General features: G+C 42.0%; 1 protein-coding gene across 1 annotated transcript; it reads right to left on the reverse strand.

Moving 5' to 3' along the window:
• Positions 1-16588: 16588 nt before the first annotated feature.
• Positions 16589-58475, reverse strand: LOC127602200 (protein crumbs homolog 1-like). The gene is made up of 13 exons (XM_052068151.1): positions 56630-58475; positions 43504-44199; positions 39687-39882; positions 38714-38853; positions 37249-37434; positions 37059-37172; positions 28635-29588; positions 27864-28405; positions 27401-27566; positions 25815-26676; positions 23958-24074; positions 23413-23539; positions 16589-20447 (listed from the first exon to the last, which is right to left on the reverse strand). The coding sequence occupies exons 1-13, from the start codon at positions 56697-56699 to the stop codon at positions 20226-20228; spliced, it is 4392 nt and encodes a 1463-aa protein (XP_051924111.1). The 5' UTR covers positions 56700-58475; the 3' UTR covers positions 16589-20225.
• Positions 58476-60948: the final 2473 nt, after the last annotated feature.

Consider the following 60948-nt stretch of genomic DNA (forward strand, 5'->3'; position numbering starts at 1 on the left):
GACGAACTGTTTACACACGCATGCACACACACACACACACACACGCACACACACACGCACACACACACACACACACATACACAAACATAACTGCATAATGAGACGTTAAGTCTTCTTGTCTGTCCAGACCAATATGGCATAACATGAAAACATGAAATATCTATATGAGGGAACTGCATATTGAACCATTAGCTTGACATATTGACTCTTCACCACAATATTTTTCAACAAAGTTGCCAGCCAGCATTTTAACAGCAGTCACAGAACATCCATGTGGAATAAGTAGTGCAAGTAATCACTTAACAATTTTGCCTAATCATATTCAGTCTGTGCTGTAATCATGACTTTTGATCATGTGATGCTTGACAGCCAGCGCACATAAGGAAAAAAAAGGCAAAACCTCTCCACACAAGGCGTTCTTTCTTTGCTTTTATGAAGTGCTCTTGTACTTATAGAAAAGTAAGGCTTGCTCAGTTAAGGACATCATCTTTTACTGGAGATGCTTTGCAAGTGAATATACATTGCTGCACAAAAAATAAGTGATCATAGAGAGTGATGATGATTATGAATATGAAGATGATACAGAAGATGAGACTCCAAATAAACAAGTGAAAATAGGAAGTAGCTCCAAATTCCAATATTACAAATAAATAATGTTCAGAATATTTCAGGTGATATACAGTACTGTCTAAATGCTGGCGTTCCAAATGTATCTGAATGTAACCAAAGAATCACAAAGAAATTACAAGTTCAATGGCACTGATAGGGTTGATTATTTTTAGTTATCATACATTCGCTTATCATTAATGTAATTATTAACGATATATTGATATTGAGTGATTGATTGGTTGATTATGCTTGCAAGGAAGAACGCTTATGCCTGCAATCATTAATCGAAGAATCCTTATGCTTTTAATAAAGATATAATGCTTCTTAATCATTATGTATATTAATCACAATGTACTCACATGTATGATCCTTTTTATCCATTATATACTCACATTTATACTCAAGAATGCTTAGTGCACTGTGTGGAAGTTTAGGGACGCAAGCACCTTTCAGAAGACGTGTCTGGGAAGAGATCAGTGTTAAGACTAAACAGTGAGCAAGGTTGGACAGTGAATGGAGCCATCAACACCAGCTGCAACGTGATGTTTTTGTAACAATTGCACACATGTACGTAATTTACACTCACATAGTCAAACAAGTTCAGTGTGTGCTCAACAGCCCCCACCCTTTAGGTTGGACACACCTTTGTAGTAGATTTCCGAATAAATGAGGGGGTAAAGGGGGAGATCGGGAGGGTGGCGTGCCGAGAAATGAAACCGAATGCTTCTCCTCGTTCCCTCCTGGTACCAGAATCGAGTCTCCTGTCTCCTCCTTGTGTTTTATTCCTAAGTGTCAAATTGGATAAACCTGACTGGCACCATGTTGGGGCCACAAAAATTAACCACACTTAGGTGACATCTTGTGACCAATTTGCTGGGGAATAGATTTTAAAATTCTGCTACTGGTCTAAAAAAATCACTGAATGGTTTTGGTCTTGGACGGCACGTTGAGCGACTGGTTAGCACGTCCGTCTCACTGTGCAGATTGTTTGATTCTGGCCTTGTGGTCTTCCCATGTAGAATTTACATCATTCCCTCCCGTTTCTCCCACATTCCAAAAACATGCATGGTAGATTAACTGAACACTCTAAATCTGTGGCCAAACTTTTTTGTCTGAAGATCTACTTTTCAATCAACCAACCTCCCGCGATTGACCCATTACCACGCAAAAGCACACAGGCACGCACGCCACAATGAGCAATAGCCTGACGCTGAGGCATGCGCCGGACTTAGGCAGCCTTACGATCGTAGCTCACGCTTCTCTTGGCCCTCCAGATCCCCATTCTTTGCTTGTCCCTTTGAACTGGTGAACTGTACAAAACAGACTGAATGAGAATACAGGTAATGATAACGATAAAAGATATAGTGCAACAACTCTGATCACAAGCTGCAACTGCAGACTGCTGAGCGCTAACAGGTTCCGGTGATCCAGTAACATGTCACATGTAGGTTAAGCATGACCTGGTTTATTTATTTATTTTTAAAATACTTTTTGTGAAAGTGAGACTCATAGGAGGATTAGGGAGCAGTGTGCATTAACACAAAAATATATTACTAACATGCAGAGACACAAATGTTTTGGTTTTGATCGACTAGGGACCAGTCTTTGATAGACTGGTCGATCGCGATCGACGTAATGGGCACCCTTGCTCTAAATTGTCCCTAGGTGTGACTGTCAGTGTGAATGGTTATTTGTCTTTGTGTGCCCTGCGATTGGCTGGCAACCAGTTCAGTGTGTACCTCGGCTCCTGGCTGAAGACAGCTGGGATAGGCTCCAGCATGCTTACTACCCTCATGAGGATAAATGGATAGATGGATGGGTTTGGGTCCTGAATACATTAAAGAAATGCTGATTGAGTGTAAACCCAGTAGAGTTCTGAGATCTGCCGACTTGGGTCATTTTTCAAAGTTCGAAGTAAACATTGTGAAGCTGCACTGCGCAGTTATGTTGCACTTAAATTGAGCACCGGTAATAAGTCAGCCCTGAGTGCAAATTATTTTAAATTTGGGTTAAAAATTATGCCCCCCCCTCCAACTTTGATTAAAGTCCTCGAGCAAATTTATGTCCTTGTCCTAATTTCTCTCTTATTTTATAAACCTACTTGTATTTCTTTACTTTCAAGTGTATGTGTGCATGTGCGTGTTTAAGTTTTCTGTTAATGTGTTTAAATTGTGTCATTGTATTAATTATTGCCCGAAACGCCATGGGAAATAATACATTTTATTTGAAAGCGCTTTTCATCACACTCAAAGACACTTTACAAGAGCTTAAAACACAGGATAAAAATGTGCATTTAAAACAAGCATACATAATTTACAAAAGCACATTTAGATGAACAAAAGAAAAATGGGTAAATGATTAAAAGGTATTAAAAGCATTGCGGAACAGGTGAGTTTTAAGGGATGATTTGAAGGATTGGAGTTCAGTACCGTTGCGGATGTGTTGTGGTAGAGCGTTCCCAGAGGGTGGGGGCGGCGACAGAGAAGGCTCGGTCCCCCCAGGTTTTGAGCTTGGTCACGGGGATGGCGAGGAGGTTTGTGTTTGAGAAGCGGAGATTGCGGGAATGTTATGTCTCGGATAAACCGAGTTTGGGGGGGATCCAAAAAGCGTAGACAAAAACAAGGTCTGCGTAGGAAAAAAAGAATTTAATGTTTCAATCGCACCGAAATAAGGCGAGAACATAAAGCGCTGGTCCACAATAAGAACCAGGAGGCAAATCCAAACGAGTAACAAAAAGTGCTTGCACAAAAGAGCAAAAAAGAAAAATAAAGACCGCAAAATACCAACGAAAAACAATGTCACACCGGTACACACACAAAAAGACAGATCATCAAAACAAAACAGTACTTACTCAAATATGGGTACCGAGAACTATAACGCGAAATCACAACAAGGTCAAAAGCCAATAAGTCAAAAAACAGCAGCGATAGCAATGACATAGACAATACTCCCACAATAGGTGTAAGACGGCGGAGTCCTTAAATAGTGCTTCTATTGATTACAGATTGGCAGCAGGTGTGCTAGAAAGTCCGCTCATGCCACCTGCTGGTCAGACCGCAAAATCGAAACGTGACAGGGAAGGAGTGTATTGGCAAAGAAGGTCGGAAAGATAGGAGGGGGCCTGATTGTGAAGGGCTTATAGGTGAGTAGGAGCAGTTTAAATTGAATACGCTGGGGAACAGGGAGCCAGTGGAGGTTTTTAAGGACGGGGGTGATGTGATCACGAGTGCGGGTGTGGGTGAGTAGGCGAGCGGTGGCATTCTGGATGTACTGTAGTTTATTGAGGAGTTTGGAGGTTGTACCATAAAGAATGCTATTGCAGTAGTGAAGGCATGGATGAGAGTTTGAGCAGTGTTGAAAGAAAGTGATGGGCGGAGACAAGAAATGTTTTTGAGGTGGAAGAAAGCAGTTTTGGTGACTTGGGTGATGTGTTGATCGAAAGAGAGGTTATTATCAAAAAGGACACAGAGGTTGCGACAGTGAGAGGAAGGGGACAGGGTGAAGTTATCTATAGTGAGGGTAAAGTTGGTGGTTGTTTGGGTGAGGGACCGATTATAAGCAGTTGAGATTTACTACAGTTAAGAGAAAGTTTGTTTGCGACCAGGATTTGACATCTGAAAGACAGTTAGGCAGGGTGGAGTGGGTTGTTGGGGTAAATGATTTGGTGGATGTGTACAATTGGACATCATCAGCGTAGCAGTGGAAATGGAGACCATGATGACCTATGGTTTGGCCGAGGGGTAAAAGTTAGAGAATGAAGAGAAGAGGACCAAGCACAGAACCCTGGGGCACACCTTGGGACAGTGGGGCAGTGTAGGAAGAGCAGTTGTTTATGTGTATGAATTGTTTCCGGTCTGTGAGATATGAGTGTAGCCAGGTAAGGACTTTGTCGGTGATGTTTAGGGATTGTAGGTGAGATAGTAGGATGGAATGGTTGATGTGTCAAAGGCAGCTGTAAGGTCAAGAAGGATGAGGATGGAGAGTAAGGCGGAGTCAGAGGCGAGGAGGAGGTCATAGGTGATTTTAAGGAGGGCTTATTTCATTGCTGTGTTGTGAGCGGAATCCAGATTGAAATTGTTGAAAAAGTTGGTTGTTGTTTAGGTAGGTTTTAATTTGAGATGTGACGGCACGTTCTATGACTTTGGACAGAAAGGGGAGGTTGGAGATGGGTCGAAAGTTGCTCATGATGTCAGGGTTGAGTCCGGGTTTTTTGATGATGGGGGTTACGGCAGCCAGTTTGAGTGAGAAGGGATACATTAGCAAAGTTGAGGGAGGAGTTGACAATGTTCATGACGAGGTGGGAGATGGTGAGAAAGCAGTGCTCGACGAAGGAAGATGGGATGGGATCCAGTGTGCAGGTGGAGGAATTCATTGTTGAAATGATATTGGTGAGTTCGGCTATGGAGACAGGTGTGAATTCAGAGAGAGATGAAGTGATGGATGCTGGTAGGAAGGGAGGGGGGGGGCAGGTGTGGTGGTGAGTGAACTGTAGAGGATGTCGATTTTGGATTGAAAGTGGGCCAGGAATGAATTGCATTTGTCAACGGTGAAAGAGGTTGAAATATTGTCGCTGGGTTTGAGGAGTTTGTTGACGGTGGAGAAGAGAGCCTTTTGGTTGTTGGAGTCGGTGTGGATAAGATTGCAGTAGTAGGTGGAACGGCTGGAGTTGAGTGCGGTCTTGTATAACTGAATGTGATCAGTGTAGGCGAGGAGATGAACAGTTAAACCAGATTTTTTATAGAGTCCTTCTAGCTGGCGTTTTCGGGTTTTAAGTTTGCGGAGTTCTGGGGTGTACCAGGGGCTGAGCGAGTAAAGGAGACAGATTTTTTGATGGGGGTGAGTTGATTAAGACAGGAGGAAAGAGTGCTGTTGTAGTAGTTGGTGAGAACAGTGGGGTCATGGGACAGTGGAGGAGGTAGTATGGACAAATGGTTACGGACGGAGGTAGAGAAGTCAGTTGGGGAAACGGATTTGAGGTTTCTGAATGATATGGTGCGTTTTACCTTGGGAATGGAGGTAGGGAGGTGGAGGTCCAGAGTGATAGCCAGGTGATCGGAAATGTTGAGGTTGGTGCTAGAGATGGTTCAGACGGGAGATTAGTTACCCAGAATGAGCAAGCTACTGTACGGGTGTTGCAAGAGTCGCGCAAAGTGCTACTTAATGCTAGACTTCTAGACTGCACGCCTGTTCTGACCGACTCGCTAATCGTCTGTAACTGCTTTAATGTGGCTGTTATGAAAAGCTCAAACAGTACTTTATATTTCTGGAAAGTGTGATGGTGCCAGCTATGGGTTAAGTGAGATTAATCTGCTAAATTCCTCATCATTGCTTGTTTCAGGCAAAGGGCTGGAGACAATTATTCAATGGGGGTTTTGTGCAGCAACGGCGACTAAAACAAAATTACGAAGTAGACTCGACATAAAGCACACACTTCAGGGGTCATTGTCTCCTATTACCTTGAGATGGGACCGCCCAGTTGCAGAAAATCAAGCTCAGGGCTCGCACTGATTCAGCATTGTGGTGAGTTGACATTTTCAGGCAATTTGAATTTGCGTTGTATTGTATTTTGAAGGCACTATACATGACCATAGCGATCAGAGTGTTGCGGCCAGATTAGACGCTCCTCGTGTTTTATTATCTCTCGAAAACACCACACTGTTCATGAAGGTCTTACCGTATTATTTTGTAGTATTTATCCGCCACACCTTAAATGCCAGTCCGTGAAAATATTGTCTGACATAAACCGATCTGTGGGGCAAAAAAGGTTGGGGACCCCTGCTCTCGACGCTCAGCGTCCCCGCTGTAGACGCTCAGCGTCCACAGTTTAAAGTGAAGCTGCGAGAATGAATGAGAAGAGAGTCGCGTCGTAACTAGTAATAAGAACCTGATTCGGAATGCAAGTTTTGCACGTTGTCGCGCATATTTAGACAATGACATGTACGTACAATTGAATGTACACACGTATAATTTGATCACTTATTTTTTGACATTCTAGGGCAAGCTGAGCTTCCTTTGCCTTAGAGCAATCGCCTCAGCAGTGATGTAGTCACTTACAACTTAAGTGTGGGATCCAGTCGACTGAGGTGGAATGTGACTAGCTAAGGGGCTGAATCTGTTACGCGAACATTCACACCGCTAATAGGCCGAATAGGGCTAGTAGTAACCGGGCTAGTGGGTTGGCAACACACCCATGCTAGCTGTTATGTCTGCCATATCTACAGTCACCAAATTATTCTACTCTTGCTGACAGATATGTCCATCTAGCAAGGAAAGCCTTATCAAAGAGAAGGGTGTAAGTTGTGCACGAAAACATACTTATGTTTGCTGGAGATATAAAAAATTAGGGCATGTCAAGAAGCTGAGCCACCCAGAACCCCCCACCTATGTCCAAGCAGTGATATTGCCGCAAATGCATCGTAAATATTGACAATTCACTGGTTCCAAAATTTAAAAATAATCTCCAAAAGGTAAAATGCAGGATGCGGGTGGGGAGGGGATTAGAATTGACTCTCCAGCCAACACTGTGCAGCAACCCGGAAGCAAACCCAGAAGTGTGTGTGTGTGTGTGTGTGTGTGTGTGCGCGCTGGCCCAGTCGCATCCATGCCTGTGTGTTCTTCTATTCTGGGCAGAGGGAATCTCTCCTGCTGGTCTAATTACCTAAATGAGAGTTGTGTTCCTCTATCCCTCCTACCCAAGGGTACACATTAACATTCACTTCACATAGTCATACATACCAGTTCTCACAATAATCAGTCAAATAAATATTCAGCTCTCCTCAGTCAGAAACTAGTGACTACATCATGCAGAAATGCCCCAAACATGAAGATTACTTAAATCCATCTCCAAATGACACCTCAGGACTGTATTTAAAATATGTCACCTTTCCCAGTCGAAACATAAAGTTGAGAGCATACTGCTTTTCTTTGAAAGGGTGTCAAAGAAAGACTTAGATTTTTACATTTTCGGAATCATTGTGGTCCACTTCTGACTATAACAATTTTGTTGACAGTTGGATAGCAAGATTGTGTTTCTCTTGTCACCTGCAACCAGTAGCTTTTCACATATGCTGTATCAGCTTCAGGGAGTCTTGGATTGCCAGAAGAGAGAGCAGTAGCAGAGACCTCTAAATGCGAGTTTTATTCATGAGAGAGAAAAGCTGAGAAGGTTCGTAATTTAACTGCACTGACAAGCATAGCTCAACATTAACTGGGCTCTGGTGGGATATCAGGAAGCTTGTGGCTGTCCTCCGGTGGTCATTATTGAGAACTGTAACTTGAAAAGACAAAAGATAGTGGATATGATTTTAAACCCGAAAGAGGTGCGACAAAGTGATTAACTATCAACGGTTGTCAAAATGGGAAAGTAGTGTTTTATATATATACAGTATATATATATATACAGTAGATTTGAAGTTCTTACGAGTATTTAAAACGCAACTCTTCTCAGTTCATAATTAATTTTAGTTTAGACAATAAGCAATACGTATTACCAAATGATCATATGTTCCTCACACATTTTCTCGCAGATAGCATCCTTTGTTATTACGGATGGACAATGTCTACATTGTTGGACAAGTACAAACAAAACTGACCCAATATATTGTGAATTCTGATTAACCATTGCACCCAAAAACACACAACAATCCCCATCACGAAATTGATTCATTTGACTAAATGTACACACTTTCTTGGAATTCTTCTTGTTTGACTTAAATACGTTACCTTTGCAAATAAATAATATTGTCAGCTGCAATGAGGTTTGGACAATTGCGAGTGCAATTGTATTTTGTGAGTGTAATGTGAAATGATGTCATGCAAGAGCTTCTACGTTTTGTATGAAAAATAAAGGAGAAGTATGGAATGAACCACAGGGTGGAATTTCTGACACAAGACTCTAGCGTTAACCCAGTTTAAATAAATTAACCCATTTAATCCCAAATTTTTCCCAGACATTTAAAAGTCAAAATCAGGTGTCATAAGTAGCCCTTTTAAGTAATCAATAATAAAAATATTAAGAGCGCTATAAATTAACTCATTTTTGTCCTTCACAAATGTGACCGGTGGGATTAAATGGGTTAAATTGAAATACAGCAGGGCGGCCCGGCGGTGCAGTGGTTAGTGCGTCACAGTGCAGAGGTCGTGGGTTCGATCCCAGCTCCGGCCTCCCTGTGTGGAGTTGTGTGGGTTTTCTCTGGGTACTCCGGTTTCCTCCCACTTTCCAAAAAACATGCATGGCAGGCTGATTGAACACTCCTAATTGTCCCTAGGTGTGAGTGTGAGCGCGGATGGTTGTTCGTCTCCGTGTGCCCTGCGATTGGCTGGCAACCGGTTCAGGGTGTCACCCGCCTACTGCCTGAAGACAGCTGGGATAGGCTCCAGCATCCCCCGCGACCCTTGTGAGGATAAGCGGATCGGAAAACAAATGAATGAATGAATGAATAAAATACAGCTTTTTTCTCAGCCTTGCCACATTTGAGGCACAGTAAACACCTCTCCAATGTAGGTTCCGGATTCGCTGTTCCTCCACAAATACTGAATCTACATGCCTTGGGAGTCTTTCAATGGCTTATTTCAATGTGTGGCGGATTTCACTTCTTTGCAGATTTCACCGCAGGGGTGGTCTGGAATGTAACCCCCGCGATGGTCTGGGGTTTACTATATATGTTGTGGCAACCATTGCCACCGCTCACTCGATGCAGATAATGCACAGTGTGTATTGCACCATTGTCTGTGGGGGGCGGGGGGTTTTAGGCACACATGGTGATGTCATCGAATGCATACGTTATGTGTGAACACTCCGATATGCATTAGACATGTTGTTCCAGGGCTCTAGGCTTGTTTGAATGTTGCAGGAAAAATAGCCACTGCACTGGGCATCAAGCGACTTTCACACATTGTAGTTCAAATAAATGTCAGTAGCCCCCCCCCCCCCCCCCCCACGTCGCCATGGCCCAAAATTGGGCCATGAAAAATTAATGTGGGAGTAGGGGTCACATCAGGCACCCAATTGCGGAACAAGTGGTAGGGATGAGTCCATATTACATTTTTTAAAGTAAGGTTTTCATAATTTCTCACACAATACTCATCATTTTCTGCACAAAGGAAATACTAAATAGTATGGCTGTGCTCTTTGCAGAATTTATTTTATTTTACCCATATATAATGGATGCGGAGCACTTTAGAGTTGTTCGAATACAGTATACTGTTGAAGAGAAGTAGTCGTACATTTGGTATTCAAAATGTCATTGTCAGGCCAAAAGCAGCGATTTTCTGAGAAAGCCCATCAGCCAAAATGAAATGCAGTGTTGTCAGGGATTAGGTTTCTGTCTAATAGCACGCATGTCAGTGTTGACAAATCTCAAGTGTGCAGCTGTAATCTCTGAAATCCCCCACGCCCACTAACTATAATTTACAAAATGAAAACCCTGCAAAAATATTTAACTCTTCCCAGTCCTATTCCAGAGGTATCTTTTCTCTCGCATCATTTTACACAGTCTGTCTCTCTCTCCTAATGTTGCGTCCATCCCATCTTGATCTCATCTCCTCAGAAGCCCTGGCAGCCGGATCATCTCTGTCTCTTAGTGTCAATTAAAAGTGAAATATCTGCATTTGTCAACATATCATTTGAAGGGGGAGGGGAGGATGGGAAGGGTGTGATGCACCGCTGATTTGTCGGTCAATCCCTGACACAAGGGAGTGAATGCCGAGGCAGCCGTCTCCCTCATTAGACCTGGAGCTGGCACTATTGATGGCTGACGCCGCTGGGGGGCTTCGTTCCCCTCTGACATGATACTAACTCGAGAACAGGCCTCATCTGTCAGTTCTCTCACTTGACAGCCAGTGATCCAGTCAGGGGGAACGAGGGGTGCATGGGTGGGGTTGGAAGTACATGAAGGTCACTGGTGCATTCTGATGTCATGGAAGGGTGAGACGACAATTAAGCTTAGTTCAACACAATGCCACGACATCTCATTGTATTTGATGGTGGACAATTTAGTGTGTTGACAGCATACTGGATGCTGGCTGCTTCGGGTTGCTTTCTGGTTCTCTGACACATAATGGAAGTGGTCATTGGTGTATGTGACTAGACAAATACAAACAAATAACTAAAAACGTGTTATTTTCAGTCATTCTCATTCTCTCTCTCACTCATCTTCCGAGCCGCTTGATCCTCACAAGGGTGTGCTGGAGCCTATCCCAGCTGTCTCCGGGCAGTAGGCGGGGGACACGCTGAATCGGTTGCCAGCCAATCGCAGGGCACACAGAAACGAACAACCATTCGCACTCACACTCACACCTAGGGACAATTTAGAGTGTTCAATCAGCCTGCCACGCATGTTTTTGGAAGGTGGGAGGAAACCGGAGAACCCCGTAGAAAACCCACGCAGGCCCGGGGAGAACATGCAAACTCCACACAGGGAGGCCGGAGCTGGAACCGAACCCGGTACCTCTGCACTGTGAAGCCGACGTGCTAACCACTGGACTACCGGGCCGCCCGTTATTTTGAGTCATTTTTGCTATATTCAATTGCACCCGAATGTTTGTGAAGTGTATACAAAGAAAAAGAAGAGATAACTACTGCAGGGGTGCCCATTACGTCGATTCTGATCTATCGGTAGATCTAACACAGGTCCCAAGTAGATCCGAGGAGTGTCGAGGAAAAAAAAAAAACATAATTTGTGTGTCTTTGTTCGTAATATACTGTATTTTTTTTTTGTTAATGTACGCTGCACTCTAATAATACTATCAGTCTCGTTTTCACAAAAAATATATATATAAAAAATAAAATAAAGCAGGTAAATTTATGGTGGCGCGTGATGCCGTCACCGGAAGTTGTTTGCGCTCAGCAGTCTGCAATTGCAGCTTATGATCAGAGCTGTTGCGCTCTATCTTTTATCGTCATGATTCTCATTCAGAGTTTGCTTTGTGTACAATTCACCGAGGGCACGGGCAAAGAATAGGAATCTCCGAGGGCCCAGGGAAGCAGTTTAAAACGGTACGTGTGAGCTACGATAGTTAACAGGCTGCAAAAGTGCATCGCATGCCTCAGTTTCAGGCTGTTTCTCATAATGTGTGTGTGTGTGTGTGTGTGTGTGTGTGCGTGTGTGTGCGTGTGTGTGTCTGTGTGTGCGCGGGTGCCGGTAAGGGTAGATCCCGGGAGGTTAGTTGATCGAAAAGTAGATCTTCGGTCCAAAAACTTTGGGCTCCAGAGCCATATCTCGCCTGTTTTAGATCTTTTTCTACTTCAACACGCCTGATTCAAATAATTCGCTCATCAACAAGCTCTGCAGAAGCCTTAAATGTTCATAATCAATTGAACTGAATTGTTCGCAGCACAATTATATATATACTAGCTGGTTCGCCGCCCTCCGGGCGGCTCATCAGCTAGTTCCTGCGGAAGGCTGGTAAGGTGGTGGTTCACCGCCCTCCGGGCGGCTCATCAGCTAGTTCCTGCGGAAGGCTGGTAAGGTGGGCCTTCGGCCCACAAAAGTGTTGTTGCTTGGTTCAACTTTTTGTTCATCTTCATTGCTTATCGCGAAAATAAAGAGATGTTTAGCTCTACTAAATAACTAACAATTTCATTGCAATGCTTGTGGGTAGACAACATTTTTTCGCCAAGATGCCCGCGCGATCGTAGTGACCCACTGCTTGAGCGGCGCAGTGGCGGCGCGGTGAAGTAGGTACGTTTTGAAAAGGGACAGACGGAAGGACAGACCGCGTGCGGGACGACGCGCAATATATATATAGATATATAATTGTACCCGGAGAAAACCCACGCAGGTCCGAGGAGAACATGCAAACTCTACACAGGGAGGCTGGAGCTGGAATCAAACCCGGTACCTCTGCACTGTGAAGTCGACGTGCTAACCACTGGTCTACCGGGCCACCCAGAGAATTCAGTAATTTTTAAAAATAAAACATCTTTCAGATTCCGAAATTGTTTCTTTCTGTGCAGGCCGGCACCAAACGACCCGCGGACCGGCCCGGCGGTTGCGGACCCCTGGCCTAGTGGACAAACAATGTAGGACAAAATAATCATTGCGGTCGGTGTGCACGGGGACTTGACTTCACAGCCAGCTTTGAGCCCAGTAGGAGCAGGCAGCAGAAGCATAATCTCGAAGTTGCTGTAGCTGGGAAGTGCCTGGACTTGTTTACATCTGTTGAACCAAGATAGCAAGAGTTTTAGTAAAACCCCGTTTGAATGACTGGCGATATTCATCCAATTTTTTTTATTAAAGCCGGTAATAACGCGCTAAACTGACAGCACTAGTTTTAAAACATGCTAACTATTCGAACAAAAAAAGAAAGTGGTTGGACAAATATTTAGAGCATGCATTCACATGCAACACGGACCGGGAAGGGACTGCGTTCTATCTGCATGATTTGTCATGCCAAGTTGAGCAAATCCAGTCTCGCACTGGCAAAACTGAAGGAACACTTCTTGAAACTGCATGATTTATTTTGTTCATTGTATGCACAATAAAAAAAATGTGTCTTGAAATTGTATTTACTTGTTTCTGTTTTTAGTAATTGCTTTTTGTTTATGTCTTGAATTTGTAAAAAATCATTTTTATTTTTCACTAAACTAAAGGGTTTGATGAACTTGCATATGACCAGATTAGGTTCTGTACCTCTAACAAGGTTAAGAACATCATGCTTTGTTAAAACCCCAACTCGGAAAAAACTGGTAAAAAAAAGTTGACCCTTGGAAAGCTTTTCTTTTGAAATTCAAATTCTATTGCAGAAGAACTCAATTCGCCATGAAATGTCTTTCGATATATTTCTATCAATGGTGCAATTGGAAACAGAAATGACAATCACTATTTTTTATTATTTATTCAACAATGTATACAGTTCATTTTGTTCACAAAGAGCAACAATTCCAAATATACATAGAGAATGACATTATGCGTGACGATCCATTTTTGGGATTTGTAGTGTACAGTCGCTTTCTGACATGTTGAGCGATCTGATTTTTAAAAAATGGTCAATCTAAATGAAACCATTAGTTGAAACGTTCGGATTAGTTTTGTTGCTTAAATTTGCAATAGAAATTTACAACTGGTACAATATAAAAATGTCATACTTTGGATTACCGCTTCCAATTTTGAACGGTATTACACAGTGCGCAACACCGACAAGACAACTCCAGTGGAATATCACTACCATATTGTACTTAAATGACTTCATTACATCTTCCTATATTTTGCAGAACAGTGTTTGACTGTGTTATAGACTTAAATAGCTGTGTGCATGGAATGAGTCAGCTGTCCTCTGTTGAGGTGAACAGGAATAAATATCACCCCACCAAAAAAAAAGAAAAAGAAAAAAAAGATGTTTTAAAAACATGAAGGCACAACTTGCATCTCATCCATACACAAGACAGACCTGCAGAGTCCCTTTCGACATTTTACAAGGGATCTAAGTAATCACAATACCTTCAAAGAGAGCTTCACCAAGTAAACAGGAGTTCTATTACGGAAGAAACACCAGTACAATGGATCTCTCTATGCAGTGGAAAGGTGGGGTAGATAAGGAGGGTTAATGAGGAGAACACCCAACACAAACACCACCCGCCTCAAAAAATATATATCCATATTTCCCTCCATCCACCCAAAGTTATTCATTTTGTATTAAAAATAACTTGTCAGGAACTGCTCCCACGGCCAACACTGATTTCATGAAAATAATAGTACATTGCAAAACACACACACAACGGGAAAACCCCATGAGCACATTTGATTCCTCCTATGTGTACATTCTGTGCAATTAAGGGGTCTAGTCCCACCTCTGATTGATTAATGAACTACTTTATTATGTTGATATTCCTAATCATTTGTTTTCCTATCAGTGAAATTAGAAGACTTAAATCAATCAGCTGTCTATTTGTGGTCAATGTTGACCTCTGGAGGCATTATTGTTATGGCAGCAGGAAGTCTGTCTAAGTTTGCCAAAATTGTGGAATCACCAGTCTCAGAGGATGTTCATTCAGTGAATTCAATTTGTAGAAAAATAGCAGATCACAGATGTGACACAAGGTTCGAGTCATTTCAACTTTCTGACATCAAGAAACACAAAAAGAAATTAAGGGGGGAAATGCCGTAGTCAATAACATTTACATTTTAAAACCAAGCAGATGAAAAAAAATATGTAATCACTCAATTCTGAGGGAAAAATTTGCAAAACACCCTGTAATTTTCTATTTCTAAAATGAATCCCTGCAGCAGATTAGATCTGATCATTAGTTTGGAGTTAAACAGGATTGTGCACACCTTGGAGAGCTGTTGCACCAAGTGGATTGACAAGACTTGTGGCTCCAACACAAGAGATGTCAATTGAAACAAAGGAGAAGATTATCAAACGTATTATCAAAGTAAAGTGGTGGAATGTTGCAAAAGATGTTGGTTGTTCACAGTCAGCCTTGTCTGAATTCTGGACCAAGCGCCAACAACATGGGAAGGTTGTTAAAGGCAAAGAATACTGCTCAACCAGGAAAGACATCTGAGCATCAAGAATGAACACTAAAAGCAATACGGTATGTCTTGCAAACAGAAAATGCCCAGAGAAACAAATGAGGAACACATAAGAGGAAACTGGAGTCAATCTCTGTGATTAACTGTACGAAATAGTAATAATAAATAGTAATAATTTACTAGTCCCTATAGGGACTAATAAAGGATATCTTATAGGAAATGGGATTGACATGTAGTAAAGATAATAGAAAGCCAGCATTAACACCTAAACAGAAAAAAATGAAGTTACAAGAGGCTGTGCCCTGCGATTGGCTGGCAACCAGTTCAGGGTGTCCCCGTCCTACTGCCCGAAGACAGCTGGGATAGGCTTCAGCACCCCCTGCGACCCTTGTGAGGATAAAGTGGATTAGAAAATGGATGGATGGATGGATGGATACAATGGGCTAAAGAATTGCTATTGTGGATTGTGGGTGACTGGATGAAAGTCATATTCAGTGATGAATTGCGAATCTGCATTGGGCAAGTTGAAGATGCTGAAAGTTTCGTTTACTGCCATTCCAATGAGATTTATAAAAATGAATGAAGAAAATGTCCACAGTTATTGATAGCTATGGGAAAATGGCTGTCATTACATATTCAATAAATGCACAAGTTAACATTGGCATTTTGGACACTTTTCTTCTGCCATGAATTGAGAGAACATTTAGGGATGATGAAGTCATTTTTCAAGATGACAATGCATCTATCTATAGAGCAAAAACTGTGAAAACATTCCTTGAAAAAAGGACACAAAAAGGTCAATGTTAGGGCCTGCAAATACCTGCAGTTGGGATCTCAATTTCGATTGAAACTGGTCCGTGACAAGGTTCCAAACTCCAAAGCTGATCGAGCAAAAGCAATCAGAGAAATTTGGAGGCAGATTGAAGATGAGTCGCATTCACTCATAATGTCCATGCCCCTAAGACTGTGTGAGCTGTTATAACAGCCAGCGACGGTGCAACAAAGTACAGGTGGCATATTAAAGTGTTCTTTTGTCGCTGTTGTTTCATGAGTCCATACTTTTTTTCCTCAAAATTGAGAAATTCCATAATTGTTTCCCTCCGCTTGATCTAAATACAAATACATAACTGTTACAACCACATTTCCCCCCTGTTGTTAAAGCCAGAAAGTTGCCATTTGAAATGGTTTTAGTTTTGTGTCATGTCTGTTAAGTGCTTTTTATCTTCATTCATTCGTTCATTTTCCAAACTGCTTTATCCTAATTAGGTGCTTTTTTTTTCTCGACAAAATTAAACAACTGCATGAGCATCCTCCGAAACTAGTGATTTTTTGCGAGGGGTTGTTTACATGTTGGTTCATTAGGCCAAAGAATAACTGACAATCAAACAGCTGTTTGGTTTCAAATTACGTTTTTTCCTATTTGAATTAAGCGTATATTTTTACTAAAAACAATAGATTTCACATATCACCCCTAATTTTTTTTTCTTTTAAGTACCGGCATGTACTTTTGGTCGGCAATAAATAAATTACTCCAGACTGAGTTGCAACTAAGTATTAGTAAACCAAGCCAGGACTGTGGTACAGTATGCTAACACTAACTCTTAACTTCCGATCTGTATAACGCCAGAAAACATTTTCTGTAGAAAATCAATCCACTCTAATGTGTTCTTTCTCATGAAGGAAAGTGGCAGTGAGATGTGACGACGTAAAATTTCTGTGATGAGTCTTTCAATTAAATACCATCCCCTTTGAATGTTACAAAAATCAGTAAACACGGGAATTGCGGCATATGACAAAAAAAAAACAAAAAAACAACCCAAACACAAAATTTTCACATCATACAGTATATACATACATCATTGATGACCACATAAGGCTGCCCCCCGTAGTCATGTTACAGCAGTTCTTTACACATCAGTATGTCAAGTGTGTGTATCAAAAAAACCCTCCTTCATGGAATTTCACAAATTCCTGTTTTAAGACACATTAGACGATGAAAACCAGCTAAATGTGTTCTGAGGGATCATTTTGAGGTTTAAGTCAAGCACAAGTTATTTTTCAGACAATATACAGCTGTCTATGTCAGTCACACAGTTTTGTTTTGTTTTTAGTTTGACAAAGTCAAAACACTCTTTCTGTTGGTTGTGGCATATTTGAACATTAAAAAAAAGAGTGGAGGGAGAACCTGTACTTTGCATCCGACAATTCTCATTGAGCGTAACACACGACAAACAAACCAAGTGACATTGAATAAAGTGGAAATGTTGAGGCGGCGAAGTCATTCCGACGAGCCACAACGTTATGACCAGTGACAAATGACAGGTATCCATATTACATAGAGCTGTCTTAAATATTCTGCCTTAACAAAGTTAATGATGCTCAGCTTTGATATAGACACTGCCCTATGTCGGGTATTTGTTTCAAAATTATTCTCGTGAACTGACCATGTGATCTTTGTAAATATTTGGTATTGCCCCGATTGTGAATCATATATTTCCAATGGTCATAACATTACACCTGGTTGGTGCAAACAAGCATGTGTCTGTGCAAGTCTTCTCATATTTTCATGCCATACCATGTAAAAAGTAACCATAATGATACATTGGTTGAAACAAGGAAATGCCACTTTGGGTGTGATGACCTCTAAAGCTACACATCCTTGATTTTCGAGCATATTGCTCTTTGCTCAATGGTCGTACAAATACAAAAATCCCACATAAAGGACACATATTAAACAAAAATCCAGTGTCACTTCAGTCGTAGTTCAAACAATGGCCTGGTCAAACCTGGTATAATTATCCATCCTGATGTCATCCGATCTCAACTGGAATTTTCAAACTTGTCAACATACGCCTTAAAAAAAATGCCATTGTTGGTTTTCTGTTTTTCGTTTGTTTTACATTTGTTTGTTTTAAATGCCACGTACTAAAGATAAAAATAGAAAAAAACAATGGGCCCTATTTTTGTAGACAGGTGGACATGCGTTCAGCATCGAAACTGATGCATCTTCGCTTCAGGCCACGTTGTGCCTCAGTGGGCATAGAAGCGGACAGAGGGTAGTTTTTATTTGACACCTTGGCGCAACTGACGATTTAGTGACAGAAAGTAGATCACAATTTAGACCAGCTGAAAGCAAGTCTAAGTTGTGGTGCAGGTGGTGAAACATGATTTTTATGGATTTCATTGAGGTGCAGGCAGACAGATTCAGAGCTCTGCGGACATGTGTGGTAGATATGATTCATAAATATGCCATCAGCGTGGGACCATCCCTCTGAATCATAGTAGGAATCAATTAATTGAATGAATTTATCTTTGTTACCCTCTTAAAATTATTTTTGAAAGCACCCCGCTGACGGCAGCATAACTATGGTTAGGGGGGCATTTCTCACGGATGCACAATCAAAGGGTAGTAGGCAGTCTCCGAGTGCCAATTTTACATAATCCGCCAGTGGAAATGTTCTGGTAGTTCTTTTTAAATGTACTTTGTGCGTGCCTAGCTACATGCAACATGGACCGCATATCTCTCCCAGCACTGAATTTCAAGGGTATGGAGGGAGCTGCTCCCACTGGATGGCAAACAAGTCAGCTATGTTTCCTCCCACTACGGCACAGATGCCCGCTTCTCTCTGCACCCGTCTAAGAAAATACGAAGACAAAGAAAAGTCCACCCACGTGCACAATTAGCCTGCGCTTTACCCTGGCCACGAAAATAGGACCCATAATCCAGCAAAATCATACGAAAATTTCTCAGTACATATTTACAGAGTCGCGAATCTGTGCCTCATAGAAGCTATAATAGGTACATTCAGTGCTTACGAGAAAAATCTAAATAACCTTAGTAATTAAATCCTTATTCACTAATACTGATCTTTCACTTGTAACTTGTTTTTTTTTCTTTCATAATGTGGTAATATGAATAATATTTAGGCCAAACATATGGTAGGTTGCATACTGGTGCCAGATATATTAGTTATTGTTCAGAGCAGTGTAGCAATCAAACAATTTTGAAGATGCTTGCTATCATTTCCTACATACAGTATTTAAACTTAGTGTTTAATTCTATACTAAATTGCCTTCATTTGATACTTCTGGAGTACAAAAATCTCAATACTCTTCATCTACAAATAATCACAGTGGAAGTCATTAATTTTATTTAAATTATAAACTGGGCCCGAGTTAATAATTTAAACTCGCGTGACAAGAAAGAGTCAACAATCTCAAATCAAAGTATATTAGTTTGAAAGTCAATGGTCATGGTTTACGATCCAAAATGAAGTAAATTTCCCCATTGTGGGACGAATAAAGGATATCTTATCTGAAGTAGCATACTCACTGTAATGTATTATATAGCTTTTAAAAAATATTGTGGAAAAATATAGTATAGTAACACTGATATCGCATAATAAATAACATAAGACACCTATCCACTTGTGATCGGATTATTCAGGACCAGTTTGAACCAGATGGAAAAATGTAAAATATCTGGAAGCAATTCATTCAGTCTTTCTTTGACAGCAGGTCATTTTCTTTCTTGCTGATGCCACCACTTTTGTATCTACAGCATGTGGGCTATTTCCATATCATTTGATCGATCACATTGAAGGCATTTTCATGAAGCAGTTTATGTCTTTCTAAAGAATCGAATTTCAGTGCGTCGCCAAGATTTGATCTGGCAGTTAGGATTGCCTTTATTATGAATGCCTGAAATTTGAAATCATCAATACAGTTTTCAAAATTGGACTTTAATAGTGAATGTTTCATAATGGAAGACCTTTAACATGAACACATTTCAAAATTAGAAAAAGTGTCTCAAATAATATGAAAATGACCCACGAAGAAAGTGGTTTAATCAGCTGATGAATGAATTGCGTTCTAAAATGAGATTGTCTTTGCAACTTTTCACATCTTTGCAAACACATCTTTGTCATGTACTCTCTTCTGATTGGAATTTACCTTATCCCAAAGCTTCAATATCAGTAGTTTTCCCAAGGTGGAGCCATCAGTCTAGAAGATCCATTGGCCATTTCCATAGTTTTTTTTGTTTGGGGTTTTTTGTGCTTTTTTTGGGGGGGGGGGCAGTAAGTCCCTTCAGAGTCTGCTCTTTACAAGTTCCACACAACTTCGAATATGAGGCTGCAGGCCTCAGATTAGCCTCTCCTCAGGAGGCACTTTGAGGACACTGCCCATCTCCAACCTGGCTCCAGCCACCTCCTGTGAGCTGGGACTGTAGGTGCCCTCTGACTGACGCTTCTTCCGGGCTGTCATGACAAGGAAAAATATAACTAAGATGGCTAGTAATAAACATAATGTGGTGAGGGGGATGGTCACCGCCAGCCAAGGGATCCGCTCCTTTTGCTGATTTTTCTGCAAGAGGACATGAGAGCAACTGTTATTCATTCATACGTTTTTCGATCACAACCCACAAAGCATTACATTTTCTCAAAAGCCGACAGTGTGTCCTTATAATTCGATGTGCCTTAAATATGGATCAATATTCTGATTTCTTGGATGTAGTATTTTAAATGTTCCGGAAAGCACTTTGTTACAGCTGCAGCAGTTGTGAAAGCTCTATATAAATAAAGCTGTATGATAATGTATTATATTCCCTTTAGTGTAGCTCTATCTAATGGCTGCATAACGCAACCGCAGCCACTATTGTAGATAGATAGATTGATTGTACAATACAATACTATTGTATTGTATCTATGCACCCATTTTAAAACAGTTTTAAAATAGGCCATTCGTTGAAGGTGCACCTTATACTCACTCCAAAGCGAGGAAAATGTGGTACTCCCGGGCAGGATCTCATCCCAGGACAATGGTCTCAAATTTGGAGGTGCTGATTTTCATCCCAACCATTTTACACTCAGCTGTGAACTGCTCCAGTGAGAGTTGGTGTCATGTTTCAGTTTGTGACCAACAGGTGGCACTGTGGGGCTTTTCCGTGCAGCTACAAACCTGTTGGTCGTTAGATAATTATCGGATTTAAACTCTGCTTTTAAAAGGAGAGCTTTTAAAAGGACAGCCCGAACACTCAGTGTCGGGTCATTGTCTGCTCTTGGCTTCTGTCATGTTTGTTTCAGTCATGTTAAGCTCATTGTTATGTTTTAGCTTGTCATGTTTTGGTCATGTTTTTGTTATTGAGAGTTTTTAGTTTCTGCCATGGTGTTTGTTTGTTACTTTGGATTTGTTTTGGTTTCATGACTTTGTTTTGGATTTAGTTTTCTGTGTTTTATCAATACACTCACTCAAATACACCCTGCTCCTCCCTCCTGCCTGCTTTTTGGGGTCCACCACCACCTTGAAACGTGACAGAATGACCCGACCACCTGGACCCCGCAGGTACAAAGAACTGGTCCCTGTTCCACCATGTGCCTAGCGGAGCACGTCTGCGGCCAACACCATTTTCCCCTTCAGGCAGTGCTGGTGATGCGGCTGTCCCATGTCCCGCCTTCAGGCAGCGCGGGTGATGCGGCTGTCCCATGTTCCCCCTTCAGGCAGCGCAGGTTATGCGGCTGTTCCATGTTTTCGTCTCGTCAAGCCACGTCTGCGGTAGGCCGAGCCCCATTCGCGTCCACCTTGAGCCGAGGCTCGTCACGTGTCTGTTCGAGCGGATTCACATTCACGTCCACGACGAGCCGTGCCACGTCCACGCCCACGTCAGGCCGAGCCCCTGTTCATGTCCGGCTGTCCCATGTCCCCGCTACGTCAAGATCCGTCCACGTCAGGCCATGCCCAGCCAAAGGGTTGCTGTCGCTTCTTGATCCTGTTCTCTGGCGAGGCGAAGGTCATCGTCGCTTTTGTTGCCGTTCCTCGGCAAGGCAAGCCTTTGGACAATTTTGGGACGTCTGGGATCCGTCCCTTGAGGGAGGGATACTGTCATGTTTTGGTTTGTGACCAACAGGTGGCACTGTGGGGCTTTTCCCTGCAGCTGCACACCTGTTGGTCGTTAGATAATTAGCGGCTTTAAAAGGACTCCCAGCCCGAACACTCAGTGTCGGGTCATTGTTTGCTCTTGGCTTCCGTCATGTTTGTTTCAGTCATGTTTTGGTCATGTTTTTGTTATTGAGAGTTTTTAGTTTCTGCCATGGTGTTTGTTTGTTACTTTGGATTTATTTTGGTTTCATGACTTTGTTTTGGATTTAGTTTTCTATGTTTTATCAATACACTTCTCCAAATACACCCTGCTGCTGCCTGCTTTTTGGGGTCCACCACCACCTTGCTACGTGACAGTTGGAGATTGCGGCTTGATGAAGCCAACTCTACCAAATCATCTGCAAAAAGCAGAGATTGCAATATGAGACCACCAAACTGGAACCTCTCAAACTCCTTTGCTGCGCCAAAAAATTCTGTCCATAAAGGTTATGAACAGAATCGTTGAAAAAGGGCACTCCAAACATCCCCGGAAATGAATCAGACTTAGTGCTGACAATGCAGTTCAAAAATCGGTTGTGCAGGGCCCAAACAGTCTGTATCAGTACTCCGTACACCCAAAGTAGCCGCCACAGAACTCTCTGATTAACATAACTAGTTGTGCGACCTTGCATTCACCCTCAATGATCCTGTCAAGGGTGTAGAGCTGGTGCATTGTTCTACAGCCAGGACAAAAACCACACTGTTCCTCCTGAATATGAGAACCCATGAACACGGGGCCCTGGTGACCCACAACAAGGCATGAGAGAACATGACCCAATTTTTGTCAACATCATAAGGAATTTTGGAACTTTTTTCTGGTCCCTCATCTAGGACTTGTTTGCCATGGAGGACACCGGCAGGAGCATAAAGCCCCAGACTATTTAGCTCCTAGCATCATTGAGATACCCAAATCCCTCCACCACGATAAGGTAATGCCTCAAGGAGGGATACAGTAGTTTTAAAACCTTTACTAAAAAAAGTCTATAATTTATGTCATATGTTTATGTTCAAAGCTCAGATTTTTTTTTAATGGACCAGGACCAGGACAAATTTACTTGTTGACTCCTTTTAAACCAATTATATCAAATGTGCACTATTTTTTTTTTACATTTGTCATTTCTTTACACGTGTGTATACGATTATTATTAATGATCACAAGAAAATGAAAGTATTATATTCATGAGGAACAAAGCATACATATATATAGCATTTATTCTATACCACTGTGTGTGTTTGTGTACAAATATATACCGGTACATATATACATGATTCATATATATATATATATATATATATATATATATATATATATATGAGGGTGGTGGGCGGGCGGTGTCCCACCTGCCCCCCATGCCATCTGTGCCCATGCTCAGGTTGATTGATGAATTGGTGCAAAGATTTCATTATCACTTACATTGCTTTCACACTGGGATCCACTATAGCCTGGCACACATGCACACTTGAAGTGGTTGAGTCTGTCTAGACAGGTGGCACCATTAAGACAAGGACTGGACTCACATTCGTCTATTTCTGTCTCACACCTGAAAGACATCAGCAGGGCTTTAATACAACATGAAGTGACACACACCTTCACAAGCAGGTCTCACCAACAAACACTCTCCTGACCTGACATGTTGAGTCAGTCTAAGCCTGTCTCAACAGCATGTTTGGAGACATTTTTTTGTATTGAGAAAAAGAAAAAAATCACAACAATTGTAAAATACATCTTGTCACAATTTTTTTTTTTAATGATGAACCTTTTCTCTATTTTTGCTGACCTTCAGATTATCTCTGCATCAATTCTACCAAATTAAGAGGAAATACATTTTGGGAAGTGTTACTATATAAAATCCAGTGTAATCTGAAATTGAACCTTGATTAGACAGGTGACTTTCTACAAGAATATCAGTTCAGCTTTCAGACAAAGCAAGTATCGGGTGTTGAATATGTGAGACTCACCTGGCACCAGTGTACCCTGGCTTGCAGGTGCAGTTGCCGCCAGTGTCTCCTCCTATGCAAACCCCTCCATGAAGGCACTCTGTTTTGGCATCGCATGCCACTGGAGGGAATCGCCGCCTGTTGGGCACAAAAATATGATGCCAATGCCTATACAGTACCACTCGCTGGTGACTTTATGCTTTGTACTTTTAATTCGTGAAGTTTTGCTTACAATATTTAAAAATCAGTTAGCAGGCGAAGAAATGCATAAGCATTGATATTAATGATTTTTTTTTTTTTAAATGGACCAAAAGTTCCTATGTAGTCTGTAAAGGTCACATGGAGTGATTATAATTAACATGTTTGAGGTATCGCAGGACTGTAAGTTCAAATTTGAACACTAACAAAAAAGAAATTGAGGAAAAAATATACATCGCAGCTTCCACAAAATCAGTTTGGGTTTCTGTGCCACCACAGAGAGGGTACCGGTGATGGCAAAGAGACAATTCTAAAGGAGGAAATCTAACTAATTCCTGGCAGAGCAGAGGCTAAAATGATCTCTACCTTTGACTGTTATTTTGACTGGTATGATATGGTAAAATCAGGAAAAGAAGTTACATTTATGGATCCCACCCCGGCCCATTAGGACACAACACTAGCGCAATTCCCGGCAATAAAGTCACGCGATTTCAAGGTGGTTTGTTTTCAAATGTCACGAAACAGGTTGTTCTTCACACACATCTCTAAGTAGGCTGCTCGGTGCAAAATGATAATAATAATGAACTAATAATAAAAAGACAAAAAGTAACACTTGGAAGTGAGACACTGTACATGTTGGCCTTCTGTGGAGCGTCGTATAGCGATCATCTGTTTATACACAAAGACATGGGTGAGTACATAATATATTGTTTTTACGTCTCATTATTAACATTACACAATCCTATACATTTTAGAGTTCTTTTTAAGATCCTATTATTTGTTTTCAAATCTTTAAATGACCTCGCTCCACCTTACCTCTCTGAGCCCCTCCACCTCAACACACCTGTTCCTCAGGTCTGGGGACCAGACATTATTAAAGGTACCAAGAACTAAGCGGAGGCTCAGAGAGGATCGAGCCTTTTCCGTTGCTGCTCCCTCTCACTGGAATGACCTCCCACTGAACATTCGGCAAGCCCCCTTGCTGCCCATCTTTAAAACTCGTCTTAAAACTCATTGTTATTCTTTGGCTTTTGACTGAACATGTGACTTGTTTTTAGTTTTTACTGTTTTTGTGCTATCTACTGTCTTTCTGATTAATTTCTTGTTTTATTGTTTGTTGTTATATATATGATATTTGCTCCATGTACAGCACTTTGTATACATCGGTGGTTGTTTTAAAGTGCTCTATAAAGTCAGTTGAGTTGAGAATTAAGTGCAGAATTATTAGATGGCTTGCAAAAAGACTGGTATATGTAACTGGTGTATGTCTACTTAAAAGGAGGGATGTCCCAATCACATTCTTTTGCAGCTGAGTCCCAGTCACTTGATTTTAAGTATCTGCCGATATCCAGTCCTGATCCAATATGTCTGCAATGCACCGAGGGAAGAAAAGGAAGACAATATTCAAATTATCTTTTTATTCTTATTTTTACATTTTTTAAGTATCTCAAGATGATACCTTTGTAATCGGCAGTAGTTCAAATCAAGTGAACTTTCAAAATCAATCAATTTTTTTTCTGCCAATACCGATCAGCTGAAGATTATGTGTCCCACCCGGATTTGCGATCCTGTTGATCAGCTCGGGACACCCCTACTGAAAACGGGTTTAAGAAGTACGATAAGCTACATAAAGTCTCACATGCTCTAAAATTATACGTAAGAGAGAGATGAACAACTTACTGACAGCGTTTGCCCACGTATCCAGAGGGACATACACAGGTATGAGTTGCATTTGTTTCCACACAAGTCCCCTCATTCAAGCAGCTAAACTCCAAACAGTTATCCACCTCTTGCTGACAGTTTCTCCCAATATATCCAGGCTCGCAGTCACATTGGTAGTCTGCCAGAAGATCTTCACATGTCCCATAGACACAGGGTCCAGAAGAGCACTCATTTATTTCGGCCTCGCAAAGTTCTCCCTCCCACCCTGGGTTGCAGCTGCAGTTAAACTCATTGAAGTGGTCCTGGCACACACCCTCATTGAAACACGGCTGAGAGTCACAAACCGGGGCACCCTGGCATCCCAAGTTTGGCTCACGTCCACTCAGTCTGGAGAAATGACTTGTCTGAGGGGCATCTGGGACACTGAAAATTGGAAGGTAGATTCCACCGACTCGCACTTCCCCCAAACAACCGGAATATTTTTCCGCCAGCCAAATTTGGGTATTATTCAGGAAATTGAGGTTGCCGCCAACTCCAAGGCTACAACCTGCTATCTGCCCATCGACAGTTAGACGCCATCGGGACACTGACTGTGCAGGGTCCATCATGGTCAACTGGATGCGATGCCACGCTCCATCTGCAACGGTCCTGTCACTGGTAAAAGCCAGCAGCTCTGCACTCGTCCCGGTGTCCATTTTGACCAGAAGTGTAGAATTAAGGAGGCCCAGACAGAATACCTCAGCTCGGTTCTCAGCCCTCAACAAGATTCCGTTGTCGTCCCGTGTTCTAATGTCCATCGTGATGTTTGTTACTGGACTCAACAGGGAGTTGTTGGCAAAATACTCAAGAGCATTGTCCTGGAAAATGGCTTCAGTCAGACCTGTGGGAGGCAAAGATAATGAGTTTAAGATGCTATTTTTTTTACCTTGAGTGGAGATCAGCAATTTTATACACTCCACAGTCTTCATTTTGTGGCCTTTATGGAAGAGCTATTTTCGCATGTATTTTTTTTCTACTCAGGTATCATTGACGGGTGGCCTGGTGGTTGACTGGTTAGCATGCCGGCTTCACAGTACAGAGGTATGGGGTTCGATTCCAGCAATGGCCTTCCTGTGTGGAGTTTGCATGTTCTCCCTGTGCCTGCGGGTACTCCGGTTTCCTCCCACATTCCAAAAACATGCATGGCAGGTTAATGGAACCTAGGTGTGAGTGTGAGCGCAGATGGTTGTTTGTCTATGTGTGCCCTGCAATTGGCTGGCAACCAGTTCAGGGTGTCCCCCGCCTACTGCCCGAAGACAGCTGGGATAGGCTCCAGCACGCCCCGTGACCCTTGTGAGGATAAGCGGATCAGAAAATGGATGAATGGTATCATTGACCAGTAGTTATTTTTCATAGTGACGTTAGTTGCGTCGAGAATCTTTTCCATTACAGAATGTCTTTTACCTGGAAGTTAAAAGAAACACAATTTCAATTTCTTCCTTGGATGTAAATCATATCCGATCGGTGGGTTGTCTAAACCACTGAATGCTGATTTGACCCTTTTCTAACACTTGTCCTTAAATAACTTTTATCTTGAATGAAGGTAGTGACAAAAGATTACTTACATTCATAACCATCCCATACGTCGACACACTGGCCTCCTTCAAAGCAAGGGTTTTCGACACACCACAAACGTCTCTCACACAGTCGTCCAGAGAAGTTAATGGGGCAGTCACACTTGAAATCATTCCAGGTGATCTGACACTTTCCACCGTTGACACATGGCTCATGCTGTGTACAGACAAACACAGGTGCATAGATTAGATGCTCACTTGCAAAATCTCTAACCCAAGACGACTGCAGGGGTTCAGAACGAGCCGCAGAGGAGATTAGGACGTAAGAAACAGATCAAAGGGATTCACAACCAGATCAACGTCAGTTAGGTTGAGGCAGCACAGCATAGCACAGGCCAACTGTCAGAGTGCATAGAAACATTGTAACACAGTTCCCTCAGTTTAGCACCGGTAAAACGGGGGGATTTGTCCTAAAACTGCTTTGTGGGGATCAGGTGTAGTGTTTATGCCATACCTTGCATGTATTGTCACTTTGACATCCTGGGAGAATATTCTTCACATCAGTTGCCTGATAAATGTCCGCCTCTCCTTTATGGTCCATGATGGACAAATGCTTGTCATCCAGTCGAATGTCTTGTAGGCAGCCCTTAAATTTTGCACCCCAGTTATTGAAATTTTCACCTCCAGGGAGTCCTCCGACATACACAACATCCCCTGCTTCTATGCTCACATTCCCTATGGCGCGATGGTTCCCCGCTATGGGGAAGAACACATGGCCATAGTTTACTTTTAACGTCACCAAATTATTTTTCCCATCTGTGACAAACTTCGCTTCCGACAAGAGTGTGGTGTGAGGGCTGTAGATGGCGACTGTAGCTTCCTTCAGGTAAATTGTCAGGTAGGACTTTTGCCCTCGGCGAAACTGCAGAAGAAGGCCATTTTTTTTAAGAGAGCGCATTATAAAGGAGATGGTAAAATTTTCTCCGTGGGTTTCTGTGATGTTGAAGGCAGCGTAGCTTGTAGTGTTCTCATGACCAAAGGTCCAGGATGGGTACTCTACAAAGACAATGTTGAAACGGATTCATTATACAGTATCAAGTACATGCAGTGTCTGAATGACTTGTTTTTCAAATTCCTGCAGTTTTACGAATCTAAAGCTGTAGCTTGTCTGTTTTAGCAACTAAGTAAACTGCCTGAAGTTGCATTACCAGAGCAATTAAAGCAGTTTGTGGGAATTCAGACAGCTTCAAATGCAGCGTAATACCACAATTCAAAGAACTCTCACCTCTTTCACACGTTTCTCCAAAGTATGGGCGGTGACACTGACATTTGGCCACAACCCACATGTCCAGGCAAAATCCAAATTGTTTGCAAGGGTCATCGTGGCACACATCTTCTTTGAAACAGCCCAATTCCAAGCCTACGGTCTCCTCCCTCATGAGGTCCTGAGGTAGCAGCAATTTATTGTCAACTCGAAGGTCTTCCATGCAGCCAATGAAACTTCTCCCACTTATCGTGAGTGTCAAATATTCCTTTGGTGCTCCTCCTACATACAACTGTTGAAATGAATTTGACTGGAAGAAGATCAGATGGTTGTACACCTGATTTTTCACTTGACATCCTTCCTCACAGCCAGGTCCCTCGACGGCCATAATCAACCGCTCATCCATAGTCACAGCGACTTGGTACCATTCTCCGTCATTCACCGGACCTGGATAAATGACCTGCAGCAATCGCCCAAATTTTAACTTGGCCTGGAGAGAACCCCGCACTAACTCCAGGGAGATGAAGTGTTCCATGGTACCGCGATGGTACAACAACATGTCAGGTAGAGTGCTCCTGAATCTCAGCTGCATATGGAGTCCAAACATGTGGTCATCAGTAACTTGTCTAGCTCTGTTTTTCGAAACAGGCACCTGCATGTGGACGTAGCCCTTGGAGTTGAAGGAAAAGGTGGTAGAGGTGTTGCAGAGTCCTCCTGTCCAGCCCGGCCCACAGAGGCACGTGTAGCTATGCTCGCCATACGCTGTCAGCAGTGGCATGCAGATGCCGTCATGTTGACATTGGTGCTGCTGACAGCCAATCAGGAGAACATCACAGTTGCGCCCACCCAATGGCTCTTTATATGGTTCTGGTTCAGGACACTGACATATATAAGAGTTGGCAGCATCTTCACATGTGGCACCATTCTGGCAGGGATTGCTGTCACACTCGTCAATATCCACTTCGCAATGCACACCTGCATGGAAAGAACCACCATTGTAGTCATTCGTACCGAAACACTGATCCATCATCACATCCTCTCATAATGACCACAAGCGACATTGGCAGATATCATCAACTGATTTAATCATATTAAGCAAGTTGATAACTAAACAACGTTGGCCACTGTGCTGGACACTGGTTGTTCTGACTTCCATAATTAGATGCAGAAACAAGTGCGCCTGCATGCAGCCTTCTCAGTAGATTTGATTGAGGCAGTGAATTATTTTGTCATTTGGCAGATGAGGAAGCTGGGAGAGGAAATTGTGACTGGGTCAATTAAATTTACAATATTCCTCAACTTTGAAGAAAGGCCAGTGCCTTTGACTTTAAGTGCATTGACTGTCATACAACTATTACGGTACGTGCTGGCTGCTTATTGATGGATCATTCGCAGCTGTAAAAACTCTAGAAAAAGGAGGAGAAAAGCAGTCACGTACTGTATTTGAAAAGCTTCTAAATCACGAAGCTATTTGTAGAATTGTATGTCAAGGCTATGTCTTCTAATGCAAGCACATATTTTTAGAGCTACAACGCATACAGTACATTAAAAAAGTGCTGTATCATTCTGTACCTGTCAGCTGCCATGGCCCACCGCAGAAACAGAGCAGCAGCAATAACCTCCTTCCTCTCATGTTCCAATGAGTTTACAGCCAACACACTCACTCTCTCACTCCCGGATGACACGAGTGGCACAACCTTGTCTTCTCTGTCCTTGTACTCCACAAGCTTAAAAAAGCACAAGTGTCTTTACTCCTCCACTATGCTCCATGCGGGCAGACAGGAGTGATTACAAGGCAGCCCTGCCCACCTTTTCTTTTTTTTTCTCGCCTCCTCTATCCCCCCCTCCCTTTCACACATCCTGTGTTCCTGACCGTCTACAGCCCATCCCGAGCTAAGTAATAAGCCTCCAGCTTCCAGCTGGCTCCTGTCAGAATTTGACAAGAGGAATGTGTTCCTGATCCCTGCACTGGCCTGTGGGTGCTGGGTAGTGGCGGGTGCTTCTGAAATGAACCTGTAGGTGGCACTACAGGCCTATGGCTCCTGAGGCTCCAATTGAGCCAACAGAACTGAAGTAAACGCACTTCAACGCACACAAGCACACACATATTCAGTTGAATGTAGGCAAGTGTTGCGGGGCTGCAGACCCCTATTGAACTATTTACATAATATAATAACATTAAAGATACACTGTCGAATTTAGTTCCATCTACTGGTCAATATATAAAATGCAATGACCTAAGATTGAAGCACAGGCACTCCGGTGCCTCAGGGAGACCATACTTTGCAAGCCTCCCACAAATTTTTTTCAGTTGAGATGGGAGCAAAATGTTATCCCAAACGACTTCTAGTATACCCTCAAGTTACGGAGAAAGCCATGGCATTTATTACACATTCTGCAGTCATGGTTTTGAGGAATGGTCACTAAGTTTGTTTCCTTCAGGTATCCGTAGCAGAAAGATGTCGGCGAAACACGGCAGTCTCCTGTCGGGAAGGAGTGCCTTTTGTAATATAATTAGCAATTACTTCACCTACAATTCCAGAAAAAATACCTAAAACATATATTTTGCATATTATTGAAATTAATAGTGGGTTTTTGAAATTATGAACATGTAAAAAATTTTCCACACTGTCCCTTCAAATACAACAGACATGCAAAAATGTGTTTCTTTGCAAATTCGTTTGAGTTCAAATTTTGCAACTCATGCCACACGTTTGCATCACGCTGCATCGCAACAGCCAATCGGTCTCAAAAATGTTCTGCGAAGACATATTGTGTCACATATAACGTCCTGGACTTATTGAGCAATGGCTTTATGTGGCCACCTGAACCGATTTAATAACGTCTCTAGGAGCGTAGCTCCCCGAAACCCTGAAATGCATAGAATCACATGTATTTTTTAACCTAAAAAAACAAAATGCTTTGATTTAATTGACATGATTTAACATGTCATATTAGCTTCTGGGCCCTGGGGTCACTTGGTGGTCAGTAAGGAAGGAGAAGTCACGAAAGCATTTTGACGTATTTAAAGGTGTAAGCGATTTATTAGCAATGTGCATAGTTTTTTTTTTTTTTTATAGACTGAAGGAGCCTGAACCTGAGCATAGGCTATGGCTTATTAAAAAGTGATGTCAATTAAACATTTGTATTTTAACACTTTTAACAATTATGAAAGACTTATTAGCCCAAACTTGAGTATATAGACCTGGCCTATTGTACTGTACAGTGAAACTCCTCTAGAATGATACCTACATGGGCGAAAATACCCCCTGTGTGAAAAAATCTTCATGCATTAACACCATTCCCATTCTCCTGGCCCCATACAACGAAAAAAAAACCTGTTGCGTTATACGAAATCTTTTTCTCTGCTCTTGCCTCGCGAAGAGATTTATGACAACGAAGTCTAATCCAACAGCGACCTCTACTGTTTCGTTTGTAAACGGCAACAGCAACCACCACACTGGTTTACATAGTGAAGGATTTTTATTTCGTTCACAGCTCCGAGTTTCCTGAATGCAACATAGTCATAGCTGCTCTGCCATTGGCTTACCGAGCTTCATCCTTGCCTCCGATTGGCCAAGAGGGACCACACTATCTATGTGTATAGATACTGTAGCTAGATCCGTGGAAGATAGAGTGGAATGCATCCGATTAGCTGCTCAGAGTAAATTGCTTGTGGCTCGACGGACAGTCAAATAAACGAACGTTTCCTGGAATGCTTTATTTGTTATCGTGCTAAAAACCTTATGCTAACTGGAACGCTAATTAGAAAGAAGGCGAGTTCCATTGCGCTAACTATGGCCATCGAAGACTATGAAGTGACTCGTGGCTGGCTTTAAAAGTTCATTGCATGACATCAGCTGAGCAACGCTGTCTTGGGTGGCGATCGAGGGGAGGTTGAGTTAGAGACAGTGAGATAGTGGGAAAAAAAAGCCACCGGGTCCCGGTGTGTGTGTCCGTGTGCGTGTGTGTGTGTGTGTGTGTGCGTGTGTTTACATCTCAGATCAAATTTGCTACAGTGAAAACCCCTGTTGTGAAAAATTTCTCGCTGCGAACATGATTTTGTTGTAGAGGAGTTTCACTGTACAGTATACACATAAATTGCTGTAAATTAAATAGAGCCTGTCTGGGAACACTTTTACTAAAAGAGGACAATAATAAAATACATAAATAAAATAATAAATATAAAATAATAATAAAATAATGTTAAATTGCTCCATGTACAGCACTTTGTATGCAGCGATGGCTGTTTAAAAGTGCTCTATAAATACTGTTGACTTGACTTGACTTGTTGAATACTAAAATAGCCTATAAAGTCCTGTAAACGTAACAACTGGGGAAAACCTTTAAGAGGAAAAAAAGAATGAAACAAAAATTGAAACACTTGTGTGTGTACATGTTTTGTCGACATTTTTTAAAACCCGTTGTTCAGCCTGGTGTTTAGTGTGGGCTGCGTGTGAGCTGGCAGACAGACAGAGGATTTGGCACAGAACAGATGACAACGTACCAGATGTAGGCTACCGCTCATGTGTTCGCAGGAGGTCCTGTGTACTTAAAAAGTGTGCGGTATTGGTTTGGGTCTGCGACAGGTGCCTTTTAAACTATTTCAGCTTGGTCCCAAAGGTTTGATGTGTGAATATAGTTGTCTTATGACTGTGTCTTTGTAATATCTACTAGAAAACCCAAATCAGCCAGGGGTGTCCAAACTATTTGCCAAGGGTCGGCACCCTTGGCAAATAGTTTGGACGCTAGGTTGTCCTTTTTCAGCCAAAAACTCATTGATTTGCTGCCTAAGAGAGTAGAAGCATGAAAGTGCAGAATTTCGACTGAGCCATCGCACATCAGTGTAATAGACAACATCTCCATATTCTGCATGAATCTCGCTTAGAAATTGTTGAAACTAACGGTGGAATAGCACTCTGTAGCGGATATAGTTCATAGTCAAGACATGTTTGTCTTGGAGATGTTTGGGACATAGGACTTGCCGATGAATGATGCAATGGAGTTTTACAGCTTCACCCTCTTCTTCACTTACTTTTACTTATTTGTGTTGCTAATTCACTTCATTCGCCGGTCATGGTGCGCTATCCGTAATAATCTCTGAAATTTTATTCCACTGGAGTTTTATGTCATTCACAGTGCAAACAGAAGAGGGAAAAGTCTTTTCCTCTTGTTTGGGTTTTCAGGCTCTGGAGGTCAAATAGTTCTTCAGTAACGTTTATTTCATTGTCCACCACCCTAAAAAAAATCATTAACTGAGCAGCATCTGAGGCGTCAAGCCCTTGCTGCTTCTCAGGACAGATTTCACGCAGTATTTCATAAATTCACCTTTGTTGAAAGGTTTGGAATGCTTTGCGATCAGTGTTGCTACCTCGTAACTAGCCTTTGTCGCATTCTCATTTGACTCTCGGGCTCTTGCAAAATATTGCTAATGTGAGATTAAACTAGCTTCAAGTTGCTTCCATTTCTCAGTGGGTTCCTTCCCTGTAATCTTGTCATACATGTCAGTGTGTCTCGTTTGGCAATGTCCAAATTCTATTCATCCCTAAAATGTCGACCCTCGCAGTTAACTTTATTTTTTGTTGATTGTCGCCATTTTAAAAATTGGGGGACAAAGGGGCACACATGGTGATGTCGCGACAGTGGGTAAATGAGTAACGGTGTTCAGTGTGTTCGCTCTAAACTGTGCGTATTGGGCAAAATCTGCGGGCCAAACATTACTGATTTTATGACAGAGGCCGAGGGACCGGATAAAATTCCACCATAGGACGCATGAATTAGGGTATCCGACTCAAGATGAGTCAGTGCCTCAGCAGTCATGGGCCTCGCTGCACATTATTTTGGATGAAGCACCTTGCACTTTTTGTAGCCTTAGTCAAGTGGGTGGCAGCAAGACTATGTGATGGCTGGGCATGCAGGCGGGAGCACATCATGTGGTGACGACCCCTTGCATTTGGCAAGTAAATCAAGCACACGCATATGGAACTTAATAGGATTATGTTTGGTTCCGTATGCCATTTTCCATCATTTTTTTAATCCAGCGAATACCTGAGTGATTTATTCATTGTAAATTCTCATTTGAAGCATGTTTTTTCCAAAAATGTAGCTCTAAAGTATAAAAAAAACTGATTTGCACATACACGCGTCACATAGGTCCCTTTGTCCTTTTGTTTTTCAGCAGATTTGAAACAGGCTCCTAAGCAGCTTTATCATAATCTCCTCTCCCCTCCAACAATTGCTTTGTGGTCCTCGTTTAATACCCAAGATGAACATATGGTACCATTTATTGGCTTTGTTGTTGTCTGCTGTTCTCCTGTAAACCATATGCAGCCCCTTCTGTTTACTGTGGCCCGAGTGTCCTGCTGGTACAAATTTGTTGGTAACGCTTGGCTTATTGCTTCCCATTTTGTTATTGCATGATTTTCTCGAAATTCAAATTTTTCTCAGGGATGTGAGGTTAGTATGGAGGGTCCATTATCAGTGGAATCTGACCATACTTTCCAACAACCAGTACAATTTTCACATACAGTATTTCAGTCCACAGCAGGCTTCAAGAAAAATTTGACAAACTGCATCGCTGAGCGACTGCAAACCTATGACACTGAATGCTACGTCCATGTTGATTTGGTAGTGTCCATTATTTGAAATAACATTGAAAGCCACTCGATAAATAACTTATTTATTATGGTAGAGTTTTTAACCAATTATATTTCAGATAGCTTGTGTTGCCAGGTAAACTAACCTTGCTCGGGGCCTTCAGATTAAACAGAGCAGGCCCCTGTGTGCTGTAAATGAACGGGCACAGTCAGCTTGCAATAGCCAATCAGATCACAAGTCTGCGTACCAGGGCCAGCTAGAAGGGCTTACGTCGACGTAAGCCTGAGCGTTCAGTGATTGGATTAGCGCCTGCTAGAGGGAGCTGTTGCTGCATTTTGACCCAAAATAGCCGAAGGAGAAGACTTGATCTGGTTGCAGGACTACTTTCCACACAATTTTCAAGACGGACCTTCCACTGGATTTACCTATTTAATAAGTTGTTTTACCAAGGCAGCAAGGAAACATCAGAGCACGGCTGGGCACTTACAAGCTACGGTGCGTTTAAAAACGTTTGGGGACACTCGCGTAGATCTGCAGCTCAGTTTATTAATGTTCACGAAATAAAATGACAACGATACAAAAATGTATCAAATAAGTCAGCTCACCTGCAATTTATAATGGCACATTGTAGTCAGCTTCATGCACTAAATTTGTTCAATCTCAGCTGCTCAACATGTTTAGTTATTTGCTGTTGTATAGCCTATTCTCAAAATGCAAATGATCTGTTAATTTTATTTTCAAAGAATAGTTTGTTTTGTTATTGTGTGGTTGGTGTCTTATATGAAACTGTGACATTGCGCAATTTATTGGACAGACTTGTTTATGATCACACAGCGTAATTTGGGTGGCATTTTATTTAGTATTTTTAAAAAATATATATTTTTGACAATATCTGTAAATTTAGTTTCCTGCTCTTAATTGTGAATGCATACTTGATGGTTTTAAATGCTCCTGAAATTAAGTGCTGCCTGACGAGCCTATATTGTGTTAATGTATGTGATGTCACTGAAGGCCGGAGGTTGAAATGTACGACCCTCCACTGCAGTCTTGTATTTAAGGACTCTGATTTATGCTTCGCTTTGTCGGATTATTGACCTTGTTCACTGTTCATGCTCAGGTACCAGTTTCTAGACCTCATGCTCTCGTTCAGAGTCACTTTTGTCTTGATGAATTTTGTTTTCACAAATATCCAAAGTTATTTTTTTACTCTTTTCATTTTGTTTTGTGGATTTTCGGTTTCCAATTATTCCTTGCCGGTTGCAAGTGCTTTTTGTTCTCTATTGGTTTTCCTGGCTGTTTGTCACGAGCGATTTCTGTTTATACTTTGTCGGTTTCCCGCTTTTCTTTCAATAAATATTTTTGTACCTCTATTTATCTAGTCTGCCTTTTTCGGATCCACTATCCAAGTGGTCTTTGTTCACACCTTGTGAAGTAGCGGATTTCACTATTGCTGCTGATTCGGCAGGTTGTGCTTTCAGGTTACGTTAAAGAGTTCAGGAATTGTTTTATTTTTCCTCTGCAAGAATTCAGCTGCTGATATGCCAGATAAGGTGCCTTGGGACGACAAGATCGTAGGATATTTATTGGCAGGACTCGATCAGGTGTAATTTTGAACTGATTGTTTTAATTGCACGGGTACAGTACAACACACAATGTAAACAATTTTCTGTAGAATTGTCAACCCTCTGCTATTCTTTGGTCTGCGCTGCACCAATCAACCTCCGCCATAGCTCACGAAATCGTTTGACATTGTCACGCCAAGCAAAGTTTTAGAAAGCCACGGGAATAGTTGATGGGGACCCATATTGGTCGAAAGACTGCAATACAGTGATGGAAAAATTGTCATACCTGTGAAGCCATCGGAGCACAAACATTGATACGAGTTGACTAAATCCTGGCAGCTTCCTCCATGCTGACATGGAGCAGATACACACTCGTCCACGTTGAGAGAGCAGTTGTCTCCTGCGACAGCAACAAATGTGCCCAAAGCACGTTTCTGAGAAAACGATGTCAAACGGGTTGGAGTGTGCTTGCTTACCTGTGAATCCAGGTTGACAGTGACAGATGAATCCAGCTGCTTCTTCATAAGAAAAATTGGCCGTGCTGAGTTCAGGGAGTGTCCCGTAATTCTCCACATCAGAGCGCTGGAAGCATTCGCCGTCATTTTCACAAGGGTACTGCCCACACTCATCTTCGTCCACCTGGCAGTTCTCGCCCTTGTAACCTGAAAACACGGACATTCATTGACACAACACACTGACTTCCTGTGTGAAAGGCGTCATTATATTTGCATGTCAAGGTATGTATAGTTGAAAATAAAGAACTGTTTCACACGATCATCCTATTTACCGTATTGGCCCAAATATAAGACGGTGTTTTTTGCATTGAAAAAAGTGGGTGTCGTCTCATATTCGGGGTCTAGACATTATACCCATTCACGACGCTAGATGGCGCCAGATATCATTGAAGCGAATGCTGAACTTGACTCTCCAGGCCAAAGCGAACCCCTGTCACGAAGAATAAAAATAGCAGTAGCATGAAGAAGAAAAATAAAAAATAGCAGTAAGAAAGAAAAGAGAAAAATATAAAATAGTTTACATATTATGTGTTGTGTTTATTTATTTTTCTTTATGTTAACTGTTTTGTTATGCGCTTTGTTACAGCTGCCGCTGTTGTGAAAGCACTATATAAATCAGCATGTATTGTATTGTATTGTATGTATATTTAAATTTTCAGATATTAAGATTTGAATGAGGCAAAATAACATGCTTTTCTCTCAAATATATTGTTATAATCAATTGTTTCAGATGTACTGTAATTATTTTCTCTACAAAAAATTATTTGTTGTTCAAAAAGTTTTTTTTAAAACTTGAGTCTTGAAAAAGAGGGGGTTGTCTTATAATCAGGGCCGTCTTATATTCGGGCCAATACGGTATTGGCTGCTGTTAGAGCTTTATGGAATTGTGTGTGTTTCAGTGTGCGAATTAGCTGCGTCAAAAGGTACGATGATGTGTTGCCCAGATGAGACTCGTAGTTGCAAACTGAAATTAAGCAAAAACTTGATTCAAACTAAAACCTTGCTTATAAGAAGTTTGAATACACCTTTATGATCAAGCAGCAATACTGAATACAATTGCAATCATCTCTATTCAGGTGTTATCTTGTTGATAATCTTAGCTGGATGAAGGAAGAACTGCAGTACTGTTTCCACACAGTCGGACAACCTTGCTCTTTTGACGCCTTTCACCCAAAACTATTTAATTCTATCGTTGATTTAGATTTATGCATGGGAAAGAGCTAATCCGCAGAGGTATTCAGCCACATTAGCTATAAACCTTTAATTACACATGCACTCTGGTGATTTTTTTTTCTTGCTGTAGATGTGCGGTGAAATTTATAGTCAAAACTTCATATGGCTACATCACAAATGAATCTACAGTACAATAAAAATGTGGAGTAGAAAATGTTGTAAATTGGAGGTTTTGCTTCATTAAGTTGTATACCAGGCCAACAGAGGCATTTGTACTGGTTGATCCCCTCCAAGCAAGTGCCTCCATGCTGGCATGGACCAGAAGCACATTCAGGAATGTCCTCCTCACAGTTGTGACCTTCAAAGCCTGTCCCCTCACAGTCACACTTATATCTAAGGAAGGACAAGAAAGGCACAATGTCTTCAGAAAATGGATGAGATCAAAATATGGAGGACAACTTTGAAGAAATCAGATTTCGAAGCACAGAACTGCACAAAATGGCTTGGTAAGACTGAGGAGCATTTCACTGATTTACTGATCAAGTGTGTCCCCAGAAACACTTGCATGACTCTCATCTTTTTCACTCACTCACTCAGTTAATCTGTGTTAGGTATTGCCAGCAGTCTGAGTCATCCAATGACTTGTTGAAATGGTGCAGAGAAATTGGGTTCATTCTTATCCCCAGTGAAATATCCACTGTGGCCTGCGTGGAACCACATCAGTGCGACACTTCATTCGCATGAAAAGGAGTGGATGTAAAAAATTGGGAACGTATACTCAATATGACTGACCATCCGATTTTGTTTTGTAAGATTATTACTGTTACCATAGCAGTGTTGTCCTGCATTTCAAACACTATATATGATAGAGGAGTTCCAAATGAGAAATGTTTCAAAGCTCTTTTTCTCACTCAAGCCAGTTCTGGACAACATGCTGGAAAAAAAAAAATCTCATGTGAACCACTACACTACTAATGACCCCAATCAATTGTGTCCCCCATACATTAAGTACAGTATAAGTAGTGAGTTGAGTTGAGTAAACCCTTTTGAATGACTTGGATTTCTGCATAAATTGGTCATAAAATAAAACTATAGACTGCCTTTCTACAAACCCACATATGAACCTGAATAACATTAACTCTAGAGAGCCCTGTAGTTTTGTTGAAGAAAGCAGAACCATTTGTTATGAATGAATTTGCATGTTGTGTGGTTTTTAGTGGACCTACCTGTTGACACCATCAATGCACCTGCCATCATTCAGACACGGCATGCTGGCACATTCATCGATGTTGATCTCACAGTCTTGGCCCTGGAAGCCGTCCATACACTCACACGTGTACATGGCAACAAAGTCTCGGCAGGTGGCGCCGTTCTGGCAAGGCTGTACTTCACACTCATCAATCTCGACTTCACAGTTAATACCTAAAGAGACGCCAGTGGGCCAAGATGAGAGATTGGAAACATACTTAATTTGTCTGAGCGGCACCACGTTAAACTACAGAAACAATGTGTGTTTGTACACACACACACACACACACACACACACACACAAACACACACACACGCACACACACACACACATACAGATTTCTGCAGGAAACTATCTTCACCTGCACCAATGAACATTCAGCATACCTGTCGACTTGTACGTTTTCCCCGTATTTTATACGTTTTTTTTTTTTAATTTCATTTTAAATCATGTACGCCGTATTACAACTTTTATATGGAGGGGAAAAAATTGTGAACCGATCTGACAAAGACCATTTTGGCTTAAATCCAGATCGTCTCACCTGCTGGTAGCCAACGACAATGCCGTCGTCGATCGCTACTATTGTCACGGCAAACCAGCAAAAGTAATCCTCAATCATACTTTTTTAATCATCGCTGCGTACAGTTGGATTGATAAAGCATAATGTGCGCATTAGGGATGTGAATCTCAGCACTCAGGACGATTCGATACACATCGCGATCCACTGCCAGCGATGCGATACTTAAACGATACATGGAATTTTCTGGCGATACGATGCGATACGTTTCACCGTCGTCACGATGTGATACGATTCGATACACATTAAGTTCAAATCAATGCGATCCGATACGATACAATGCAATTTGTTGCGGTATTGTGCAATTAAACATGATGCAAATAAGCAAAGAAAAAAAGCTTTTAAAAAGATGGAATTCAGTATGGTATTACAAAAAGGATACCACTTTATTCCTTATAAACAGTAGAACTTGTAAAACAACTTATTTAAGCCCTTTCACAATTGGGTTTTGTGCAAAGAAAATGTAAACAATTTGGCACCTGAGACTCACAGCTGTTGCTATAGTGTAAACACAAACAGACTATTCTCACTGAGTGTCTTATATGAAATATAATAATAATATATATATATGTATATGAATCTATAGCGCAAGATGTCCACCCATCCACTGTAAGTGCAACTCTTTGCGCACTGTTCAGCGACACAGTAATCTCACTTCTCACTTTGTTGTACACATCGGGAATATGTTTGTAAGTGAACACAGACCTGTCTGGTATTTTATACCTGGGTTCCAAAACGTGCACGTGCTGTCTGAAACCCTCGTTGTCCACCACGCTAAGGCTGGAGGTCTTTGCATATGAAATAAGCAGTGGCCTTATTTATAGCCATTGCGCGGTCACAGTGAGTTGCAAGGGGACTCCCAAAATAAGAGGCAATTTTTTTCTGATCCTGACCTGGTTTACCAAGAGTTTCTCCGGTGTCCGACGAGGAACTGGGCGGGGAAGCGGGAGGGAAACTTGTCGGTGATCTGGTGCCATCGGTTTAAGTGGGTCTGCATATTTGTGGTGCTGCCGTTGTGTGGCTTCTTAGTGCGACATTCCTTGCAAATTACGAAGGTTTTATCAAGCTTTCCGTCTTTCTTTTCGAAGCCGTAGTATTTCCAAACATAAGATTTGAATGTTGCGGCTGCATTAAATATAGTAGTTTCCTTGCTGCTGCGTGCGCTAACTTCCATAATGTTTCGCTAGTTGTGTACTGGACTGTAAGTGACGCACGGCTACCGTCCGTATTCAACACAAAACGCAAAGCAATGATGGTACATTCATTGCGCCTAGGAAAGGGCAGATAGGTGACGTTTAACATGAATAAAACGGCGATTGAATCGGATTTTACCGATACCCATTCAATGCATCGTGATGAATCGCGATTTCACCCGTCAATCGCGTCGTACCCAGTGAATGAGCTGATGCACTCGGATCGCGCACGTGCGCATCGATGTATCGATTAATATCGATTATTTTCCACACCCTTAGTGCGCATGCGCGGTAAGCCATTGTAAGGGTTTTTGTTGATTTGTCAGGGGATTCGTAATCATTTATAAGGGCAGCTATAAGCCGAGGTAGACAAGTATGATTCAGGGTACGGACATAGAGAGGGTGACCTCCTACAAGTACCTGGGTGTTCTTTTCAACAATAAACTAGACTGGTCTACCAACACGGACTCTCTGATCAGGAAGGGGCAGAGCGGCGCTTCCTGCTCAGAAAACTGAGGTCTTTTGGAGTTCAGGGGTCATTCCTTATGACCTTCTATGACTCTGTGGTGGACCCAGACATTCATTATGGCATAGTCTGCTGGTGAGGCAGCATTTCAGGTCGGGGCAGAGAGAGACTGGACCGACTGGTCAAGAGGGCCAACTCTGTCCTGGGATGCTCGCTGGACACTCTGGAGGAGTGGGAGGAGGATGCTATCCAAGCCAAAAGCTATGTTGGACAGACCCTCCCACTCCCTCCAGGCCACACTGACAGCACTGGGCAGCTCCTTCAGCCAGAGACTGATACACCCGCACTGCAAGAAGCAGAGGTACCACCGCTCATTCCTACCGACTGTTGTCAGACTATTGAATAGACAGACCTGAAAACCTGGACTCGCCCCCACTCACCCATTCTGAATACACTTATATTTATATTTTAGCATTTAAATTTACTTATATACTTTTTGTTCTTCTACTTCTCCCTTTCATCATTTTTGCTGCTGTAAATTGTGAATTTCTCTATTGTGAGACAAATCAAGGTTTTCTTATCTTATGTATGTATGATGGACAAAACACCGACAGAGATCGGTTTTTCGTCCGTCAATGTAATCGTCATTCACCAAGTGAAGTGCTGACAGACCTCTCAGACTGTCACTGATGTGTTTGTTTGCGGGGCTGAATACAAGCAGGGTTGTTTCCATTGACTATACATGGAAACACTTTGCACTTCCTGTAAAGTAGGCGCAGGTACGCATGGACCAAAGAGCTGCGATCCACCAATGAACCAATAAGAAGGAGAAGAAAAAGAAGATGATGACGATGAGCATGTACAGACAGGAGTAGGTTCGAATTGGATTTTACCCTTGGCCACAATGCGGAGCGAGAGTGTAGTTAAGGATATCCATTTTCAAATTTAAATGAAAACCTTTCAGGAGTTAAAACAGCTGCCGCCAGCCACCAGTGTCAGTATATTGCCAAATAGGTTTATGTAAAATGTTTGTGAAAGGTTTGTGTAGAGCTCTTTGGAAAGTCACCATGTGATGTGGATACACTGATGTGTAATGCACTCGATTCGGGATTTTAATCAAATTTGATTTTCTTGTGTTGGACTGTATCATGTTTTATTATATTTTTTTGGACTGACGGCCTGACGAAAGACGGACTTGTTGACAAGTGAAATTTACTGACGAAGTGTGGTTAAAATAACATGGCTGACTGATGACATTTACAGTTTGGTTCAGCTTGAAAAAAAATGACAGATTGCCAATGACGGACGGGTGCCCAGGCCACTGACAGATGCCGAATGATGAACTAACAAAATGTTGTAAATTGCCCACCTCTCTCTAATTTATACATTTCAAGATTTTCCTCAAGTAAATATGTTACATGATTTGTTGAAAATAGTAATTAAAAAGTGTGATTAACTAGTTAAAAGGGAGAGGTTGAGAGAGAGAGAGAGAGAGAGAGAGAGAGAGAGAGAGAGAGAGAGAGAGAGAGAAGTAAGGTTCAACTCATGTTTTCCCTACCTTTGAAGCCTTCAGTACAATCACAACTGTAATTGTCCACTTCATCTGAACATGTACCATTATTTTGACATGGTTGGGAGGCACACTCATTTATGTCCAAGTCACAGTGGAAGCCCTGAAATCCAGGCACACAGAAACACTGGTAGGCATTGACGCCATCCTTACAGATGGCGCCATTTTGACAGGGTGCAGATTCGCATTCGTTGATGTTTTCTTCACAGTTGGCGCCTTGGTATCCAGCATCACACTGACAATGATGCCCAACGTCAGGAATATCTCGACAGGTTCCGCTATTGTGGCATGTTTCCTCTGAGCAAGTGGTGACATTCAATTCACAGTATTGGCCTCCAAATCCATGGGGACAGTGGCATGAATAGGCATCGATTCTGTTGACACAGTATGACTTGATACCTTTGCAAGGGTTGCTTTCACACTCATCTACATCCTCTGTGCAGTTGAGGCCTGTGAAGCCATCCGGACAGTGGCATGTGAAATTGTCAGTTCCGGGACTGCTGGTGCAGTTGGTGCAAGGTGCCAAGATGCAAGCGTCATACAGCTCATCGCAGTTTTTGCCCATGTACCACACGGGTCCTTTGGGGCAAAGGCACACGTAGTCACCCAGATGTTCAAGGCATGTGGCGCCATTGTTACAAGGTGATGAGAGACACTTGTCTGCTGCTGCTGTACACAGAAGACCTGCGGATGAAATGACACAAGAGCTCAAATTTGGATGCAATACAACAAAACGGAGAGTGACGCACAACGGAAAATAGTTTCAGAATTGGGGAATTGAGTGACTCACTATTAGATCAGCTAAAACAGACAGGAATCAGTAGTATGATCGTAACATTGTAACTAGGGGCTGGAGGTAATGAATGTAGCACGAAACATCTGCCGGGGTACATATGCTTGCTGGCCGTGTGAACATGAAAATGTGTCACCAGCTGTGACATCACAAATGAAACCAATGTCTGGAGTTTCTCCACGGCACACTTAGGCGCATAAAATGGCATTTTTGGTACTGTACACTACATGAATGTTGGAACTAGCGTTCACTTAGACCAGGGGTATTCAAACTACGGCCTGAAGACCATTTGCAACCCACCATCCATTTTTTAGCAGCGCGCAACATGACAAAAAAAAGAAGACAACTAAAAGTGACATTTAGCATGGCCCACAAGGTTAGGTGAAGGTGGGCAGCATGAGAAGGTCAGAAAAATAGGTGCCATTACTACAAATTAATCTGTTTCAATACAGCAGACCTTGTCTCGATATTCAAAGATACAAATAAAGCATTTATGATGACAAGAATAATGTATCTTCAAAACACTTGTGAATAAAGACAATCCGATTTTAGAGGCAAAAATAGTTTCTTCCACTTTGTGCTCTATTGCTGATTTATGAAGAAATCACATGAATGGGGCTCAAGTAAGTGTTTGAAAAATGGTCACTTAACTACAATTTTGTTTTTGTTTTTTTTGGTTCTAAATGTGGAGAGGCGGGAGCAATCCTGATTCATGTTTGCTGCAAATGCCTTGCAAGTCAGTTGACTAGAAACTTTCACGAACAAAAACTGTAATTTGATCTCAAGTGTGTCTCAACTCAAAGTTCTTTTTCTGCACTTTTACGGCACTTATATATAATCATAAATAACCAAACTATATTTTCATTTCGTGTCTATTCAATATTCGCCTTCACATGGCGTTTTGACCAGTGTGAGAGCGTAAGGGATCATATATGTGATCACAGCATGCAGGACATCAATCACAATTGCTTAAAGAATAACTTTGAAAGTAATGAATAAACTGTAGCTATGTAACAGCTTCAATTTAATCCATTGGCACACATACAGAAAAAAATGGGGAAATTCTCCGGATGCAAGCGAAGCAAAAATTTCAGATGTAATTTCCCGACGCACCATCAGGGTCAAGCACCTACATTCTCACAACTTTCAATGAGCAGTTTGAAAGCTGGGGATTTTACTGTAAGTGATTGTCTTAACTTTTGGCCAACTTCTCTCATAAGCTTTAGCTGAATTACCATGTGGCTTATGCAGGGCCTACCTGAAACTGTGACCTTTCGAGGTGCTTAGGAGCCAATCGGGTAATGAAAGGAAAAAAAGCCTTCCTTTTTTCTGGATTTAGGGTCAAGGCAAATGGTGTCAAAAATAAACGTATTAGATGGCTAGAGATGGCAGCTGTCACTGTTGTCTATGAAAGTTACACAGAGTGGCGTTAAGTTGTAACGCAAAGGGCATCAGGTTATATAGTCACTGTGCGCTGCATTTGGTTTGCTGGCTCAAATGAGGTGTTATCATACTTTGCAGTCGGAACTGCCGCATATTTTTGAAAACACTGTTGATACTATTGAGGGCTGTGCATGAAGATCACTTGAATTGAGTTGCAAAGTGGCCAAGTCCGAATTTTTGCATTTCATTTGGATCAGAACGGGTCACAATATATTGTCGTCAGAGAGGAATGTTTGGATCGCGGCAGGATAGCTATGTGGGGTGTGCACGTGTGTGAAAACTGTGTCAGCGCTATGTTCAAGCGAAGTAGTCGTGTGTCTACGTCAGTGCTTCTCAATTATTTTATGTCATGCCCCCCCCCCAGGAAGAAGAAAACATCTCCCCCCCCTCACCCCGCGTGACTAAAAATAGTATCATTTGTCTAAAATTGTTATAAGTACACCCCTTACACTGTATCCTTATTAACGTACAAGACTCAACTCAACTCAACTGTATTTATAGAGATCTTTCAAACAGCCATATAAGAGAATAAAAAGAAAGAAATATGGACCAACCTAATACAAAGAAGAGCTTTAGTAAGTGTAACAGAAAATATTTAAAGTGCATCTGAAATTCAAAAATAACATTAAATCCTTAATTAAACTACAAACATTTTTTGACTGACCACATCAAACCATACAATACTGAAAAATAAAATGACTTCATAATGAAAAATCAATACATAATAATGCATTCAAACTGATCACCAACATTAACTCAAGAGCACAATATTTCAAAAAAAACTTTAACCTGCAAAACAAAAATCTAAAATAATTTGTGCAGATTTTTTTCAAATCAAAGATGATGTCTGGATTAATGGCTACAAGTAGCATGCACAAAGCGGGATGATTGCTGTCAATATTCGGCACATTTTCGCTGAAAAAAAGCCAAGCGGCTTATCAGAGTGATTGGGGTGTAATGGCTTTAAGTGACACCTTTATTTGGCTTCATGCTGTCCGCTGCCAACATTCTTAGACACAGCAATAACACCGGTCTTTCCTCGTCTCTCACCGTAGTCACAGTGAAGCCAAGTGCTACATACGCTTTGTCATATTTCCTCGTCTTAGCTTTCGGGAGACTTTCGTTTTTCTTTATCTCCATCTCTCTCCGTCTGTCGACTTTGTGTCGACACTTCATATTCATACTCTGTGCTGTGTGCAAAGCGCGCATGCTCAGTGCAAACAAAACACAGAGTGAATGCTCCCTGTGCACACTCTGCCAATGAGAGCGCCACTGCCCCCGAATAATGTAGTGGAGGTGCAATTGCACTTTATTCTAGGACAGTTAAAAAAAAAAAAAAAATCTAAATAAAAAATGCATTTTCCCCGAGGTCAAACGCGCCCCACTTGACGGAGCCTCGCCCCCACCCTCCATATTTGAGAATCACTGGTCTACGGGAACATTTGGCCAGCTAATGTTATTATATTATATTATATATTATTATTAATATAATTATATATATTATATAAATATATATAAATATAATATAAAAATATAATAATATAATTAATAAAAAAATAATTATTATATATTATATAAATAATTTTGAAGTCAAGATGGCGCCCGAGTAGGCAGCCGTCAGCAAGTGCTCTCATGAGCCTTGCTTTTTTTTGTTGTTCTTGTGTTTCTTTTGTCACTTTGTGTTTGTTGTTACGTCGTGTGGACTTGATGTGGACCTTTTTCTGCATTTTTTGGCCACGACATTCATCAAGGAGGAGACTCTGTGCTTGGTGGTTGCGCCTTCTCGGCAGCATGGGTATACCAGCACTGTTTTTGACTGGAGGAATGTCGGCGCCATTTGACTGTCGTTGCTGGACAGTCCCGGGGCGCTTGTGTCTTGCGCCTGTAATGGGCAGCATTTTTCACAGCCCCGCTTTGTTCAGCGGAGAGATCGGTGCTGTTGAACGGTCTGCGGCTCGATGGATGGAGGTCTTGAGGAGCCGACGATGAGAAGAAAGGAGCGTTGGCGCGGAGTGCCGATGCGGATTTGGAGCTGGGAGTCGCGGCTTGGAGTTTGAAGCGGATTACGTGGGACAGGAGAAGTGAACTAATCTCTTTTCGTCAATGGATGCTACAGCTTTGTGTTTGCTTTCAAAACTTAGCTTGTAGCAGACGTGTGCACATTTTCAGCATGACGTCTCTGATCCACTGGAGAAAGGACACTTTGATCCTCTCCTCTTTCATCTAGAACTGCTTCAGACAACAAAGTGTATGCAGAAAATTGGTGAAGATTGAACGACTGTCTGTGTCCTATGTGTTGTCTTGTGTTATTTCTGTTATTTTGACTTCAAAATGGCACCGCGAGAGTGGCTGCCTTTCCAGCAGCTCCTATATTTTGTTGTTCTACTTCTTACTTTCATAACTTTGCTGCTGTGAATTGGAAATTTCTCCATTGTGAGACTAATAAAGGTTTTCTTCTTCTTCTTCTTAATGAGCATTCAATTCAACTGTTAAACAGTCAGTTATGGGCTGAAACAGGCTTCACCAGAAACCGAATCTGAATCATTGATATTCATATTTGAATGGCAAAACTTCCATAATTGTATTGAAAAACTGAATTTGGATTACATAAATTGAATGTGTATTGTTTAATTCAAAACATCACGTTGAAAAACTGAATCTGAATTGTACAATTTGAATTTGAATTCAATCGTTTGGAATTGAATCCCAACACATTTCAAGCTAAATGTAAACCTACTGTATAAAATGTGTTTGTTTTTGTTTTATCTGAAGCTGCATTTGATCCTCACTGAAAATTCTGTTCTGTGTATTTTCACATTCTGTCTTACATATTCACATGGATTCAGTTCACTTAACAGACATCTGGGTGCTTTTTTCCCCCTTCAAACCTTAGCCTTAATGCCCTGATTTAGACATTACTAACACCAAGGGGTAGAAAAAGCACACAGCACACAAAGTGACAAGAGGGGCTGATGTCAAGTCTCTTTTAATTAGAACCTAGACATCAAATGTAATAGCTAATCAGCAGGCTCTGTCAGTCAATAATTACTTTCAATTGAATGGGCATATTTTTTGATGTTTTGGGGAAGTTTTTGATACCAGGATAACTGGATTACGCTGCCTCATAATTGCTCCACCAAACAAACCACATTTTGAGATGATGAATGAGATCTATCCTTGTGGTGGTTTTCTGTAACCGAGGTTTAATGTAGAGCATAATCGTTTGTGGTTTTTGCAGTGATGATTTAGAGATGGCCCGGTGGTAAGGTGTTTAGCGCATCGACCTCACAGTGCTATGAGTGCATCTCCCCACAATCCCTATTACGTTCAATTCGATCTCCAGCCTTCCTGTGTGGAGTTTGCATGTTCTGCCTGTGCCTGTGTGGGTATTCTACCGTTACTCTGGTTTCCTCCCACGTTCCAAAACATGCATGGCAGGTTGATGGAATACTCTAAATTGTCCTCCGTGTGAGTGTGTTGGATGTTTGTTCGTCTCTGTGTGCCCTGCGATTGGCTGGCCACCGGTTAAGGGTGTCCTCCGCCTACTGCCCAAAGACAGCTGGGATAGGCTCCAGCACCCGCCGCGACCCTTTTGAGAGGTTAGAGTGGATCAGAAGATGGAGGGATAGATGGATGGATGATTTAGAGACTTTACCTGTACAGATACCAGGGTGCTTCTACTCTATCAATTTTCAGTATGCTGAGCACTGTTTTACCCCTTGGTGTCAATAATGCCGAAGGCCTCTTAAACCATCATAGCAACCTAAGAGATGAACTCGCTTAGCCCAAGCTAGTACAAGGCCAACTCATCACAACCGGGATGAATATAAAATGGAACCAAAGAGAAAAACACATCCTGATTTCTGCCGTTGGGCAGGATATGATGTGGGATCCTTGAGATTAAAGGAAGCTAATTTAAACTAACAAGGAAAACCTTACGTAGGTTGACACACTGCATCAATCCGTCAATGTAGGCTACATAAAAGATATAGCGCAGCCACTCTAACCACAAGCTGCAACTGCAGACAACATTCCATTCTGGCATTCTTAGTTTTTCTCTCAGGAGGTAGTGGGCAACACGAGACATTTCATACAGTACTGAACAGGACCACAACACCTGCTCTGTAAAGTATATAGTGTCACTGTGCGCGAACGTTGCCTTTGTTTTGATACTGACAACTGGCCGATTCATTTCATCATGATCATGTTTTCATCACCTGATGGCTGTTCAGATGTTGAGTGGCCTTGAAGAGTCTTTGGGCTAAGTTCAAAATACCATGGCAGCAAAAACGACAAAGGATACGGACACAAAACAATTAACATGACGTGCTCAAGTCAAATTCCTGTTGACTTACATGGCCAAATGAGAAAACCCGAGAGGTTTGTACAACTCAATACCCACATAACTTGTTTGTGAGACCCTGACACTTTTCAAGCAGCTAACAAATGACGCTCTTTGGACTGAATGCAGTGAGTTGGGTGACTCACCAGAGTACAGACAACTCATTGGTGGGTTGGTGTGCAGTTCAGGGTTCCTACATGTTCACACCTACCCTGAATTCAATATGAATTATAATTTAAGCAGAGTGAAAAGTCACAGAAATACGTTTGACTGAACCAACTATATATATGTACAAGTATGATTGGCCAAGTGGCCCAGGTGACCAACACACATCTTTTATTTTAAAGTACTGTAAAGATGCACTAAACATGATGTGGAAATTTAATTATTGGCTAATGAATGTTTTCTGCTTGAAACAACATGAGACAGAAAATTAAAGTGAAAACCTATTGAGGAGGCAAACCTTTTTTCATCAAATGCCATCATGTGAGAGTTGTGCATACTTGAGGGGAGTTTTTGATTCCGCCTTGCAAGCTAGGGGGAAAATGATGTTGAAGAAAATGGTATCGACTCCAACCAGTGAAGTTCAATCATTATGTAATGGTGTGGTTCCAATTTCTAATCGACACCAATCAGTGTCAAATCCAGCAAGTGACACACCATTTTAACAACGTACCAGTGTTACATCTGAGACTATACAGTTCATTTTATTTCGGACTGGTGTTAAATGCAACACCCACATTTTTTTTAACAGTATCCTCGATCTTTTAACACTGGTCGATTTGCAGTATCGTTAGATTTTTATTTATTTATTTTTTTACATTACGCTCGTTTCAAATGCTTTGTTTGGATCCAGAAAAACACAAAGAGCAATTTTCTTCCTTTCCATTGCAGAAGACACGTAGTTGGCTAGTTGCAACAAAACATGTTCAGTGGGATGTTGCTTACGAAAACCAAATTGGTGAGCGTACAGAATGTTAATCGTAGCTGCGTGCTGTGTTAGTCTTACATTTATAGATCACTTTCTCCAGGATCTTACTTTACAGAGCAAAATTTATTTTGGACGGTAATGATCAAAGACGTTTGGATAACCGGTTTTAAGTACGAGCATATCAATTTCGAGTTCTTGAGGGACTTTCTTAAACGGGAAAGATGAAGATCTTTCCCGTTTGAGAAAGTAAAGTAAATGTGTGTAAGGGACAAATGACATAATCTATACTTTCGTTGATGACATTTGACCACCATCATTAAGTTCTAGTCTGTAGAAAAATGATGAACTACAGATCTTTTCCTAAATGCATTGACAGACAGCCTGCTAGAGGATGATTTGTACAAATTTGGTGGAAACAGACTGTTTCAAATTCCCGTTTGAGCACGTTTTGATGAAAAATTTGTGCATAAGGGGATTATGTGATTTGTTTCACAAGTTCCAAAGCCTGCTTTTTTAAATGATTACAACTTTGCGGGTTTAAATCTCATCTTAGGCCCTCCTGTACTGTGTGGAGTGTGCATGTTCACCACGTGCTTGTGTGAGATTTCTCCAGGTACTCTGGCTTCCTTGCATGTTCCAAAAACAAGTGTGTTACATTAATCAAAAACTCTAACTTGTTCGTGGATGTGAATTTTACTGTGAATTGTTTTTTTTGTTTGTTTGTTTGCACTGTATCGTATCTGCCTGCAATCAACTGGCCACCAATCCGGACGGGGTATATACAGCATATCGCCCATTGTCAAATGGGATCGATTCCAGTTTACCCGTGGGCCTGATTAGGACAACCATTATAGAAAACTGATGAATTGATGAAAGGCCGCAGAACAGAACAGAAGACAGGCCGCAGACAACACCACATAGACACACACCCCCTATTACCTAGCAGGTGTTCAACCTCAATGAATAGTGATACATAGTTTGTTTTGGAGTCACTCTGGAAAGTGCTTAATGGTACTTGATATATCTGCAAACCATTCATCACCCTTCCCCCCCGAAAAAAATGAATGAAATGATTTCATTCTGTATCTTCCGATAAACACATACTTTGATGATTTTTCACTGCATCTCCCCACAATCCCTATTACGTTCTTTATATGACGCACCGCCTCACATCAGATCCTCCCCTGCACTTCTCATGCAGGGAACCATCTCACGTCACACGGCTCCTAAATTAAGTTTGAATCCGAGTGCTGCTCAGGAATGTGTGGGGCTGCAATATTTCACGAGTGAACTGAATGCCACCTTGTGTGTTAGTTATCTAGTTTGGAGGGTGTTAAATTGTTTACGTTCTTCCCGTTTATCTCAGCTTGAGGCTTTAAAGATGTGTCATTTCCTTTGCCTTGCATCATTTCTTCACATATTCATGAGCCTCCGCTTAACTGCTGGGAAATACTTTAAATCATGCTAAAGCCCACCCTGTACACCTGTACAAAGGAAATTCTTTGGAGTAACGTCGACTTTCAACTGTTCCACTTGTAATGTCATTGATCTCTAGATAGGGGAGAGCTGACAGTGGTTCCTCATTCTACACCCCGCCATCCAGACCCCATCAACAGCTCACACATTCCAAGGAGATGATAACAGCACCTCCTAAACATAGCCCAACCCCCAGAATCACAAAACACGCTGTAGATCATGGTTACGGTGAGACAAGCTTGATCCGTGGCACTGACTGGTACCACTATATCAGCACAGTGATAAAACAGAGCACAGCTGGTCACTGCGAAGCAGGCACAAGACCTTTGGCGACTGACACTGTCCAGACTACACTGTGTCTTTGCTAGCCATTTACAATGACCGCGGATCACCACCCACTGCTACGTAGAATGGAAATTTTTCTCCCCTTTGGGCGGATTTGCTAGTTACCCAAATATAGTTTGTGTGTGTGTGTGTGTGTGTGTGTGTGTGCGTGTGTGTGTGTGTGTGTGTGTGTGTGTGTGTGTGTGTGTGTGTGTGTGTGTGTGTGTGTGTGTGTGCGCGCGCGCTCGTACGTGTATGTATGTATGTATGTGTAGATAGATAGATAGATAGATAGATAGATAGATAGATAGATAGATAGATAGATAGATAGATAGATAGATAGATAGATAGATAGATAGATAGATAGATAGATAGATAGATAGATAGATAGATAGATAGATAGATAGATAGATAGATAGATAGGCGGCCCAATGGTCGGCTGGTTAGCACTTTAACCTCACAGTCGTGGGTTTGATCCGGCTCCAGCCTTCCTGTGTGGGGTTTGCATGTTCTCCCCTGCGTGGGTTTTCTCTGGGTACTCCAGTATCCTCCCACATTCCAAAAACATGCATGATATATATATATATATATATATATAAAATCCTCATCTCACCCCTCGGGTGGTGTCCGTCCCTCATTCAGCTCGGGTCCTCTACCAGAGGCCAGGAAGCTTGAGGGTTCTGCGCAGTATCCTTGCTGTTCCCAGCACTGCACATTTCTGGACTGAGATGTCCGATGTTGTTCCCGGGATCTGTTGCAACCACTCATCTAGTTTGGGGGTCACTGCCCCGAGTGCTCCGACCACCACAGGCACGACTGTCACCTTTACCTTCCAGGCTCTCTCCAGCTCCTCTCTGAGCCCTTGAGTTTCTCATGTTCCTTCTTCCTGATGTTTCCATCACTTGGGACCGCTACATCCACTACAACGGCTTTCCTCTGCCCTTTATCTATGATCACGATATCTGGTTGGTTCGCCATTACTATCTTGTCAGTCTGGATCTGGAAGTCCCACAGGATCTTCGCTCTGTCATTCTCCACCACCTTCGGAGGTGTTTCCCATTTTGACCTTGGGGTTTCCAGTCCATACTCCGCACAGATGTTTCGGTAGACTATGCCAGCCACCTGGTTATGGCGTTCCATGTAGGCTTTCCCTGCCAGCATCTTACACCCTGCAGTTATGTGTTGGATCGTCTCAGGTGCCTCTTTGCACAACCTACACCTTGGGTCTTGTCTGGTGTGGTATATCTGGGCCTCGATGGCTCTGGTGCTCAAGGCCTGCTCCTGAGCAGCCAGGATGAGTGCCTCTGTGCTGTCCTTCAGGCCAGCCCTCTCTAGCCACTGATAGGACTTCTTGAGATCAGCCACTTCAGTTATGGTCCGGTGGTACATCCCGTGTAGGGGCTTGTTCTCCCATGATGGTCCCTCTTCCAGCGCCTCATTTTCTGTTCCCCATTGTCTGAGACATTCTCTGAGTACGTCATCCGTTGGAGCCTTCTCCTTGATGTATTCATGGAGCTTGGATGTTTCATCCTGGACAGTGGCTCTCACACTCACTAGTCCCCGACCTCCTTCCTTTCGGCTTGGGGGGCTCAGGGTGCTGGATTTGGGATGGAACCCTCCATGCATGGTTAGGAGCTATATATATATATATATATATATATATATATATATATATATATATATATATATATATATATATATATATATATATATATCCGTGGCACTGACTGGTACGGACTGTGTGTGCCCTGCGATTGGCCTGGCAACCGGTTCAGGGTATCACCTTCCTACCGCACAAAGACAGCTGGGATAGACTCAAGCACCCACCGTGAACCTTGTCACTTTTACTTTTGGTCCCTTAAATATTACCGACTGTGCTGACTTGATTTGGTTGTAAAGCTGTGATTCTGAAAGTCTGCACAAAAAGCAGTTTGTTCACTTCAATTCAACTCCATTGTGGTGGTTTTTCGCACAAAAAAATGTCCCACTATTTATGGACCTGACTATCGCTCCGCACATCCACATGCATTCTAACATTGCATTGCTAACTAAGCTAAAAGCTATGATGGCCAGTCCCTCCCACCCCCTCCAGCTCGCCCTGACAGCACTTGGTAGCTCCTTCAGCCAGAGACTGTTACACTCGCGCTGCAAGAAGGAGAGATACCGACGCTCGTTCCTACCGACTGCTGTCAGACTGATGAATAAAAAATAACAATCATAATAATAAAAATAATTTTTATCCATTTGTGTTCATATTGTATTTAATTGAAAGATGTTTGTTGTTGTTTTTTTCTCTTTCTCCTTTCTTCTTTCTGCATACATTCTTGCTGCTGGAGGCTGTAAATTTCCCCATTGTGGGACGAATAAAGGATATCTTATCTTATCTTATCTTATTCCGAGTTTTAACTGACCATTTGTCAGACCAAGCGGCAAGGAAACAGTGGTGCTGTGACTCACAGAGAGGGGGACGCCCCCAGCCAACAAGTTGAGCCCTGAGCCATTTTATTCACCATCAGACGCTGGCAGGTCTTCTGGGTTCAGCTTTGTGCTCCAAAGTCTTCCCAGCAGGTGGCTGCTTTGCTTTATACAAAAATGCCCAAATCCTCTGAATCAGTCGCGGTTACACATTGAGTCAGACAGTGGCATGCATGCTTTTGTTCCTTGTGTAAACTGCACAGTCTATGTAATTCCATATCTAATCTTTGTTTCAAATTCAAATAAAGCGCAACTGGCAACATACAGTGAATTCACCTTCAACATTGTCAGTCTTACATACCTGTATTTGGAAAAATAGCAATAATTTCCGACATTTGTTCACTCTTTTAGCATTGGATAGAGTTGTATAAACATTCTCCTCGGATTCACCGGTATGTCATTTTTTTTCTCAGAACATTCAATTTGGATCCGTCAGAGTTTTATGCAGAAAGGACGTAATGCGCCTGTTCTTGACTGAGTCATCTGCTGATGACAGCCATAAGAGCTCCAAAGAAGTGGGAGGTTTGTGTTTTATAGCATCTTTCGTCAAGAAACATAATAATGCAGTTTTCTTTCTTTTTTTATCATGTATGTCCTGGCATTTTTTTCCTGTTGTGTTGGTTGTTTTCACGCTATTTGTTGGCATAATCGAAGACATTTCGAGGGTTTATTCTTCCTTAATTTCTTCGTAGCTGGGGGTGCCAGGTCACTAGCCATGCGGCTTAATTCCCATCACCACCTCCCCCGCCCCCGTCCCCTTTTTAACACTGAGACCCCAAAAAAAAGTGCCCAGTGCAGCCGAACGCTCAGCTCGTTACCATGGTGATCTTGAACAATGCCAACCAGCTCCCTGCCTTCGATTCGCCACCGTTTAAATGAGCTTCAGACGCTGCACACAAATGAGGGTCACGGGGAAATTGGGTCAGCGTGGTATTCAAAGGTGGAGGGGTCGCCCGGCAAAGTCCCACCGCCAACCCCCGCACACGCTGGTTGGGGTAGTCCAGGGGAAAATATTGCTAATTACAACTTTTATTAGTCACGGATTTCGGCGCGCACGCGGCCGTTACTATTTTGTTCAGACACGAATTATTTGCCGTTACAAATGAAATGTTTTCACGACAGTGTAGTGTGATGCTGTAGTGGGCTGTACGCAAGTGCATCAATGACAACAGTGAGGCTTGAACACATTTGGATTTCTGATAGTGTAACGTATCTTTAAGTAAAATGTACCAAGTATTATTTACGAAGCAACCGCGAATTACTACATTGTTTTCGCGCTTGGATGGAAATGAACATTTTTTTTTTAAAAAAGTACACGTGACAGCCTTACCCAGTTTGAACATCATCATGGTGATCAGCAGTGTCCTTTGGTGTCTGGACCAAACTTTTCCTAACTCCATGGCAATGCAGGCCGCCGAAGTTTTCAGTCAGTGTCGCACTACGCTGTCACTCCTCAGGTTCTCCATCCAGCACACTGCAGCGCTCCATCCGTGCTGCTCAAAGTAAGCTGAGAGTGAGGACCACTCCTCCCATATCTGACCACCTTGGGAACTGGTGTCTGTTTTGTGTTGTATTTGTTTGCGCGAGTGGCATGTGTCCACGAGTAGTCTCTCTGGGGAACAAACTGGGACAGAGTAAATCAGAATAATCACCCTAGTAGAGAATGGCTGAAGGAAAACATGAAATGGCTCTCGGGACTGAACTCCACCCACTGCGTGAGGATTGAATCAACACAAAACTCGCTCTGCGCTATTGTTTTGACGTTGTCCGTCTTCAGATTTAATTCGGCTTTTTACCTCTTTGTGATACAGAACATGAAATGAATGAACAAATCATATATAGCCTGCGTCGAAATATATTTGTATTCCCTTACAAATCATAGATCAAGTAGTCATACCTGTCAACTTTCTGGAGCGCCAACCTGTATAAACTACCAAAAAAATCCTTATAAAGAGCAAAAAATCCTTATAACATGTCAAAGCATTTTATATGTCAAAATAACGGCAGAAAAAACGCACGAAATTTTCAATGATATTTATTGTAGATCTCCATCATACAATGTCTGGTTAATCTCATCATCATTCTATTTAGTGGCATTACTGTGTTCAGAGTTGTATTCCTGCGTTACTTTTTTCACCAACTCCAAATGCTGACCCATCGGCTCGAAGTTACAGCATCCATTCATATTTACTTTGGAAATGTAAATGAAAGCATTCTAGACTAGTAGACCAGCACCATTCTGGGCAAAAGCAAACGGAACTACCTGTTAGAACTACCAAAAAACGGAAAATTTCAGAATCCGTATGATGAGTGTGATACGGCCATATACGTAAGATTCACCACAAAATCCGTATGAACTATGGCTAAACCGTATGAGTTGACAGGTATGAGTAGTGCCGATCCCAAGCACTCAGAATCTAATAAATTGAGTAACTAAATATATCTAAATATATATAATATCAATCTTGACACTTTATTTCTATAAGTCTGTACCAAAGCTCACATTTTCAAATGATCACTTTTCTAACATTGCTCGGAAATCACAATACCCCTCGGACACCACGTTGATGACCCCTGATATAAGCTGAAGCCATTTCCAACCCTTTATAGTGGTCAACAATTCGAAATAACATATACACGTGCGGGCACTGACCAGTACTGTTGATTTGTGAAAAAATATTGAATTGACCAAAATTTGACAGAGCGTACAAGCGCTGTTTTTGTAATACAGTATTGAGTAAGCCTCTTTGTATCATACACAAAGCATTGTACTTTCCAACTTGTACCCATCCATTTTCTGTAACTGCCTCTGCCTTTCAGGGTCACAGGGATACTTTCAAAAAGGTCCAACATAAATGTCCATTTACTGCCCGGAGACAGCTGGGATAGGCTCCAGCACCCCCCGCGACCCTAGTGAGGATCAAGCGGTTAGGAAGATGAATGAATGAATGAATAATCTATAATATTTTCCAAGGATCACGCTGTTTTCCTCACGGATGTCAGTATGCACTCCTGGCAGCTTTTTGAGGTGATGTGTGCTTACTGATGTCTACTGACATGTTTGTTCTGGTGCGGCAGATCTCACAGGACCTGGGCCAGGAGCCCAGTTCAATATTATCACTGTAAGAGTGTGAATCTTAGATCAATGGATCGTTGCTCCATAGTGCACATCAACAACGCCCCCACGCCCTCCTCCCACCCGCTTTAGAAGAGGGTGGAGGGATTTATTTGGCGGAACCAACTGCGGCACCCGCTTACTCCTACCCCCAACCCCAGATTTTAAGACCAGCATTAGACTTAACTCCACCCTGCCGCGTTTCACGACAACAAAAAAACTTAATTAAACATCAAGAGAGAAGCAGGCGTTTGGGAAAGATGCCCACTTCAGCGCCTTCAACAAGTGGAATTTCAGATCGTGGGGTCACAGCAGTTCCACATTCCTGAGAGAAAGGCTGCCCCATTCTACAAGGCTGTTGCACAATAGAGAAATAGGCCGGCTGACATGTTGTCTCAGCCAGGTTGGCTTTCAGCAGAGCAGGCCTGAAGAACTTGATTAGGACAATGCAGGCACACAAATGTGTTAAACAGGCTCAATTCTATTCATTTAAAATGTGATCACGTGTTTTTTTTTCTCAACCTTTTTTCCATCACTCTCTCACAGTTAATCTTTTAAAGTCAGTGTGGATTTCTCAGAACATTGAAAAAAAATATCGGATTAGTTTCATTTTATGGTAGTCATACAGTAACTCCATATCATTGGGGCAAAAATGGGATTGTGAAAGGTTAATGTCAACAGAGGTCAAATAAGTAGTTTTCTCCCAAACACAAATTTCAGTCTTCTTCAAATTACGGCATGTGTTTTATTTCAAAGCAATTGAACTATTTACTGCACGCTTCAGGTCAGCTGATGTCAGTGTGTGTGGCCACACCCAAATCCCTGTTTTTTTCCCCACTTTACGTTCATTATTTTGGATTTATTTCATTCATTAATAATACCACCAACGAAGTGTACTGCCTATCCGTCAAAGGATTAGTCGATATTAAATATATTGTAACACTCGATGAAGACTCAAATTTCAGATGGGTTTTTGTATTTAATCCGCAGTATATTTGTTTTCATCCTGTTCATTGAAATTGTACTGTAAATGTTACGTTTATTTCACTTTTGGGACCTGCTTTCTTTGTTTTAAATGGTCTCCGCACGCACATTTCTTTTGTGCTAATAGCAATTTAAGGACTTACCATGAGCACAGCGCGATGACGTTCACGGTAATGAATGTCCTATTCTTCTAGGTGTACTATTGGTCATTAATCCCGCATCACAAAAGAGTATGTTTGCTTTGCCAAGAGAACTGACGCAGTTCCAAACTACGACTCCAACTGACTGGCCACACAGGATGGGGAATCCATTTTTTTTTCTGAACAAAAAGTTGACTTTAAGAAGAATAGCTTTCTGATTTAGGGAAGTAACTATATCTTTGCCAGAATAATGCATAAAATGGGTTATTTGCTGTGGTGGAATGATGTTTTTCAATGTCCTCGAGAAGTAATTTAGAGGATTGTCGATTATGAAAACGGTGCCATTTTATCCCAGATTTGAAAAAAAAGAGCATCCAATCCCTTCAAGTCACTTTCAAAACTGACCCCGTTAGACTAAAATATTGGATCAGTGACCCGTCTCATTTGATTGGCAGCCAACAGAAACCCATACATATACTGACCAACAGCGTTACATTGAGCTATATTGTGACCCGTTAACCACTTAACTCTGAGAAATCTTGTTTGGCCAAGAAGTTTGAAAGCGGGTGAGGACTCCACTGCGCCGTCTTTCTCCATCCATCCATGATCTGAACTGCTTATCATCACGAGGGTCCCGGGTGTGCTGGAGTCTATCCAAGCTGTCATCAGGCAGTAGGCGATATATAAGATATATAATATCACACTGAACTGGTTGCCAACCAATCACAGGGCACATATAGTCGAAGAACCATTTGCGCTCACAATTGCACCGAAGGACACTTTAGAGTGGCCAATCAACCTGTCATGCTTATTTATGAATGTGCTTGTAATCCAGTTTCATGTTTTTGTCAGTAACTGTAACAGAACAGGGCGTCACGGTAGTCCAGTGGTTAGCACCTCGGCTTCACAGTGCAGAGGTACCGGGTTCGATTACAGCTCCGGCCTCCCTGTGTGCCGTTTGCATGTTCTACCCGGGCCTGCGTGGGTTTTCTCCGGGTGCTCCGGTTTCCTCCCACATTCCAAAAACATGCATGGCAGGCTGATTGGGCGCTCTAAATTGTCCCTCGGTGTGAGTGTGGGCAAGGATGGTTGTTTGTCTCTGTGACCTGCAATTGGCTGGCAACTGATTCAGGGTGTCCCCCGCCTACTGCCCGAAGACGGCTGGGATAGGCTCCAGCACCCCCCGCGACCCTAGTGAGGATCAAGCGGTTCAATGGATGGATGGATGTTACAGAACAAACTACAGCTACATTTTTTAGTATCCTGAATACGTAATGCTGGAACATGCATTTTGTTACTCCCCAAGCCTGTGTACAGAGCCACAAAGAAACACATCGGCATATAATGTTTTGTACATAAAGTAAAAGAGTTTTATGTCATACTATGTTTGCTGTGCATGTAATTCAGAGT

This window comes from Hippocampus zosterae, chromosome 6 (assembly GCF_025434085.1).
Source record: "Hippocampus zosterae strain Florida chromosome 6, ASM2543408v3, whole genome shotgun sequence".
NCBI lineage: Eukaryota > Metazoa > Chordata > Actinopteri > Syngnathiformes > Syngnathidae > Hippocampus > Hippocampus zosterae.

What these genes read in the sequence shown, in the direction of transcription:
- LOC127602200 (XM_052068151.1), bottom strand. Translation starts at nt 56,699, where the DNA reads ATGGAGTTAGGAAAAGTTTGGTCCAGACACCAAAGGACACTGCTGATC. An exon ending in GTGCTCCGATGGCTTCACAG is followed by an intron (nt 29,589 to 37,058) that starts GTATGACAATTT and finishes CTTTCCATGCAG; the next exon opens with GTGTGCATTGCGAAGTGGAT. An exon ending in AAAGTGACAATACATGCAAG is followed by an intron (nt 27,567 to 27,863) that starts GTATGGCATAAA and finishes GTCTGTACACAG; the next exon opens with CATGAGCCATGTGTCAACGG.